At 48.0% G+C, this 72089-nt stretch overlaps 1 protein-coding gene, 1 long non-coding RNA gene and 1 pseudogene across 2 annotated transcripts in view; 1 reads left to right on the top strand and 2 right to left on the bottom strand.

Moving 5' to 3' along the window:
- Positions 1–120, top strand: part of LOC142564863 (uncharacterized) — a 3105-nt gene extending 2985 nt beyond the window's left edge. The window contains exon 3 of the long non-coding RNA XR_012824698.1: positions 1–120. This exon is cut by the window's left edge and continues 33 nt beyond it. This is a non-coding gene — a long non-coding RNA (uncharacterized LOC142564863).
- Positions 121–32105: 31985 nt separating this feature from the next.
- On the bottom strand, positions 32106–32896 carry LOC142563389 (uncharacterized; annotated as a pseudogene).
- A 4806-nt stretch (positions 32897–37702) lies between these two features.
- On the bottom strand, positions 37703–70002 carry LOC142564862 (uncharacterized). Its single transcript, XM_075676042.1, has 4 exons — positions 69858–70002; positions 68518–68709; positions 40794–40904; positions 37703–38039 (listed from the first exon to the last, which is right to left on the bottom strand). Exons 1-4 carry the CDS (start codon positions 69915–69917, stop codon positions 37791–37793), a joined length of 612 nt encoding a protein of 203 aa, XP_075532157.1. The 5' UTR covers positions 69918–70002; the 3' UTR covers positions 37703–37790.
- Between the last annotated feature and the right edge of the window lie 2087 nt (positions 70003–72089).

Raw genomic sequence — 72089 nt, 5'->3', positions numbered from 1 at the left:
TCATCCACCGATATGGATCCCGCGATTGCGGTTCGCCAGCGCATGTTTCTAAGCAACATAAAGTCATGGATGATGACGCACATTGGTAAATTCGGCTCCAGAAAGGTGTTTGAAGAGAATGCCTGCTTTCCAAAGAACCACTTATGATATGGTTGTACCAAACAATTGTGTTTCAAGGCCAGTCCTCTGAATCCAAAGATTATTCGAAGCTCAATTTTCCAGGGCCATTATGTGTAGCATCTCCTCAACTTGCTTACGCACGTGCCCATTCTTTTTAGCATGGTAATAATCATGGTACATACGTTTCGCTGTTGCGAGGAACGACGTCGAGCACCGAAAAATAAAATATTTTCAACAAGAACTAATGACTATGAGGATCATCAATTGTTAGGTGTAGTGGCTGTAATAGCGGCCACTTAATGAACATTTCTCCTTCTCTTACAATTTGTCACTGTCGTGTAACCTGGATACATGATTTTGAATGTGCAGTAGCACACAGTGGTGAGATAACTGCTTAGGTATAAGTGATTCCCTTTTTCGATTAGATCACTCAGATGGCTCCAAATTTCATAGTTCTTCGGGACTTCGAGCCGTCACCTGAGGCCACCACAGCAAGAACTGCCGGACTATTCTTTAATAAAGCTTCTTCTTCTTCTCCTTCTTCTTCGGAATAGAGCTTTTACAAAATCAAAGTGAATGTTTTTATTGGCGCGTGCTGTTGACGCAGTGCTCGTGAAGCCTAGTGCTGCCACCTCTATATTGTGCAAAAAAAATTTCCTTTTGCAGGCTCTACAAGTCCACGGTCCAGATCGCTGTTTTTACAACTTTGTTTAAAAAACATTTTCCCAGTTTTGTTATTATTTATCTGCGTCCAAGGAGATACCGATGCCTGCAGAGGGCTTCCTGCTGCTTCTATTCTCGACAGTGACAGGCGTACGCCAAATAAATTTAGAAGTTCATTCATGGCATACATTAAAGTGCATCGTGACAACAGGTGTAAAGTTGGTATAGTATGAAGAACTGTATTTAGGTCCTGGGAGATCAGCCTGGGACTGATGCGGGCCGTTACCACGTCGGGACAGAGAGGCTGAGCCCCGCTGCCCTCACACGAGCCCTCCGGACAGCCCTGAGTTGGTCCGCCAGCACTTCACTGTGCAGCATCCACTGCCACCATTGTTCGCCTCGAGAACCTTCACTGGCCAACGCCAAGCAGCGCCAAATCATGTGTTCTAAACCGAGCAACCCCTCCCCCCCACTTACTACAATAAACTGAAACCCTGCAGTCGACATTAATTTTATTCATGATGAACGAGTCAGGGTACGTTCGTGTCTGCAGAAGCCTTAATGTAACCGCTTGTGGCCTATTTAATTTAGAATACGGCAGGGAGAATGCCGTTCGCCCTTAGTAATAGTGCTTGGTGATCTCGTTGTAGGCTGCCAGTTGGTCCCTTAGCTCAGCAGCGTGAGATCCAGTCCCTTCAGGGAGTACACGGCACACTAATCCTCGTGCCTCCCTGTGCGCACCCTCATTGAGGTCACGCGGGGCTCCCTCCACTGTCCCCATGTGTGCCCGGACCCAAGTCACTGTATGCGAAGTGATATCTCTACCCTGCGGCAGTCTATTAGCCGGTTCCGCAACAAATCTTCTCGAGAAGGCTTTAATCGCAGATCGCGGGTCACTAAACACAAAAACTCTTCTTGAATTAATTAGTGCTAGAGCAGTATCCACCTGCAAGGCGACCCCCGGATCTGTGGAATAAATGGAAGCGGCATCTTTAACGCTCCCTTGCCATCTACCACCACCACCGAATAAGCACCTTTCCCATTAATCCATGCGGCGTCAGCAAACGCAGACTCCTCCTCCTGAGCCTTTGCCTCTCGCAACAAAGCCCTATATCGTGCATGGGATGCACAATCCGCGGAAACAGACTAACCATGATATTGACCCAAAGCTTCACGTTCAACTCGTGTAGGGGCCCCCATCGTGCAACGAAGCCACCGATTCTTCAATTGCCTCTAAGATATACCTTTGCCAGGTTTGACTGCTCTCCCATCGAGCGCCAGCTATCCTGAGGGAAACTTCGGAGGGAACCAGCTACTAGATGGTTCGATTGGTCTTTCGCCCCTATACCCAGGTCGGACGATCGATTTGCACGTCAGAATCGCTTCGGACCTCCACCAGTTTCCTCTGGCCTCGTCCTGCCCGGGCATAGATCACCATCTTTCGGGTGCCAACGTGTGCGCTCTCGCTCCGCCCCGGCGACGAGTGAGCGCCTGGGACGGGCCGTTGCTGCTCCCTTTTTCGGACCCCTGTGCGGTCCGGGATCGCAACGCAGCCCGCAAGGGGCCTTCACGTTTCATTGCGCCATTGGGTTTCGAGCGACCCATTGACTCGCGCACATGTTAGACTCCTTGGTCCGTGTTACAAGACGGGTCGGGCGGGTTACCGACCTACTCGCCGCAAACCACGATAGCGCCTCCCCTTTGCTGTAAGCTGATCCTCGGCAATTTCATCTAAAGTATTATGCAAACCCAGTCGTAACAACATATCGTTTGACGTAGTCATAGGCATACCAAGCGCAGCCTTGACGGCTTTACAGATTAAAGCTTCCACCCTAAACCAGTTTAGCATAGCTGCCACATACGAAAAATGACACATAATAAATTCGTGAACTAAGCCCCATCGCACCTTCTTCTTCTAAACCCCTATGCCTATTAGAGATCCTTCTTGTAAGCCTCATCGCCCCCTCCGTCTTCTTCGTAAGTCGCTGAATGGTTCTAATATTCGATCCACTCGCTTCAAGAACAAAAACCAGGACCCCGATTGCTTCAACTTTGGGTATCAATGACCCTTCTCTAGTATGGTTTCTTATGGAAGGCTCAACTTCCGGTACCCAATCCTTCGGCCTACGACCTAGCTTTCTGTATTTGAAGATCAACAGCTCCGACTTTTTTGTGGAGCACTTGAGCCCTATAAGACCCAAATACGCTTCCGTAAGCGTCGCCACGTTCTGCAGCATAGCCTCAAGATCTTCATCACTACCACGAACACTCCATACAGCAACGACATCCAGGTAGATAGAATAGCCAATGCCCTGAACAGTGTCGAGTGAATTAGCCAACTTCGACACCGCCAGATTCAATAGCATAATCGAGAATACGGATCCCTGCGGAGTACCACAGCAACCCAATTTAAAGACTTTCGACTTTATCATGCCATACCTGAGACATGTCGTTCTATCCATAAGGAAAGCCTTGAGAAAACGGAAAAGCCGCTGTCCTATATTCAAGTCCGATAGCACCCGTAAAATGAAAGAATGTCGGATTTTATCGAAAGCATTTTCCACATCAAGTCCAATTAGTGCCTTAGTATCGCTTGTGCGCCTGTTAAGAAGCTGATTCCTTAACCCTGATCATAGCATCCTGAGTCGAGAGGCCGGGCCGAACTCCTATCGTCGAGTGCAGAAAGACCGCATCGCCCTGAACATAACACGCTAGCCTATTTAAAGTGAGATGCTCAGCGACTTTCCCCAAACACCATGTCAGGGAAATTGGTCTGATATCATCAAACCCTATGGCCTCCCCCCGTTTGGGTATCAAAATAGTAGTTGCAAGTTTCCACTCTTCCAGGAAAGAGCCTTCCTTCTATCGGCTATTGACCTCCCGCATTAGGAACTCAACTGATCCTTCGTCTAAATTCCGTAACATTTTTTTCGTAATGTCATCCGGCCCTGATGTCAATCGACCATTAAGATTCTGCAGCGCCTTCATTACATCACTTTCAGTAAATTCCTCGTCCATAACTCCAGCCCCAGCCTTCACAGGAAGCAAAGATGAATATTCGCCTGAAATAGCGATGCACTGTTTTCTTTGTTCGAGATATGATTTTAGTAATTGTAAAGGTATTCCACGAAACCCATAATGTGCTAATTTGCACAATAAAGTGGTATGATTAATCCTGTCGAACGCCTTCGAAAAATCGACAAATATGCCAAGGGTTAACTTCCTTTCCTCAAATCCATTAAGTATGTACTCTTTTTGCGACAATAGAGCCAGTTCGGTTGACACCTGCTTTTGAAAACCGTATTGCTGAGACGTTATAATCGAAAACCTATTACAAAACGTTGTCACTCTATTACAAATAACTTTTTCCAGACCTTTCGAAATAACAGGTAATATTGCCACTGGTCTGTAATTGGATAAATTGTTTCTGTCTCCAGACTTATGCAACACCGAAACCTTTGCGAGCTTCATTTTGTTTGGAAAAACACCTGTAGACAAACAAGTATTAAACAGATGGGTGAAAGTTGGTACCAGGAGATCGAGTACAAACTTAATAGGTCCTATTTGAAGTCCATCTATATCACGCGCTTTACTGTTTTTTTAGTGATGAAAATACTAAGAATATTTCCTCCGGAGATACCGGCTCAGAAAAAGCACTGTTCGTAGTCTGCATTTCCACGAAGCTCGTGGCAGTGTCATCATGGACGCTATCAACCAGATTTATGAAATATTCATTAAACTTGTTCGCCAAATTTTGCCCTTTAAATGCTTCATTATCAATTATTATTTCAAGTCCTTCATTGTGGCGGCTTCCCCTTTGTAATAATTTGTTCAATTCGCGCCAGATTTCATTACCACGAGCGCCCGGTTTCCCCAAGAGGTTTTCAAAATAGCTGTTTTTAGCATTCCGTAAAAACTTTGTCACCAGGTTTCTGTGTTTTTTATAAGCCAGAAAGTCTGCATGATTTTTTGTTTGCAGGAATGCGGAATACAACGCATATTTTTTTCTTATCATATTGAGACATTCATCTGTGAGCCAGGGCTTGCGTATCTTCCTGGATTTCTTTACCATTTTGAATCTAAAGCAGGTTCTGTAGGCTTCAGTAAGGATAGAAATGAGAATGTTGTAGGCTTTGTTAGCGTCTACACATTCAAAGACAGGGTTCCAAATTATTTTTTGGATTTCTTCCCTAAAGTTGTTTAATGTTCTCGGATTTATCTCTTGAACAATGAATGTCTCAGAATGATTCACACTTTTTTTCATAATTTCACCGTGTTTACAAAACATATAAATAGGTAAGTGGTCACTCACGGCTGCTGAGACAACACCCGATTGTATCCTGTCTTCAATGCTGTTAGTTACGAATAAATCCAGAAGACTTTCAGAAGAGTGGCTGATGCGTGTTGGCTCGTTTATAACGTTTTTGCAACCAAATGAATCCAACATTACCTGCAATTCTCGTGACTGATATGTATTTTGCAATAGGTTAATGTTGCAGTCACCCCCAATTGTAATGTGCAGCCTATTTAATGACACAAAACTGAGCACGCTCTCTAGAAAAGAAAGAAATGCGTCCAGTTTACCATTCGGTGGGCGGTACAGCACAACAAATACAGATTTCTGATACTGTAATGATAAGGCTTCATAATCTGGCGTTTCTATCGAGAATTCGGTGAGTAAGCTGCATGGCATGTGCTCGGATACAAGTTGCAAAACACCCCCACCACGGCGATGTGATCGATTTAGAAAAAACGTTTGAAAACCAGGCAGGTAAAGTACTTCCCCTTCAGCTTCGTACCACGTTTCTGTGAACATGATGACGTCAAATTTGAAACCAAACTCAGCAAGAAACATCATTAGTTCGTCATGTTTGTGCCTAGCTGATTGCGTATTGCAATGCAAGAATGAGATATAGGCACCGCCACATGGGCGGACAACGTCACGTGGCATAACCATCCGAACAAAAAGTACTAGAATGAACGCGCCAATAGGTAGGAAAGAACTACATCATCTTTTCCAAGTCGGCTTCACATGTTACACGTAGCATACGGGAACTTTCCGTCTTACGAGCGAAAATTTTGCCTCCCCTCACCCATGCATAGCGCCATTTCATTTCCTTTTTCTTCGCCACCGTCATTCCAAGTAGCTTGTTTAGTTGAGGGGCCAGGTGCTCATTAATAAACACGGGTTGCTCAGTGGCAAATCCTAGCTCAGTTGTAGTGAACCTAGTCTTTCGTGCTTTTTCAACAACTGCGTCCCGTTTCGACCGCCGGTTAAAGACCACAACAATGTTCTGGTTCGACCCATCTGTTCCATCCATCCCTCTGTTCCGCACAGGAACACGATGGCAAACCTCAATGTCCTGCTCATTTATAGGCTCGCCCAGCGCTTCACCTACTCTTCCAAGCACGTCCACGAGGTTCTCGTTATTTGCAACTGGAATTCCCTTCACTTCGACGTTTTTGTTTCTTGAATACTGATCCTGAGCTGTTATCCTGAGAGTATTATCACGGACCTGAGCCTTCAATTTGTCCACCTCCTGAGCCAAAAGATCATTGGACACCTTTAAAGCTGCATTCTCCTCCTTGACGCCAGCACATTTCTGTTTCATGTCTTCATACTGTTTGTTTATGAATTCCAAGGATTGTCTTAGTTCCCTTAAGTCCTTCCGGAATTCGCGTTTTAGGTCTGCTATCTCGGTTCCCATTGGGTCAGGTTACGATTCAAACACAGGCGAACAAAAATTTGACAGTCGGGCAGCAAAAAATTTGACTAAGTCAGCAGGGGCAGCAGAGGCAGTACGTACAAAAATTAGCAGAAGTAATGAGAGTTCAGACCTGTAAAATGCAAGTTGACGAAAATCACACCCTGCTCCGTGCGCTGCCCCGCTGCCAAGTGGTTCCAGCGACGATCGTGGCGTTCTTTTAAGCCAGGCAAAGCGAGCATGTCACGTGTCCACAAAACCAGTCAATTCACCGGCGCATCAGGACGACGCCGCTGTATCTTGATGCAGCTGTACCGCAGGCACTTGGTCAGTAGTCGAGCGTTTCGCCTGTAAAATGCAAGTTGACGAAAATCACACCCTGCTCCGTGCGCTGCCCCGCTGCCAAGTGGTTCCAGCGATGATCGTGGCGTCCTTTTAAGCCAGGCAAAGCGAGCGTGTCACGTGTCCACAAAACTAGTCAATTCACCGGCGCATCAGGACGACGCCGCTGTATCTTGATGCAGCTGTACCGCAGGCACTTGGTCAGTAGTCGAGCGTTTCGCCTGTAAAATGCAAGTTGACGAAAATCACACCCTGCTCCGTGCGCTGCCCCGCTGCCAAGTCAACATTGATGCGATATGTGGGTTTTATTGACCAATTGCCTTCACCCAAAAAGATCACGTTCTCGTGACGCCTGCGGCAAAAACGACGTTCCACATCCGCCGCCAAGGTCTATGAGTGGTGGCGCTGGCTAACACTCCCAGGGTTCTACTAGTACACATAAATACCCAAAAACGTGGATGGGGAAACGCCGCCGCGGTAGCTCAATTGGTAGAGCATCGCACGCGAAATGCCAAGGTTGTGGGTTCGGCTCCCACCTGCGGCAAGTTGTTTTTTCATCCACTTTAGTTTCCACTAATTTATCGTTTCTTTATTTCATTTATTCAGCACAAGTAATTTCCCCTATGTTGTCTTGGTGTCAGTGTTTGTTGGCTTCTCATGATATGACTAATAAAAATCGGGCCCCTCGGTTAACCCGCCCCTTTCTTCTCGATGATAACTTAAGGTTTCACATGACGCGTTCTAACAAACCGCTGCAGAGGCGCCTTCTTATGATATAACCCCCTACAATTCCACTCCCAAATACTAAATGGACTATCTAATCGAGCCATCTTGACCACGGAAATTCAGTGAACTAGTTTTGAGCTCAAGTCCACTCGGCGACTTACCCTGCCGGGCTAGCGGCCGAGTGCACTCCCGCTCCATAACAGGGACCAACATCTTGTTTAGATAAATTTCAATTTCGCCTAATCTCTGATCCGTGATATTTTCATGCTTTTCTATCCACTCCGCTCTACTAATCATCTGATTTGCACTTTCTTGCAATGTCGCCATCACTGCTTTAAGTTCGAAACAGAGTTCGCGCTGAATCCGCGCCGTCGAGGATAGGGCCCTCTTTTTCGAAGCAGGCGTATCCTCGTCAGCCATGCTCTCTTCTGCGACCTCCACAGACCTCGATACCTCATTATGTTTCCTAGCCTGTCCTAAGCTACCGCTCTTACCAGAATGTAAGCCGTTCCTAAATTCAGCTACCTCTTTGATAAGCCAGTCAGTGGCTGCTTTTAAGCTATCATTCTCTCTCTCCAATGGCGCAATCATATCCCTATCCCTATTACCATCCACATGCTCCTGGCGCTGCTCACGTGCTAAGCCGGCGCTCTTTCCGGCCTTGACCTTGTCAGCTCGGGTGGTCTGCCCTCCTGCCGCGCCGCCGCTACCACCAGCTGCAAGAAAACGCTCCCGCGCTTCCCTAGAAACAGAGCGGCTCCTGGTGGTTGGAGTCCCAGACGATGGCCGCTGCCTGGACCTGGACTGGCTCCTAGAGCGCGAGTGCCCCTTATAGCGTTGGCGGGCGCTCAGCAGCTGCGCCATCTTGGCTGCCTCCTGTTCCACCGTTAGCTCCGCCCTGGCTCGCTCCTGTCGTCGAACACGCTCGACGTATGGAAGCTGGTATCGTTGTCTGCATTCTTTATCCGCGGTCAGGTATCGTCGGCCACAAAGCTTATAACAAGGCACACTGTTGTGATCCTCTTCAGGGTCCCGAGCCCTACATCCTTGACTTTCAGAACGTTCGGGCGCCGAACAGACATCCGCCCGATGTCCAAGCTTGCCGCCCTCATACCATATATCCAACTGCTTTCGATGCAGGAAACATCGGACCAGGGTTGGGCTATATCTGACAAAATTGGGCACATCTAACCCGTCGAAAACAATGATAACTGATCCCGTGTTCTTGATTTGTTTGACCGCCAAAGCCAGCGGATTGCTATCATTAACGATGTTCCGCTCAAGTGTCCCTGGGCCATCCACAATGTCTACATTGCGAATGAACCCTTTACACGTAGTGTGTGGGACTGTCTCGAATCCGCTGACTTCAATATCCTTGTCTGGCACTATGATTGACTTGGGTCTTACATATCGTTCAGCGTTGTTCCTATCTGGCGTACTAGTCCCCAAGATAGTTTGCCTAAAGTTAGGGCAAATAACATTTTTCCTAATCTGCTCAATACTGAGGCCTGTCGCCCCAACGTTTGCCTTGCCCACCGTTCTAGGGCTGACTTTCTCCAAATTCAGTCCACCCCGTGGCCGAATGACCATTTTGAAGTGTTTTTGTGGCATCGGTGGCATGCGTGACGCCGACGACGACCCTCATGTAGACGATACAGGTCTGCCACTTCAAGCCTGTCGTTACCGTGTTCATGACGCGTGGAAGGTTGGAAGTGCTGAGCAAAGTCGCAGCGGCATGACCTTCAACTCAAAGAGGCAATCGGGCCTATTAAAGGTGGTCTTCTCAATCTCTCTCGTGAACTTCTACTTGCCAGTACGTAGTTTTGAAATTGATCGATGAAATGTACTTTGCATTACAGAAGCAGTCCAACGCGCCGTCTATTCGTGATAGTGGGTTTACGTCATTCTTAGTGATCTCTGTGCAGACGAAGATAATCGGCGAAAAAGCGTAGAGTTCCATCCTACTTCTTCACTTGGAGGACAGTAAACGCCCACGGTCCCCTCGATGGTTGATTTCTTGGCGGTGCACTTCGACAAACCTGAGACTTTATGGCCTCTCTTTCTGTGTCAAAACCCGGTGCGGGCTTTCACGGAGCAGTCGAGGTTGTCGTTCAGTTAATACGCGATGTTCAGCATTGTTGTTTGTCAGATGCTTCACGACGACAACAAGCAGTCCTTGCATTGTTGGAGAAGACTCTTGAACGCCGCGGTATGTGCCTGGTAAAACTGGGATTAATATCGAAAGCTCGTTCTTCAAATTAGATCGCCAAGTGATGTAGGTTGGAATCCAAGTGAACAAGCGCATTGCTGACTGCCGTCACATCTTCACATGTATGGGATCTTCATGCCATTGTTTATGCGTTTGCATTCCTGGCTACCGTTAATGACCATTACTTTCGCTATCCCGCTATGCAATCGGGCAAATCCGATTTCGACGCAAATTTCACAGTCGAACACCAGACGTTGGTTGCCACCGACGACGCCTTCTACGCCTGCTGATGTTTTGTGAAGCACGGAAATAGGTTACCCCTAGCTGTCCAATTTTAGGATCTTCGCACGTAATCTTTCTTCGTCATCATGACGAGGGATCGGCTGATGACGTAGTAGTCGGCTCCTGTGTGCACTAGAGCTCAGACCATGTAGTCATCGATAAGCACACCGAGGTCGGTGGTTCTCAGTCTTGATGTGCAGTTGGGTCGTAACTTCATGTAAAGGTTGCGTCGCATTGTCACGCTGTTGTTATGCCCCATCGTGATCTAGTTTTAAGGTGGCATGTTCAACTGAATCGTCCTTGCAAGCGTCTCATTTCCACGTCTTCGAGACGTATCTTCAAGCGTCTTCGTCGGCGTCTTAGCATATTCGCCCTTTCGGCGAAGCGAAACCGCATCTTCATCGATTGTTGCTTTCAGCTTTCGGGGTGAGCGCTATCAGACCGGCCGCGTATTTGTCAAGTGCATGGTCAGCACTGCGGCGAGAGGTAGCGTCCTCGCGATGATGAACAAAGCACGCATGATGTCTCCCCTGAGTCGCTGCGAAGTAGTCATGATTTCACGTGGTGATTAGCCTTGCTGAAAATATCGCCAGTTGACCGCCGAACATCTTAGTCCGCTCTCGGGATGTGGACATGGGTGGTGAAGGCGGCCTGTTTCTTCGTAGTGACACCATAACGGGAAGTAATTGAGTGCGCGCCAAGTGTCTTATCTTCCTTGGAGCGTTTCGGGGGCCCACAGGCAAGCGGGCAGGGGATGGCTGTGGCGGCTACGGACGAGATTTCGGCGATATGGGGCCCTGACGCAGGCGCAGAGAGGGAACATGACCGCACGCGGCAGAAGCGTAAGTTCATTGCTTCCGGCTGAGGGGTTCAGGAACTTGTTGTGACAGCTGCATTTCCTCACCGTGTGTCAGAGATGTTAGCTACTTGAGGTCACGGCAGAGGAAACTTACGCTGTTATTCAGCGTGACGGCCTGCATGATCTCTCTGGGCTTGCCGTGGGCGAGTGCTAGGAATTCGCACCGCGGTATAAGTAGTTGGTGGTAAAATTGTCTAGTGCGCATTTCCTACCTGACGGCGAGCGATGGCGGCGTAGGCGATCGCTTGCGGCTGGAATTGCTCTGATTATGGCTACACTTCGCGAACTCATTGTGGCCGCTGGATTCCTTCCCGTATGTCAGAAATGCAAGCCATGTGCGGCGGCTATAAAGAAAACAACGGTTGCACCTCCTGAAGCGTCACGGTTCTGGTTGTGTCGCGCAGGTCGTCGGTGCATTGAGCTCCGGAGTAGTTTGTCGTCAGAGTACAGCAGTACTGTTGACTGCTTCGCATCTTTTCAGTGTCGGCGGCCTCAGAACGAAACTATTGGACGGTCTTCGCGAGTTCTGTATTATTACGACGAAACTCTTAATTGGGAGCATTATGTGTCCCATTAGGTGACAATCCGGTGTTGTCGGCAGCGGCGTGACCGAAACATGGTACGAAAAATGGCCGACACCGAGAAGCATAAAAGGAGGTCAAGAAGTGTTCCGATTGACGTCAAAATTGTCAGGCAGGTTTCTGTAAACAAAGTAAATTATGCCTTAAAAATTAAAACAGATAAGTTTCAGTCTGGGTGGCAATCGAGCCCCGGCCTCGGGGGTACGAGCACGGTTCCCCAAGCCCATGGTGGCTCCATGGTTATGGTTGCCTAAAGTTGTGCCTAGTGCGTGCGTCATTGTACACGTCACGTCCCAGCCTCCATCATTTTCTGCCACGTGTCACTTTCACTTCAGATTTCATCGGTACTGTGTCTACTGCGATACACTCACTACGCCTAATCATGAGTGTATAAAATGAGGTGTGCTTAGTGCATACGTCAGTGCACACGTCACGCCACTGCCTCCCGCGGATTTACTCTTTGGATTTCATCAGTGCTCTGTCTACTGTGATGCGCTGTGAAGCATCTACGTCAGCGGTAGCCGCGAAACGCGGTCGCCCACCAGTGGCGTAGTGAGAAATTTCGTTTGGGGGGGCGCTCACGTTGCAGCGGGGCCTCCTCGTTATATATGGAATTTGTCGAGGGATCAAACAAATAAATAACTGCATTGCCATTTGCAAAGGTGCTGCAAACAAATTCTAGACCGCTACGCACTGTCAAGACAACCAAATGCTGTACATTTCCTTAAAAGAATATACTCGATGTCCCAAAAAATTGCGCCCGAACTACAGATATCAATGCTTCGAAGCTCTTTGCCTATTTAATAATCCAAGAATATTCACACCAACTTTAGAACCATATCAGTTCGAAAGCAGCAAAGCAGTGTATGCCAATGACATGAAAAAATTTCAAGGCCATGAAATGAACAAGTTGAGGACAAATATGTTAATGAAATGTTGTTAGTCAAGAACCCTATTTCATTTTTGTACATATGTAAAGGCCAGTGAAAAACCTCAATGACGCGGCCACTAGTTCTAATGTATTGCGCAGGAACAGCAGTCACCGGCCGTGCATTCTATGTACTTGCACTGAAATTATAGTCGCAACAGAGAGCACATGTAAAAAGCAGGAGTTCTGCAAGATACACAAGCGCGAGTCAAATGAAAGTGAGCCAATGCGAATAATATCACAAACGGGGTACTTTGTTTAAAAGTAGTCTCCATGAGCATTTAGAGATTTGTCCCAATGAATAACGAGTCGCGTGATTGCCGTCTCATAAAACTCCTTGGGTTGGTGCTTCAAAACCTCGGTAAATGACTCTTTCACGTCGTTGTCGGACATGAATCTGGTTTGCTTTGGCTGCTTTTCTTTTTTTCAATTGCCCCAAAATGAGGATGTCTCAAGGCGACAGGTCTGGGCTGTATGGTGGATGTTGCAGCGTTTCCCACTTGAACTGATGACCACATTTGTCAGCTTTCCATGTCGTTTGTTCTTGATTGCGACATGCAGCCGACCCGGCGTTTCACAATAGTCTCTGCAATAGTCTCTGCAGGTTTAGCAAATTCGTTCAGTAATGGCCCCTGACGATAAAAATAAAGTCAAGAACACCTTTCATGAGGAAATGATGGCTTTCGCTTTCTTTGGAGGTGGTCAATTCGAATGTTTCCACTGTAAGCTTTGCCATAGTGTTTAAGGCTCGTAGTAGTGGCACGATGATTCATCCCCGGTCGCAATCGCAGCCAAGAACCCGCATTGTGATACCGGATCAGATGAGTCAAGCCAGCGCCGTCCTTCTCCATCTTCTGGTGGTGGTTCAAAATCTTGGGCATCCACTGTGCACATACTAGCCGAGAATATGACCCGAGAACCGAGACGTTCACGAATTATGGTGTGAACCGAACCATGACTGATGTTCCCATGCTCTGCCTGTTCATCGATGCTTATCCTCTGTTCTTGTCTAATCAGCTCATCAACCTTTCCAATTGCATTGGGGGTGATTGCACGGTGGCTTTGACCCGGTCTTGGATCGTCTTTGCAACTTTCACGTTTTTCTTCGAACCGTTTCCACCAACGTTTCACTGTGGCCAATGAAACGCAACGTTCAATGTACACGGCAGCCACAAGGCGAATAATTTCTTTTTAGGAAACACCTTCAGCTGTGGAATCCTCACGACACCACGCTGTTCTACTTTTGGAGCGTCGACTATGTCACTCAACGATGTTCAACCCAGTGTATGAGAGCATTAAAGAACATTTATTCTCACTTTTGTAAATGAGAGATGCCTGTGTGCTACGCGCATGCCTCGCAGATAATGAACAGAACCATTATTGTGCAGGGTGGGTTGGCTCACTTTCATTTGAGTCGCCCTAGTACGTTGGAAATGCGAAGATACAACGGAACATACGTGTACAAATGCGAAGATACAGGTTGATAAATGGCAAAAAAATCTTACTGGAAACAACGTTCGCAGCACGTATACAGCAAACCTCCCAATAATATATTTAAATATACTTATAAGTCTGCAATAAATCTACGTATCTAAGAAAACGTCACTGTATATGATGCGTCAAACAAGGTAAATAAACATGTATGTGTTGCTTATGTTGCAAACTTATATGTGTTGCTGTTGTTTTGGCCTGTAGAGATTCACTCCAGTGGATGAACCTGCGTGTTAGCGTCCTGGGTGACGTGGACCTTCTTCCTAGACAGCTGCAAACTAATATGGCGCAGGTTGAAATCGCCACTTCTAACGGAAGCCGGTAAGGAAGTTGCTCGCATTTGGTTACCATAGCCATAACGGTCTTACCTTCGGCATCTATTGGATACTACGAAACTGCTGAAAATCTATTGTTAGAAAGGTTGTGTTCTTTGGCAGCTATCATCACAGCTTAGGGGATTAAGCAGTTTCTTTATTTTTGCAGAAAACACACATGTCGCTTATGCACAGCTTACAGCAGCAAACTCAGCATGAACACTACCATGCTACATATAGCAAATGCTGTGAGAGCAGGCGTCATCAAATCTGAGTGAGTACACATGATTTTCTTTTCTAACCTTTGATGGCACACCTTAGGTGTGTTAAACATGTTTATTTCGGATAAAAATGACTTAACTCATTTACAGTTCTTCAGAAATGAAAACTTGCATAGCGCTATAATACTTTCATGTTCATGAATATTCAAGTCCCAAGCAAAACAAAAAAATAAAAACGTACAGTACCTTCCTTCAGGATGTGATACTCTTAAAAAACGCGTAATGGAAGAGAGCATACCAAAAGTACACTTTAAAACATCTGTGATTCGTGGCTATGCAAGCGCCGGAACTTCGGGCAACTTTCGTGAATCTTTCAACATTAACCAAAACTGAATGGCCCGTAAATTTGCTGCGTTATTCAAGAATCTCTGCCATTTATTCGAAAAAGTTGACATGGGTATGGGGCAAGAAACGCGTCTTCAGAGGCCTGTTACTCCAGCGACATATTCTGTATCAATTTGGGATGACCGAACTTTGAAAACATTTTCCAGGCCACAAACTTCAGACCGCTTAGAATATTTGGTACCTATGTTGTGCTTTAATTTATTGAAACAGACTACATGTGACCATGAGTAGCACTGTGAACGCCAGGAAAGCTGGTGACGTAACATGGGAATGTTGCCTCGTTGGTCTAATGACGACCTCAGGTAAATGTCGGTGCCGACATATTATTGCCATAAGAATAGTATGAGCACTTCACCCTATGTGGATTTTCAGCGCCGTCATCAGTGTGAATGGGCGAAAGTAAGCCGAGAAAGATGGTGACTTGATGCGCGCCGTCCCCCCGCGCATCAAATTCTGGACGTCATGTGATCAAGCGCGCGCTAGGGTGGGATGGGGAGCAGGCGGATGTGAGCATACGAGGGGCAGATGAGCGTGCGTCTCCTCTCCAACTTCGGTCGTGGCTGTCCGCGCGCCTAAGCGCATACGCGGCCTTCGCGCTGTACTTTGGAGGTAATCTGCAGCGACATCAACGGTTAGGGCGAATGAGATGGCGAGTCAGTTCACCTGAGCTATCTTCCCGCCTACCTAATTTGGCACATCGCATAATATCGACCGTCGGACACGTGTAGAAGCCAGAAGCAGTCCGAAACAACCGGTCTCCGAGGTCAGCGTTCTTCATCACAGTGTTGGGCTGCTGAGCACGAGGTCGCGGGATCGAATCCCAGCCACGGCGGCCGCATTTCGATGGTGGCGAAATGCGAAAACACCCGTGTACTTAGATTTAGGTGCACGTTAAAGAACCCCAGGTGGTCGAAATTTCCGGGGTCCGCCACTACGGCGTGCCTCAAATCAGAAAGTGGTTTTGGCACGTAAAACCCCACAATTTATTTATTTTTTTTCATCACAGCGAGCTTTAGAAAGTAAGCTTTTGCTCTTATCGAGTGAGACCTGTTCATTTCTTCATGTGCACTCGCGACAGGATCCTGGTTAATTTAATTAGTGAGCGAATGCTTACTGCAATTTATACGGCGCATGAATGTGCCAACCTTGCTTCGTGTAGTTGTGTAATACATCATTATATATATCCATGGTTTGCCTTTCGAATGAAACGGCGACTTTGTGTAAGGTAAAGCACGCATAAGAATTGTCATAGAAGCTAAAGATGCCGATCCTATGCAGTGATGTCACAGCGGAACTCATCTAGGATTCGCTTGCGCTAACCGAGGCTTGCGAGAAGGATCTGTGGTATCGAAGCTCCGACCAGCAGTGCTTAATTGAACTCATGCTCTTTCAAAGTGGATACTCTTACATACATATAGGACCACAACTATGGCCTTCAACAGGATTTTGGGAGTTTGTCTGGGCAATACTGCAATTCCAGCTTTACTGGCCTTACATTGAGGTAGGTGCAATATTTAGAACAAGCACCGTGATTAGTTTTAGTTTGAACATAAACGTACAGCACAGTCTCAGCACTAGGCTGATCCATATGCACAAGACAGGCTATGCACCAGCACGGATATTATATGAGTGTAGCGTTGACACTTAATATATCTATACATGTACGGTGTCGTGAACGTGCTCCGCCAATAAGAGCTTTCGAATCTTTTTTATACTTTTGTTTTGCCATTATTATTTATGCCAACGCTCAGTGTTTTTTGAATGCCGCATTTTTTTGTGCATGCAAGAATCAAATCAATAAGACGAACTATAACCTGATTAGTTCTGTGTATTTCCTAAGAGGCCATTCATGCTCGATCATCTACATCGTGTGGTATGTTTTTCTTTTCTTTTTGACTATCATTGAATAATTCGAGAAAATGTACCAACATAAATACTTTCATGAACCAACCAAACTTTGTGTCCGATCTGCTCGCCAGACGCATGTAAACAAAAAAGGTCTGCAGCCTTAGGAAATTTATTGGGCTCAAACTATTCGTCCTGTGCATTCTGCGTATTACCTTTATTGGGCAGTACGTGCTCCCTGCTTTTCTGTCGGCATGGCTGAGATACAGGCATGCTTTCTGGACCTGACAGTACGAGACAGCAGCGTTAAAGGAAGCGCATGAGAGATACGTGACGAATATTATCCGCGGACAAGATATAGGCGCCAATCGGTTGAAATTTTCTTAGAGTCCACAGAGTGTAGGCAAAAAAATTGCAGGACCCTTAAGCTTCACCTTCAACAGTGGAACGCGATAGCGTTATCGCACTCCGCCGCACTCATTCGCTCGGCATGTTCTTGACGAGATGAAGGGGAGAAGCGGGCGAGTGGTGTGCCACCTGTCGGGGCAACGCCGTACATTGTGAGGAGGGGGTATTCTGTGTTTGCCGCGAGATGGCTCTGCGTTTGCGCCAAGCGCAAAAGAAATGTAGCGGAAACATACTTCGCTACTCGTTTAACTGCAGCTTCGGTAATATACATGTTAATAATTACCGACATACACCGCAGTATCACTTTGTACGGCAAGTTTCGAAGGAAACATCGCATTCACTAGAGGCGCTTTTGTCCCGCTTTGAACCATCATACTCATGGCTGAGTGGTAGCGTCTCCGTCTCACACTGCAAGTTGCATCTTGCAAGTAGTTTTTATTTATAAATTGCCTTCCAGGATTTTTCGCTCACTGCCAACGCCACCGACGCCGACGCCACCGGCTTTTCTGTGACACGATCTCCATAACACTGTCGCATTCATATTTAAATTCATAGTGAACTAATCACGCTAGAGATAACGTTTGAAAAGGACGTGGAAGAAAGCGTTGCGAAACTTTCTCACGCACTCACACAAATGTATGCTTATTTTATTATCCGTGAATACGCAGACTTCACCTAATATTATGTCTGGAGAAACATGAGTGTCTTTAAAGACTCACTGACAAAACGAGGTGTCCTTGATAAGTGCACACTACCTAAACCTTGCACAGATCAGATTTCCTTGACAACATTAGTTATCATTTTTTCATAATTATGCTGCTTGCTTGGACAATTCCTTTGCTAGTAATCTTTATTAAAATAAATGCGAAATGCAGCGACTGGTCTTTGTTTTATGGTGCATCAGTGCTAGTTGCCTTTATAATCAGTGCTAGTGGTCTTTATAAGTGTTTCTTACCATTATTGGTTTATTTATTTGACATGATTGAAAGTCAGGGGTTGTCTGTTCTATTTTCACGAAACCAGGCTGTCAAGAAGATCACCGAAAATTGGATGACTCATCCACCGATATGGATCCTGCGATAACAATTCGCCAACGCATGTTTCTAAGCAGCATAAAGTTATGGAGGATGACGTACATTGGTAAATTCTGCTCCAGGAAAATGCTTGAGGAGAATGGCTGCTTCCGGAAGAACAACCTGTGAAATGTTTGCACCAAGCAAGTGTTCGTGAACGCCACTCCTGTGAATGCAAAGATTATTCGAAGCTCAATGTTCCAAGGCCAATATGTGTAGCATTTCCTCAACTTACTTGCGCATGTGTCAATTCTTCTTAGCCTGCCAAAATGGTCAAGGTAGATACGTCTCTTTATTACGAGTAACGAGGTTGAGTACCAACAAATAAAATGTTTTCAACAAGGGTGATGACCATGAGGCCCCTTAATTGGCCGGTGTAATGAATACAATGGAGGCCGCTTGACAAAAATTCTTCATTCTTTTCCAATTTGTGACTGTCGTGCAAACCGGATACATGATTTTAAATGTGCAGTAATGCACAGTGGTGAGTTAGCCTTTATGTGTAAATGATTCCTTTTTCAATCACATCATTTAGATGGCTCTAAATTGCATAGACTTATTGGAAAGCATTTACAATACAAAAGTGCATGCTTTTATTCGCGCTTGCTGCTAACGCTCTGCTCGTCAAGCCAAGTGCTGTCATCTGTATTTATTGCAAGAGCTTTCCTTTCGCAAGCTGTACATGTCCGCGCTCCTACTGGCGCTTTTTACAAAATTACCTAGAAAAAAACAGCATATTTTCCGGTTTTGCTCTCATTAATCTGCATGCAAGAAGATATTCATGCCTGCATACGGCGTCTGCTGCTTCTCTTCTCTTCATTGACAGGTCAGCGCGAAAAAAAAATTAATTTCACTCATGGCATACATTAAAGTATGTAATGACAACAGATGTGAAGTTAATGCACAGATAAATATATTCTGGTCATATTATTTTTATGGGACCCTAAACGACGCGAATGAAGAATGCTTGTGCTATGAAAAGAAGCCTTGTTCATGATGAGCTGTAATGAATTGACATTGCCAAATTGTAATCAGTTTTCCTTGGCGGAAATATTTCGGGAATGCATGAGAAGCTTCGTTACACGCATAAGCTTTGTGTATATCTCTCTGTGGCTTCCTTGTAGGTTGGGATATTGTCACGTAGCAGTGAGGATTCAGAAACAATGTCAAAAATGGGAGTTACCAATTTAACATTTTATTGGGCGAACTCGTGCCCAGCAAAGCAAGCAACAATTAATCCCAGCCATAGCGGCGAGCACTGTCGATGATCGTCGAAAAACTGATTTGGGGTCAAGCGCGTCGGCATTTATACATGAGTCATCAAAGGTCCCCGAGTAATCGCTGGAGCCCGCGTGTCTTCCAGAAAGTACTACGCAATTCGCGTAACGCATACAATCAGATTACACCAGGCTCGGTGACAACATACAGCGGATAGAACCATCGATAACATTTGAGAAACTTTCCATATTGCCTGCGCGTCCTGCGCTCAGCCATAGCGTTTAACATTTCTCAGCAGGTGAAAGGCGGTCACCCGACAAAGCTCAAATGGTACGCGTGCCAGTGCCCCGTCTTCAAAAGCATCGTCCGGATGCTTCCAACGAATACGAAGGCGAAAGCAAAACCACGCGAAATAAAGAGCAACAACAAAGCAACGAAGTTCCTAAGTTCATCGACGGATGTAGAAAGACTTCATACGCACCACGTGGATGACTTCAGGTCGTGCGCGGCGCCGCTGTTAATGCAAAATGCCGTCTGGCACGACCTCACAGTCTAGTGCGCCAATACGTCGGATGATGTAAGCTGCGAAACAGCGTCGTAGCATTTTCTCGCTAAGTTCTCGTCGGCGTATCAGAGTGCAGACCCAAAAACGGGCGCCTGGCTGGTATTCCACGTAGCGTCATCAATTTTTTTTTTAGTGAGGGCTGGTCGGTCGTATTCTGCTTCTTGATGCGCAGGCGGGCGAGCTGTCGGGCTTCTTCGGCGTATTGGAGATAGGCGGCGATGTTGAAACTTCCTTCGTCGGTGACGTGTGGCATCATGGCGTCAAGGGTGGTGGTTGGGTTCCTTCCGTAAACCATATCGTACGTCTTAATATACATTTTTTCTTGCACTGCCTTGTTGTAAGCGAAGGTTACGTACGGCAGGATGGTATCCCACTTTTGTGCTCGACATCAATTTTACATTGCTAGCATGTCAGCGAGAGTCTTGTTCAGCCGCTCCGTAATAACATTCGTCTACGGGTGGTAGGCAGATGTCCTCCTGTGGCTTGTCTGGCTGTGTCCATGAATTGCTTGGGTGAGCTCTGCTATAAAAGCCGTTCTTCTGTCGGTGATGACGACTTCTGCAGCAACATGTTGCAGCAGGATGTTCTCGACGAAGAATTTTGCCACTTCGGCTGCCGACCTTTTGGCAGAGCTTTGATTTAAATGCTGCCCTTAATTTAGTCCGTCGCCATGACCATCCAGTTATTTCCGCATGTTCACGTCAGATATGGTTCCTACAAATCGATCCGGATCTGCTGAAAGGATGGGCAAGCAGGCTGGATCGGCTGTAGAAATCGCGCTGGCCTTTTGTCAGTGGTGCCTTGCTGCGCTGGCAGCCACGGCATCTCTTGCCGTAACGGGCGACGTCGATGATCAGGCGCAGCCAATATTACTTCTCCTGTATTCTTTCCGAAGGTACGCGAAACAACCTAACCGGCGGCCTGATCGTCCTACAGGGAGTGCAGGACTTCTGGCGGGAGTGATGCGCGCACAAAGAGTAAGTGATCTGTGCTGACCGGGGAGAAGATCTTTTTTCAGGAGGACGTCATCGTTTGAGAAAAACGACACAGTCGACAACGAAATACCATAGCGATAACTTCGGTCTTGCCTTCTAAGTGCCCTACAAGACTTCGTAACCCCTCGTCTGCTCTTTGCTGCTCGGCGTAGTCGTCTGCGGTTATTTTTCCTGGGTACGCGGCGCCCTCCTGTTCGTCTTCCGTTGGCGGTTCAATAAGTGCGCGCGACAGCCAGTCGGCATTACAGTGCTTCCGTACCGATTTGTAGACGATGGCGATGTCAAATACATGGAGTCTGAGACTCCATCGTTTGACGCGCCCTGAAGGGTCCTCTAAATATGCATGCCAACACAAGGCATGGTGGTCGCTTGCGACTCATATAGGTAAAGACCAGGGCAGAACTTCGTGGTAGACAAAATGATGGCAAGGTATTCTTTTTTTCTGTCGTCGAATAATTTGCTTCTGTTCTCGGCAGTGCCCGGCTAGCGTAAGCAATGGTCTTTTCAAATCCGTGTCTTCTTTTGACTACGATGGCGCCGAGACCTAGGCTATTTGCGCTGGTGTAGATTTCGGTGTGGCCGCCTTCGTCGAAGAGGGCGAGTGCTGGTGGTGACTGCCGGCGTTCTTTAATCTCATAGAAGGCTTCACCTTTCGGAGCTTGCCAGTTGAAATCAACATCTGATTTTGTGAGAAAAATGAATGGCTTGGCAATGTAAGAAAAGGACTTCACGAAGTGCCTGCAATAGGCATACTGGGCTTAGGCAAGCTAGCGATGGCAGATGTCGTTTTTGGTCATGGGAGGAATCCAGAATTAGTGATGACGCGGCCTGGGAACAGAAGCTCATCGCAAGCGAAGTGGCACTTTGCCGGCTTCAGAATGAGCCCTGATGACCTGATGGCCTCTAGTACTGTCCCAAGCCGCTAAGGCGATCGTCTAATTTTCCGGTCAAGACGATATCCTCATCCCAATAAACAAGACAGGTCTAACTTCAACCTTGCTAACACCATGTCCATCACAAGCTGGAACGTTGCTGGCGTCAAACTCTCCGAATGGTGTGACCTTGAACTCACAGAGACCGCCTCGCATGATGAAAATAGTCTTTTCGGGATCCCCGCTCCAAGTCCAATTCTATTTTCCAGTCATTATCATCATCAGCCTATTTTATGTCCACTGCAGGACGAAACCTTCTGCCCGCGATCTCCGATTATCCCTGTCCTGCACCACCGGACTCCAACCGGCACCCGCAAATTTCGTAATTTCGTCGCATCACCTAGTCTTCTGTCGTCCTCTACTGCGCTTCCCTTCCCTTGGTACCCATTCTGTCACCCTAATGGTCCAACGGTTATCTACTCTACGCATCACCTGATCTGCCCAGCGCCATTTTTTCTCTTCGTGTCAATTAGAATGTCGTCTATACCCGTTTGCTCTCTGATCCAAACCGCTCTCTTTCTGTCTCTTAAAGTTACGCCTATCATTCTTCGTTCCCTCGCCATTTCTCAGAAGCCAGTTCAAGATCCATAGACGAGAAGTAGTTAGCGTTTCAAAGCCGATCCAATGCGTCCTCTATACGTAAAAGGGGGTATACATCCTTCTTTGTAATCTTCTTCAGTCGGCGATAATCAACGCAGAAACGTAGGCTCCGTCCTTTTTCTTCGCCAAGACCACAGGAAATGCCCACGGGGGGATCGATGGAGTCGTAGCACCGCATTGCATCGATTTGTTGCTTTATATCTTCCAGTTCTCGGGTCGAAACTCTGGAAGGGCTCTTGCGGAGTGGTCAAGCGTGATCTTTGGTTATCATATGACGGTTTGCGAATGGTCTTTATCGAATTTACGCTTAAGTCGACAAACAGTCTTTGTATCGTCGAAGACACTTGAGCTGTTGCTGCTTACTCATTGGGAGACTTGGACAAAATTGCAGGAAAATATTGCCACCACCTCACACTAAACTGAACGGAGCTGCATCCGCTGCTTAGAGGCCATTGCAAACAGAAACCTATACAATTCCCGTGCAATCAAAGACTTTCTACCCCGAAATATACGAGAGCGATATATGCAAGCTATGCAAGCCTGCTAGAGCCACCCTTCAACACATAATATGGGGATGTAAAATACGCCGCTAAAATGAGGGTCTCCCCAGAAAACCTAGAGGCGTGGTGGTCGGCCGCGCTGCTCACCTTAGAACTCCAAGACCTCCGTCCAGCGAGCCACAAAGGCCGTAGGGGACAAACACCTCCCAGTGGCCGTCTAGGCGGCTCCAGGGGTGTGCCTCCCTATGGCCAGATTCCAAATAAAGTTATCTCACTCACACTTGTGAAATGAGGCAATGTTTATTTTTCTGTATGTAAATGTTCGTTCCGGATTGTCTGTGCATTCATCCAACGTTACGGCACCAGGTGAGCAGCAGTAATTCCCGTACGAAGCTCTATATATCGGATGGCATCAGCAGAAATAAATAAATTACAAGCATCTGTCATTCTGATGTTTAAACCTTATGGGATTACTGCGCGTAGAGACTAAACGTTGAAAAGGGTGAATGGGCGGCCTTTGAGAACGCAGATACATTGTGGACTGCGCGTTTCCAAAACAACTTTACCTCAGCAAACGCGATGGTACGCCATGTACGCAGATCTGGCCCCAACACAGCCTCCCAGCCAGACCATGCTAGACGCTCGCAGAAGGCCTTATACAAGCACTCACCTCAAATGCGCGGGTGCAAAGCCTCTTTTCAGTCGCTCAGAATATTTAATTTTCGAGCTCCTCGGCGCTATATTTAGGGCGTTCTGCCCGCTCAAGCAATAAACTCCCGTGTTATCACTGTTTGCAATCGCTCGTCGCATTTTTTACAAGCGCGAGTGCCGAAAGAAGGTACATTGTTGCGGGGCCATTAAAAGTGCCAGAAACTTTTCCCACTGAGATCTAATACACGCCAAAATAACTTTGTCACCATAGCTGAACTTCACCAACTGCGTCACAACTTCGGGCGCGGCGAGCCTCATTCAAATTTATCCCCAAAGTTAACCAAATTGATTGCAATCATTTTGGAAGTCAGAGAAAGCGTCACGAACTCGTGCCATTAAGAATCGGCGCATGCGAAACTTCGTCACACGGTCGAGCTGATTTTCGCTAACTGCGTCACAAAGCCGGGTGCGGCGAGCGGGCCCAAAAACTACCGAGATAAGTTACAGTAATGTTGGGGTTCATAGAAAGCGTCGCAAACACGTCCCAGTACGAGTCATTAACTGAAATTAACTGCACATATACTGCCGATCTCTTTTTCGCTAATTGCGTCACAAGTCTAGGTTCCACCAAGTAAGCCTAAATGGCTTGAAATGCGTCTAAATCTGTCAAACAATATTTCTAACCTTGCCCAACAACACAGTGGTGCCGTACCGAAGTGCAGAAGGAACACATGAATATGCCGGGAGCCCAATAAATCAAGCTATATCAGAAAACGATTGCCCACCCTTCCACTATTAGGGGAACGCTGCGAGTGCGCGACGGAGTAAGACGTGTGGCCTTTCGGCTCCGTCAATTTTTGGCTGGAACCACGGCTAAATTCTGTGCGCACCAACAACACCAACGTCAATCGATGGGGCAAACCGTTCGGAGCGCGTGGATACCAAAGTTCACTAGGTGGGCCCACTTTTGAAGATTTTACGACCGAATTGCACCCTACTACGGGGCGTGGCGCGGAACAAACCGCCCGAGGTAAAATGGCGGTACCCGCGTCATTCCTGAGGGGTTACGATCCCGACGGCATGGCCTGGATGACGGTTTCAACATCAGAAGACAAAAATCCCGCTGTTATTCTGACACTTCGCCACCAATCTGTCAATGAAGCGGTGGAGCACCGCTCGCTCGTTCAAGCAAAGATGGCGGCGTCTGTCGCCGGCCCTGCATCCGGCACAACAACCGGCAAGACGCAGGCTCTTGCCTCGCGTGCTGCGGGAAGCAGAGGCAAGCCCTTCAAAACTGGAAGCCACGCGAACATGTGTCGCTGCACCAAGCCTTTTCGGAGGACCGCAATGGTGCCGCCATTACGGCCTACCTCGGGCCTGAGGTGGCAAGGTATATTACGGCTCTACCGTCCCGTGAACAAAACCCCATAGGGATCCACACCTCGAACCCGGCAGCGGCAGATCGGCAGATGGGCTTCTCGGGGACTTCTCCATAAACACCGAGCGTGGGGCGATTCCGCTCCACGGTTACCTCCCGACGAGACGGAGGCGATGTCTGCCACGGCATCATCGCCGTCAGCAACTGCGACACCACTGAATCGCTTCGGCATCAGCTGCAATAGACAACGGCGGGCGTTAGAGCGCCGCATGCGGGTAAAATTCAACTAGCCCGGTGCACCCCTCTCCCATCCCTGGTTCACACCGCCTTGATTGCCTCTTGCACTGCGCGTGTTTGGACACGTTTCGTACCACACGCGGTGTGTGCCAGTGTGTGTGGACGTTTCATTCGATGTACTACGTACACGCTTCTACTTACCTTTAAGCAGATCGGGGTGCTCCACGAATACTTTTTTTTTACCCGTCGTGGTTGCTCAGTGGCTATGGTGTTGGGCTGCTGAGCACGAGGTCGCGGGATCGAATCCCGGCCACGGCGGCCGCATTTCGATGGGGGCGAAATGCGAAAACACCCGTGTGCTTAGATTTAGGTGCACGTTAAAGAACCCCAGGTGGTCAAAATTTCCGGAGTCCTCCACAAACGGCGTGCCTCATAATCAGAAAGTGGTTTTGGCACGTAAAATCCCAAATATTATTACGAATACTTTCGTGCTTGCAATGCGGCGAAAGGGCACATCTGCTTAGCCATGTAGGTGACGCGGAGGAGGTAATCGGAAACGACATGGTATGTGCCGCCAGAAAAATCATCCGCTCATACAATGCCTGTCAGCTTAAGTCATTTTTGCAGGTTTCCAGAAAATGTTTGGTACAAATCAGTTTTATCTCTGTTGGCGACAATGGACTTCCATCGACACTGCGGAAATATACAAAATATATCGCCACATAGCACAAGTACGACATGCGCACGCAATTTTAACTGGTACGTCCCCGACAATATAGAATAGAGGCAGCATCGTAAATTCCTTTGCAATATTTTAGCATTGGTGAAGGGACGGAAGTTGAAATCATTAATAATCATTTCTGCTTCAGCATTGCCATCGGGAGCAAGACGCGGCCGTGTATCGTCTAGTACCTCGATCGATCGCTGCAGTGGTGATGCAAGAATGAACTCCGGTCATATTCAATGCATCGTGCAAATATTCAATTTCTCGGCACGCGTGAAAAATGGCCACTGCGAGTGCATGCAACATAAGTTGTTTCCATTCTTGGGCAGCGCACACACAAATGAAGCACGAGAAAGAAGACAAGACAAGCGCTGGTCTAACAACTGAAAGTTCTTGTTCGAATAAAAGGATCATATACCCAGTGATCACAATATTCATGTGGATTTGTGTGAATGAACCAGATCGCGGCGTCTGCCCGTTGTTTACTTACTTTGTTCGACGCACCACAGTAATCTATGTCGGTCGTGTTGTTTTTTCGCACCATTATCTTGTTAATCGGCAGAATTTAAGTGGTGGCAACAACGCCTTCGTGTCTACATTGCTGTTGTGGCGGTTCACAACGCAATAATAATTTCCAGTCATCCGAAGAGGCGCCGTCGCAAACAAGAGACGTTTCGCGCGCAGCGCGACCTAAGCGCGGGCGCATCCTTGAAGGGAAGCGGCGAAACCATACACGCGTGGGAGGAGAAATCGTTCCGTCAGGGAAGAACCGAGCGCTGGCGTCTAGGATGAAACTTGGCAAGCGGACGTCTGTGGTGAGCAGGCATCATCGTCGAGGTGAGGAAATTCGGCTCCTCTAACAAAGCGCGGCTCACGTTCGCGGCGAGATAAGAACCGCACTTTGTGCGCTATGAGAACATGCTCATCCCAGTGCAAAACTACTATGCGGCGATCCCGGCCTGCGCCCTCTGCGCGGCCGTCGGCCACCCAGCGGATGCATGTCCCAACACGTAGGGGAACAGGTGCGGAGTCTGCAGGCAGCAAGCCCCGCTTGTGGAGGGGATGCGGGCCTCTCACTCCATTTCATTTCATTTTTATTCCTTAAAGACCCCGTGACGGGGTGTTCGGCGGTGCTCAGTTTCTGGCGGTGAACCCCCCACAAGCTCGCGGAATAGTACGGCGAAATTTCGCATACGCAAGATGGCCGCTCGGAAGGGCGGGACAAAGAGGAAAATGGCGGCCAAGAAGAAGAACTGCCATCTTGGCTTCCCCGGTGAGAAACCGAGCCGGTACGAAAGCATGAATGGATGGCTGTTACGAGAGTCTCCTTTGGAGCGGCGTGCTGAGTTGTGCCACCAAGCTCTTGCTATTAAACTGCCTAAAGTCTCACCTAGATAAAAAGAAACGCACAATGCATTCCCATAACCATATTTTCTAACCCCCTGTTGCGAACTTTGTTTTTTTACGTCTCTGTTTTTTGTCGTTTCTCTACTTTTCTTCCACCAATCCTCCAATGGCCTTTAACTAATCTCTATTGCGGACATGTTTACTTTCCCCCCTGCTCTCGCTGAACCAAAGGGCTCAAGGCGTCTATTGGTGCCTAAATTGAGCACTGGGCAGATATCTTCACATTCCAATAAAACATGCTCCATCGTTTCCCTAGCTTTACCGCAGCAAGCACACGCTTCTTTCTTCCCATATCTCGCTTTATACGTGCGGGATCTAAGGAATCCTGATCTCGCTTCGAAAAGTAATCAGCTCTCTCTTTGAGTTATCGTAAATTGTTTCTTTCCCGACTTCGCTTTTTCCTCTTAAGTAGGTACTCATGGCAGGTTTCTTTTCCTTTGCCGCCACCAATGAGATTATTTTAGTCTCTAACTTTGCGCTTGACGTTCTTTGTTGCAGTGCTGCTAACCCTTCAGGCCGTACACTTGCTGGTAAGCTTCCTTGTTCTTTCCATCTACTATGAATCAATGTTTTTTCTGTACAAACACCTCAACACTCTCCCAGCCCATTTAGTTTCTTCCGTATTCCTCAGTCGTTCTGCATAATGAATTTTACTGTGAGCTTCAGTCATTTCAATATTTTTCAAGCCTATATCACCCTGCGCAGTTTTCTTTGTAGTCTTCCCGTGAGCGCCCAATGCGAGACGTCCCAATGACGTTTGGTTGCAAACACCGCATTTCCAAAAGTAAGTCTCGGAACCACGGCACTTTTCCACATAACCAGGAGCTCCTCGTGCCTACTGTATCCCCAAGAGCTCTGTGCTTGATTATGGCCACATTTCTCTTCCACTTTACCGATATTGTTTTTGTTGTGTCTGTAAGTACGCAGCAGCCTACTTGCAAGAACCCATGTTTATTGCCACTTGCAATACATGTCTTATATGGTTATACAGTGCCACTGATCAGTGACCACACACACGCACACGCACACGCACACGCACACACACACACACACGCACACACACACGCACACACACACGCACACACACACGCACACACACACGCACACACACACGCACACACACACGCACACACACACGCACACACACACGCACACACACACGCACACACACACGCACACACACACGCACACACACACGCACACACACACGCACACACACACGCACACACACACACACGTGCGCTCTATCTAAGATACACAATTGAAGACTTCAGTGACGTCAGAGTGCCACTGCCGCTTCTGTCTAAGAGGTGATGACACAACACTCCCTTCCCCCCTGAAGTGTTCTTAATAGCGGTCAGGCGGTCGTCTTTGCCTGGTGCTGCGTCGAAGCTCCTGTTGGGAAGATGGCGATGCGCTACCGCTGGACTCCCCGCCTGCAGACGATGGGTCCGGAGGGGTGACCTGTTTGTCGGTAGCTACTGCCTTCTCATCTGCTTGATCGGTGTCAGGCGTCTTTTGCGCACCTCCATCGTTTACAAGGTGTGCACCTAGAGACCTGCGAGAGACAATGTCTTGGCTACATGCTGGCGGTTCTGTGTTTGGAGACTGCGCCTGAACCGTCTCTCGCGCTCCGCCATCGTTTACAGGGTGTGCAGCTTGAGTCGTGCGAGACAATGTCTTGGCTACATGCTGGCGTGTTTGGAGATGGTGCATGAATCGATTGCGGGAAGCAGTCCTGAAATGTTCGCGGTCGCAGATTATCAACATGAACGTACCGCTCTTCGTTCCCTATCCCGACCACATAAGTGCTTGAACTCACGTTTATTTACCTTGCCGCTCAACCACTCCCCTTCCCCGGGTCGTAGACCCTGTACAAGGACGCCTTCTCCTTCCTCGAAGTCCGTCCACGCACCTCGTCGCTGATTTGCCGACTGATTTATTCGCTTAAGTTTTTCTTTCATCCTTTGCTCGATGTCCGGATGGAGAAGGCTCAACCTTGTCCTAGGTTTCCTCGCTAAGAATAGCTGGTCTGGTGTGTCTTCAGTGACCCCTGTTGGCGTGTTCCTATAATTGAATAGGAACTGGTCGATCCGGTGCTGGAGAGACTTCATCTGCCCATTTCTTTGTTCATCCATGACCTGCTTAAGAAGATTTTTTTTAAAGTCTGTACACAACGTTCCGCGCTGCCATTCGATGCTGGGTGATAAGGAGGCGATTTAGTGTGCCGAATGCCATTCCGTCTCATGAATGTCTCGAAAAGTGCTGATGTACACTGCGGGCCATTGTCTGTGACCACTTCTTCCGGTAATCCGTACGCGGCAAATACTGTGCGCAGCTTCTCTATTGTCTTTTCACTACTACTTGACTTTATGACAAACACTTCAACCCACTTTGAATTATGACAAACACTTCAACCCACTTTGAATAGGAGTCAACTAGCACTAGAAACCAATGTTGGTCACGATGAGCAAAATCAAAGTGCACACGCTCCCACCGGCGCCTATACACTCCCCATGACATTACAGGAACTTTGAGTGCCGCATTTTGGGTCAACTGGCATGTGACACATTCTTTCACTGTTTGTTCAACGTCTTGCGTAAACGGGGCCAACACACGTGGCCTCTAGACAGCATTTTCATACGTGCCATTCCAGGATGGCCTTCATGCAACAACGATAGCCCTTTTCCGCGAAGAGACGTTGGCACTATCACTCGATTTCCCCACGTCACGCATTCTCTGTCAACAGAAAGCTCACTTCGTCACACAAAATATGGCGCCAAAGCATCATCAGACACTTTTGAAGGCAAGCCGACCTGCGTGTAAAACAACACCTTAGATAACAGCTTGTCTTTGCTTGTTTCCCCTCTAATGTCTTCTGCCGAGAGTGGGAGCTCGTCCAGAGTAGAAAAACCTATGTACACCTCATCTGTGCACCCGCCAGTTGTGTTCGGAAGCGGCAGGCGTGAAAGTGCGTCAGCGTTGCCGATATCCCGCGATTTGCGATAAACCCATCTGTAGTCATAAGCAGCAATCTGTAAGGCCCAACGCTGCACGCGTGCCGCCGACATAGCAGGAATTGGCTTACCGTGTCCTAATAGCCCCACTAAGGGTTGATGGTCGGAGTAGATCCCAAATTTCCGCCCGAAAAGGTACTTGTAAAAGTTCTTTAGCCCATACACGACAGCCAGGGCTTCTATTTCGATATGGGCGTACGCCTGCTCAGTTTTAGTCAGAGTCTTAGACGCAAAAGCGATTGGTCTTTCTTCAGATCCTTCCTTGTGAAAAAGGACTGCGCCTAAACCATACGAAGACGCGTCGCAAACCAACCCTAGCTCCTTGGAAGGGTCATAGTAGGCGAGTACGGATGCACTGAGCAGCCAGCCCTTGGATTCTTTGAAGGTTTTTCTGCGGACGCTGTCCAGTTCAACTTCACATTCTCAGCTAGCAAGTCATAATGGTTTAAGCTGTGCTGACATGTTCGGCACGAATTTCCCATAAAAATTTAACAAGCCTAAGTAGGCGCGTAGCTCGTTCTTGTTTTTTGGTGTTGATGCTTCCTTGATAGCGCGCACCTTGTCTTCTGACGGACGGATTCCTCTGTCATCAATCCCGTAAACCAAACAGGTCACCGCCTTCGCAAAAAACTTGCATTTCTCATTCCGCAATTTCACACCCCGTTCCTTGAACCGTGTCAGCACAGCTTCGACCTTGTTATAGCATTCTTCCATTGTTTCTCCTGCTATTAACACATCAGCAAGATAACATGAAACTGTCTAAACCCTTTAACATGTCATCCATCACTGCTTGGAAAATAGACGGAGCACTTGTTATTCCGTACGGCAAACGAGTGTATCGAAAACGGCCTAGGTGGGTGTTCACAGTGACCAAAGGTTGCGAATCAGGGTGCAGTGGCAACTGCTGGTACGCTGTAGAAAGGTCAAGAACAGTAAAACATTTGCATCCGTGCAGCGTGACAAAACACCTTCCAACGTTGGCAAAGGGTAATCGGTTCTCAGACAACGGTTTACAGTCACTTTATAGTCTCCGCATATGCGAACTTTGTTGTTAGCCTTGGGTACGACTACTAGGGGCGTACCCCAATCGCTTTGCTGTACAGGCACCAGTACTCCCGATTCCACCAGTGAATGCAATTCCTGTGCTACGGCGTCCCCGAGTGCAAATGGCACAGGTCGATGCTTAAAGAAAACAGGTGTACTGCTGTCTTTTAGCACTAAGTTCACCGATGTGTCAGCTATCAGTCCTAGTGCCGGCTCAAACACTTCCGAAAATTTTTCGATGACAGCGGCTGATTTATCAAGACCGATATTACACACGCTCGTCCAATCCAGCTTCAAAGCCTCTAGCCAATTACGTCCCAACAACAAAGTGTCACACATTTGTGGTGTTTGGACTACAATTAAAGGCAAGGTCGCTGTTTGGCCATTATGCTCTACGCGCACCGTCAACTTGCCTGTAATTTCCAGCGGGACACCTACGTTTTGAGCCGTAAACTACAACTTTCTAGAGGTAAATCAGACCAATATTGCCGGTACAACTTTTCTGGTACGATAGACACAGATGCTCCTGTGTCAACTTGCATTTTGACATTCCTACCTGCCACCCTAACTTTCACAATGTAGCTACCGTCATTACTGTTACATGAAAAAATATGGCTCAGCAAAATATCGTCCTCACCACTTATATTGTCCGAGTCACAGGAGCCTTATAAACGAGTGCTCTCTTCAAGGGCGTGTACCGAACGTAGCGTCGTTCTGCAGACCCTTGCCAGGTGTCTCACCTTTTTGCAGGGCCAGCATCGGTATTTGCGAAGGGGCAGGATGCGGCGGTATGCGTTGATCCGCAACAGAAACAGTCAGTTGATTCGACTTGCCGCTCCGTGCGCTTGCTCGCTGCCCGTCTTGTCCATGCAGTGGCCTCGGGTTTTCTTTGTTGGGGTTGCTGGACCAAGTTCACCTCGCTGAGGTCTTTAGGATGAACCTTCTTAGTTTCGGTGCGAGCGAGTTCCCCGCTTTTGCCAAGGTCATAAGCAGCTTGGAACGTCAGGGCACTCTTCTTGAGGAGCTCAGCTTGTGCTGCTTCGTTTCTCAGCCCGGCCACGAACCGATCCCGCCAAGCGTCATCCAGGAATTGCCCGAACTCACAGGATGCAGCCAACCTTTTCAGTTCTAATGCAAACTTAGCAACTGGTTCGGTTTCTTGCTGCGACCGACGGTTGAACCGGAACCTTTCCGCTATCGCCAAGGGCTTCGGTGAATAGTGCCCTTTGAGAGACCTGACCAGTTCGTCGTATGTTTTGGCTTCGGGCTTCACTGGGGCGAACAAATTCTTCAACATGCGGTAGGTCTGTTTTCCAATGGCCGTCACAAAAGCGCATACCTTCAAGTCGTCGCTGACCTGGGTGGCACGGATGTAGTGTTCAACGCGTTCCACATAAGATTCGAAGACTTCGTCTCCCTCCTCCGTGAACGGCTCAAAGCGGCTGAAGGAAGCCATGCTGTGGTAGTCCGCCTAGACGCCTGCTGTTCCCAAACTGCCTGAGCCGTAAGCAGCGCTTCAGCCGTGGCCTGGTTATCATCCGCTATGAGTATCCCATCTTCGTCGCTACTGTTGTGTCTTCAAGTACGCAGCAGCCTAGTTGCAAGAACACATGTTTATTGCTACTTGCAATACAACGAAAAAGAACCACAAGGCACTTACGTGGAAGTCTTATATAGCTATACAGTGCCACTAATCAGTGACATCACAGAAACACACACACAAGCACGTGCGCTCTATCTAAGATACACAATTCAAGACTTCAGTGACGTCAGAGTGCCACTGCCGGTTCTGTCTAAGAGGTGATGACACAACAGTTTTTTCCTGTGTTTCCGCGTATAAATTGCCTGCGGTAATCCCTATACCGAGATATTTATATTCTTTACCCGAGGTATTTCCTGGCAATGTTTTGGCACTGTTTGTTCACTTTTTCATTGAATACTGTGACACTCGATGTTCTAACGCTAAATTTCAAACCTAAATTGTTGCCTTGCTGTCCACAGATATTAGCCAGAATTCGCAAATCACTTTGCTTGTTACCTAGCAACACAATGTCGTCCGCAGAAAAAAAACAAGGAAGCTGCCTGTTTGTATGAGAGATTAAACGAGATAGTACTTCCTTCTAGCGCCCCTTTCCATCCTCACAATGTACATCAGAAACAGCAGTGGGAATAAAGGGCACCCCTGCCTCAGTCAATGTTGATATTAACTTTCTCACCGCTCCTTACCACTTCCCATTCAACGCAAACGGAATTTTCTAGGCAAATCTCTCTTAAATGCTGTAGACAATTATCGCCTAAGTGTTTCCCTGCCAGAATATCCCGCAAAATGTTGCGGTCTACCTTGTCATACGCTCATCTAATGTCTAAAAAGTGCACATATAAAGGTGTGCTTTCTAGTCATGATGTTTCAGTACACTTAGTAAGATAAATTATCATCCAAACGCCTACCTATCTTGAAGTGATTCTGAAGTTCTCCCAAAATGCCATTATTCTCTACGCATACTTGCAGTTTTGATTTGATTACCTGCATTGCTAACCTTTATATTACTGATGTAATGGTTAACGGTCTATACCAGCAACACCGAGAAGCCGGCGCCACCTGCATGAGGAGAGGGCGAACGACCGCCGACGCAGGCGACACCACACGGCGGCACTGAAAAGCTGTCGACGTCTTCACCACGCGGCGAGGCCAGGGCCTGGGCCAACGCCGTGAAAAGCGAAACGCAGGTGAGGGGTACGGACAGAGCTGCTTCCTCCTCCCCTACCACTTCCCTACCACCTGCGGCACGCAGTGCCGAGCAAACGAAAATAGCATCTCTCGAGGGCCAAATTGACATGCTGCTCAAGAAAATTGCCCTCCTAGAACCGCAATCAAAATAACCTACCAGTCCGCCCTCTATCCTGCAACCGAGGCTATATAAACTGAGCACGGGGCACCGAAGGCAGCACTGAGCATGGCAGCTTCACTTGAGGCCTGTCTAGAGGCCCGTATACACGCCCGTTTCAATACACTAGAAAGTCAAATTTCCGCGGCAATCACCTGCGCGATAGCCAAATGAGTGAAGATATACCCACAATCGTCTCGCAGCACGTCGCCCAATCCTCGCGTGGCGTCAGACTAACGGTTGGTCTTATCAAACACGTGGTGGCCGCTATCCAAATACGTCGCGCCGAACCATTGAAACTGAAGTAGAAGACGATGACAGCTGCTCGCTCTCCGGAATGGAGGGTGCTCCCCTCAGCGCGAGTGCTGGCTTCGGACCAGGGTCCCTACAATCGCTCTTCCACTTCAATGACCACAGCAGACATCCCTCAAATTAGTCCCTCCCCCTTACCCGTTCAACCACCCCCACCCACAATGCAACTGCCCAGGATTCCGCTACCACGCCAAGCGGGCAGACTTCCAGCGATTCCTCTTAACATTCGCTTCACTGCTTGCGGCGGTTGTCCTCCAGGAGCCAAGGAAGCGATGCCACCCTTACAAATTATGCCACGTTCCACCAGGCCCCCTCTTCCTGTATCTGCGTTCACAAAAAATATACAGCAAGCCAGGTTGATTTGGAGTTCGATACTAAATATTCCTATGTCAAGGTCACCCTTCTTCCGCTTAAGGAAGGAACCGTAAATATACTGAAGATTTATTGTTCTCCTAAGCTCAAAAGTACAACTTTCGTAGCCCTCTTCACTCGCGCCCTGAAAGCTGCGGGCGAGGACCCACCGGGTGATCGAGGGTGATTTCAACGCTGACATCACACTTTGGGAGTACGTGCGTGAAAAGAAGCGCGGGTGCAAGCTAGGGGAACTTGCGTCCACGCTGAGCCTGACTCTTCACACTAACCCTGCACAGCCAAGGCGGGTGGGTACCTCCATGATTCAGGTCCCGTGTCCGGGCCTTACCTTCACCAAAAACGCTAGACACGTAGAATGGGCCAGCACCGAGGAAACCCTCGGCAGTGACTACTGCCTGCTCAACACCACCATCCGAAGAAAGCCATTGGGTAGATCCCACTCCCAAACCCACCTACTCGACTGGACAAGGTTCCGGCAAAACTACACTTATTGCCATCAAATGTATGTGGTTCTCTACCTCAAAACGCCTCTTTTCAGAGATATGAGGTCGTTCACTAACAGCCTGAGATATTCACGTTTATTGGTCGACTAGATAACTAAAAATTTATTCGGCACAAATTTGAGTGAATCATGATTCCGGCAAGTTATGCTGCAACAACGCGGTCAGGCTAGAGAAACTATGTCAGTGCTTGCACTTGAATGTGATAATTTGTACACCTTGACATGCCTTATCAAGTGTTATATGGCCATGCGCATCTACCTAAAGAAAGTAAAAAAATTAAACACACCCTTCTTTACATAGTTTACACAGCAACTTTGCATAGTTAACCTTACATAGTTTACGTAGCAACTTCTAGAACCTGCCTGATGGAATTCCAAATTACATTGAAAGAAAAAAAATGGTTGCTCAATTAAACAAAAATGTCACAATTTTCGCTGCTAATTTTGTCTCTCAAAAAGAAAGTAAGCCTTAGTCATATGACTGTTCAGTTTTGTATTGGTTCGTGCCACTTCTTCCCGGTTACACTGAACTTACAACTTTCTACGTCCGTTAGGGACTGTATACAGATATAAGCTCTTAATACCGCTGCTCTTAAGCTGGCACTCACCGTCTTTATTACTCGTGTTAATAATGCGCTGCGAGAAAAAAGTCATTGAGTAGGGCATTGTGTAGCGCTTCTTATTTTGAACAGTTGATTGACAAGCAGAATATTCGCGCACTACCTCTTATTTGCGCAGTACAGCTCCAGCTTCGAGGCGCTAGCTACATGTGTCTTAAGAGATCTGTATAATGTACTTTCTTTTCACATCATCCTCGGCAGCAAAACCACATTCATCGACAAGTAAGCAGTAGAGGATAGACGGCGAAAACCACCCATCGCTGCAATAATATGGCAGACGAATCACTGTGCGTGAAGAGAGACACGACCTCAAGACACATGAACTCCATGAACTCCTTGCTAAATAGCACTGGTTGCTCATAAAGAAGTGAGCGCTTATCTAAACTACATTACCAGCAAACGAACAGTGCAGGACCAAGCAAAGGTCCCAGCTCAACAGTAGTAGACGATGGGTGATGCGTGACGAAAGAAGCGACTGCAGCGCTGGTAGTTCCAGCGGTAGCCGCTGCGGCTTCCCCGCTAGTGGGCACACATGAAGGAAGGAAAAAGTTTCGATAGAGCATTACGTCACGGAGCCATCATTGGCATGCGAACGCCCTTTGACACCAGTCCCTTGGCTCAATGTCGGCCCAACATGTGACCTCTTGCGTCGAGATCGCAGACAAACAATCGAGATTCACTCCAATGGAGGAAATTTTGCTTTTCTCCGTGCGAGTGGGTATGGAAAAAACAATTAACCGTGAGTACTAAAACCTTCCGCACGTTCGGCCATAACCTCTCGGCTCTGACGTTTTCACCAAGTGTTGGGACGACACTGTTGGCTTCAATCGCATTGTGCGATGTTCCTTTCCAACTTCTTTCCTTCCTCCACGTGCGCTCGTGTAGGGAGCTGTGAAACTGAAATGCTTCTAAAACGTTGCTTGGCAACGCGTCTGCCCCGTTCGTGCGTCGGCGGCTGTTCGCCTTGTTTACAAAAGAATACGCGATGACGTTTCTGCTCCTCCGCCTTCAAGACAGCTCCGGAGATTGGCTGCATGTTGGGCTCGGCCACGCTTTCTCTAGCTCCGATAAAGAACAGGCTCCACATCGTTCCAAACAGAATACGAGCATGGTAGGGAACAGCCGACTGTACCATTAGATAAGACTGGTTTGACGTTGACTGCGGCTCAGGTGAGAGTGTTCCCAAAGCAGATAAGCACCAACCTTAGTCTGCTTACGGTGTGGCGCGCATGACACACACAGCAGCAGAGGACGGCAGAACTGTGCCCATGCTCCACAGTTGAAAATATTGAACGATGCAACATTGATGCTGAGTTCACGGCGCTTCGCGGTTTTGCAGTTAAACGCACTCGGCGCCCCTCGAGTCCTAACCCGCACCAGGACAGCACGATAACGACAGTGGCAATGGTGGTGCCTTGAGCGTTCGTGTAATTGCTATCGGAACAAAATTATCTTAATTAGCTTTCTGTGCATCATACATTGTTGAGGATTGCAGAAGCAACATTCAACCCTTTTAAAACGGACACGTGATGCCCAACTCAAAAACGAAGTTTTTTTTTCTCGCTCTCCTCTTATATTTTTTTGTAGAAGTTCGCATGACAAGTCCAGCAGCCACGACGACTTCAGGGCAAAACCCATATGGATGGCATTCACTGAAGTTTAACGACCAAGCAGGGCGCTGAAAGGGTCCGAAACTGCTAAGCAGTTGAAGCTGTCTTTGGCGCTGGTGAAGTTCGTACGCAAAAAATCCATCACTTGGCGCATATTAACGACCCGGTTCAGGCGAGAAGCGCCTCCAAGTGATGCTGCGAAGCCGAAAGCCAGGCATGTTTGATGTTCATCGTAGTCTACGTCGTAAGCAGCAAGGCCGTAGTTTAGTTTCAGATTGAACACCTTAGCATCACATGCCTGCAAAAGAAAAAAGAAACGAAAGAGATCGCACCACGCATGGAAAAAAGTTCATCTCTGTTAAGTGTTAGCACAAACTAAAGGAACTCCGTAGTAAAAAAATTAATTCCTTAAATAACAATGCCATAAACTTCTCCTATAAGGTGATCTAAAACGGTCAAGATCGGTGTAATAGGCGGTGGCTCCGCGAACACTTTGAAAATTTTTTAAAAATTGCATGTGGCAGATCGCTCAATTCTAGACCGCGAGCTGGTCTTGCACGAAGAGGCAGACGTTACTTGCCCAAGAAATTGAAATTTCTAATCCTCTAAATACCAAACATTCAATAATCCTCTTTTTAACTAATTTACTCGTGACACATAAAGCAATTTACAAATTCTAGCGGGTGTAAATAATTTTGCGCATTGCACAATTTACGAGATATGCGCAGTCACACTTGCGGTAAAAATGTACGGTCGTTCCACCTAATTTCTTACCAAAACGTCGTTCTATGCAATTAAGGAAAATTGCGCTGTGGGCTAGTCGGTTCGACCTAATTACCACTGTTGCGCAGAGCGTAGAAAGGAGAGGAATTAGGCGAAACAACTACACATGGCAGCTGAGCGCAAACTATCAACTACTTTATTTTTCTGCAAACGAAGCGCACATATAGCCTACACGTATGCGCAGGGATGCTCTTCCCAATCTACGACGCCCTCAATTCTCAGTGATTTTGCTAATCGCTTTATTCCTGAGTGAAAGAGACAGCGCGTTGACACGGCAAGGCTATCTTGCACAAGCCGGTGATTCTGATAAGTAGCAACCAAAGAAAAAATTTGATGGTCTATTAAGATATCTCTTAAGAGGTGAACGGCGAAAGCCTACTCTTCCTCCTCTTATCATTCGCCTCTTTCTGTTTGCCTCTTCTCTTTCGCTTCTTTCTTTTAGCCATTACTGCTCACTACTAAGCATATTTAGTCAATTTAATCAATTGTGGTCGTAAAAAGGCGTCGTTAGACATGTTGGTCATATCATGGTCATCAGCAGTCATTACAAGTAATTTCTATCATTATTAGTCATTACTGATCAATACTAAGCATTTTTAGTCATTTCTAATCTCTTCTGGTCGCTGCAAGTTGTCGTTAGGCATATTGGTCATTGTATAGTCATTACTAGTCATTACAAGTCATTAGTAGTCATTTTAGTGATTACTGCTCATTACTACACATTTCTAGTCATTTTAATCAATTGTGGTCATTAGAAGACGTCGGTAGACATATTGGTCATTTCGGAGTCATTGGTAGTCATTACAAATCATTAGTAGTAATTATTTGTCATTACTAGTCATTATTAACCTCTACCAATCTCTGTTATACCCTTATCATTAACTAACTGTCACTATCAATCGTTTTTCATTCTTTAATCTGTCTTCATATGGTGTGACGACTCTCCGGCGGGCACTCCGGTGATCAGGCCTGCTGACACAAGCTTCACCATGAGCCCAGAAAGGCTTTCGCCTTAAAAGAGAAGTCGTGGAAGCCCGCACTTTTCATCGGCGGCAGCAGCCGCACCAGCTACGAGGCAAGTCGGCATCATGCACAGCATCGCCATCACAGCGAAATAGATCCTTGATTGGCGCGAGTATTTTGTTTACTCGACACCAAGAAGCCTTCGCGGACCACGCCAAGCACCCCCAAAACTCGACCTCAAGTGAGCCACATTCTGCCTGGACCTCCTCCACTTCCGGCCGCTGAATACAAAATCGTTCTTCGTGTACATGGTGGCGTCCACTGCGTCAACATACATCCTTTCTGCCTCCGCAACATTGTCATCAAGTCCACTGGCCACTCCGCGGCTGCAACCTCACTAGATAAACTCCGGGCCAACGAGATTAAAAACACAATCATCATAAGCTCCTCCTGCATGGACAGGGCTGATCGCCATTTCAAGATCGCCATCTTGACCATCATAAGCAAGAGATACGAGGTCTCCACGCATGTGACAGAACCAAAAATTCATGTAGGGGGCTCATCCAGCTACCGGCATCCAGAAGTGCTGAGAGTGAACTACGTGGCAATACACTTCAATGTTTCTAGCGCACTTATGCGCCCCCTTTACATTTTTAGTCAACATCACCGAGAAACTTGAATGCTCTAGCGCAGCTCTGACCTGCTATGTGAGGCTACTTTCGTGTGTTCATAGAGGTTCGCCACCATCCCCAATGGACCTATTTCTAAGTTCGTCTTCAATCTAGGACAAAAATTGTAGTTATTGGTACTGAAAGAGCCGTAAGAGGTTTTGACTGGTGAGAATTCTGGACTTCCAGAGAGCGTTGAATCATCGAAAGTTCCAAAGTACAAATATTGGTCCGCAGCATTCCCTTGTTGCATAGAAACCAATACTTTAGTTTAGTTTAGTTTAGGTTTAGTGCGCTGTGCTTTCCAGAAAACAGAAATTTATCCTCAGAGGCAAAGCGGAAGTCCCTCATATTTCAGACTATGCAAGGGGAGCATTATTTAAATAACAGCTTTAGTGCCTGTTATAGGCGACTAAAAAGACTTTGTATAGTGCCTAAACACACAGTTTCTCCTCATTACAGTGGCCAGATATACCCTTTGCTGCATTCTCAGTGGCGCAGTGCCACAATGAAGTTAGCGTGGCAGGAAAATGGTTCGATGCCGACAGAGAAAAAAAAAACGGGAAGTGTTCGATGTGCCCTGTGAATAGCAGTCACATTAATAGAGGCTTCAACGACAGGACAGCCTGTGAACTCACCAGTGTAGCTATAGCTGACTCGGTTAGGTAGGTGATTGTCATCTTCTCCGCCAAGCTGTGGGCATGTCGAGGCAAGTACTTCGGCGCTTGCCAGCCACTTTTACGGCACACCTATAAAAATAAATGAAGAACGATTACAATATAAATCGGGACTGAAGGACCTCATTGAGAATCAGTAGTACAAAGGAACTAAAAATGGAATTATTTGACTCATTGCGTGAGTGACTCGTCACTTAAGTGGAAACTCCTCCTGAACATGTAAGCACACGTCAGTTCTTGAGCGCCAACATGTTCTCGGCAGCTATAGTATTGGCTCAAACATGGTAAAAACTCAAGGCCTACCCTATTGTAGAGAACACTGGAAATTCTGCTTTCGCCCGTTTCTATATCTTTCTCAGAAAAGAAAAAAATTGCCTGTGGTTTAGCTCTGGTTAACTCTAGTTGAGTTGCGAAAGCAAGACCTGCATGGCTACGCTTGTGCTGTTAGCTTGTGGTTAAGCATTTGGTTTAGCTCTATTGTCTGGACACGATAAGACACACTGTTCAGGTAACGACTAGGCTTTTAGAACGCTTCTCGAGTCGTGCGGCGTGTTCTTCTCGCGTCTCTTGAGCGCGTAGTCTCTTCGTCGCTTCGTTCTGTCGCTGTTACGTCTCTTTCGCGCTCTCCATAACGATTAAATGCACTGAGGCGAACGCATATATATATACCCCTCCGCGAGGCGACACCTCATCTACCTCTACCCCAGCGGAACACATACGGTGGAGCGAGCGGCGACGGCAACGGCGTCGACGGCGGCGCCATCTGTTGGAGCGCGGCTGCTGCGTTGCTAGGCAACGGTGTCTGTGCGTTAGTAAACCAGTTAAATTACAGTACCGTTCCAGTCGTTTCCTTCATTTGTGTTAATTTTCAGCGCTGTAAAGAAGTCAGTCTACTCGGAAGAAGCCAGGCTCACTGCCTTGATGGCAAATTGCGTGGACGGAGTAAGTGCTGCAGACAGATATTACTTAGACGCGAAACTCGCCATCTAGCACGGGACAAAACTTAGAAATTGCATACGGTGCGCTGAACGTGTTCTGCCCCTCCACATTCGCAAGCTTTCAAGAAATATCATCTCGCTATAACCATACTTTCTAGAAATTTGTGTTGCATTTGTAACGAAGAAGATCGCAGGCTGAAAAGCCCCGTTGCCATCGCGTGGCTCGTACCCAGTTCGTTCGCTGCGTGCGCCCTGCATGCTGTTGGTGAGTTTGTCGCTGCTGCTGTACGAGCGGAATAAACCCCCTTTACAATTGGTAAGGCTGCTGGGTACAATAGGAATTCTAGAACTGTGTAACGGACACTGCACCCCGTCTTCATTATGCCGGAAGAAACACCACCACAACCACAACCCGCTGCCCCGGTGACTACCGTGGTCTGCCCCGGCCCGTTGCTCAACACGACCCACCCATCTTCAGTGGTACCGAAGACCATGACGTAGAAGACTGGCTCGCTGACTACGACCGGATGAGCATCCACAACCATTGGGACGAGACCAAAAAACTGAATTACGTGTTGTTTTATTTGAACGGGGTCGCCAACGTGTGCCACCGCAACCACAAACGTGATCTGACGACGTGGACGGTCTTCAAGGCTAACGTGACAGAGGTATTTGGGCACCCACCGTTCGCACGCTTCGCGCCGAGCAACGTTTCCGTGGCCGTGCGGAACAGTGCGGGGAGACATTTACCAGCTATGCAGAAGATGTTGTCGACCTCTGCAACCGCGTTGACGTCACAATGGCTGATGCCGAGAAGATCCGCGATATCCTAAAAGGCATTGAAGACGACGCTTTCCAGATGCTGTTGGCGAAAAATTCGTCGACAGTCTCTGAACTCGTCAGCCTCTGTCAACGCTTCGACGAACTACGTAAACAACGCGTAGCCACTCGCCAATCTACACCTCAGGCCACATCAATGTCGACCTTGGCTGCTGCCCCGGATAACACTTCGCTGCTGCTACAGATCAAGGAGTTCGTCCGTGAAAAGGTGGCTCGTCAGCTTTCCTCGATTCCACTTACACACGGCCAGCCGAGTACTCCATTGGCGCCCGCTCTCCAATCTGTCATCACGGAGCAGGTAGCCGACCACATTTCGCCTTCTCTTCAGCAGGCTCCGACGGCCGATCCCCTGACGTACGCCAAAGTCGCGATGAGGCCTGCGCCACAGAGCTACGGCCCCCTTCGCCCACCTTTTCGCCCACCCGTATCCCCTCCAGTCCGTCCACTTGTGCACTATGGACGACCTCAAGACCATTGGCGCACGGAAGACAACCGTCCGATTTGTTTTTATTGTGGCCGTGCTGGACACTAAGTACGTCACTGTCGCCTGCTTACACCGAACGTTCCCAACAATGTGCGCCGATATGCGCCACGTTTCCAACAACGCCGCAACTATTCCGACACCTTTGAATCTCCTCCTGCCGTCGACACCGCATTCCCCGCCGCTCGCCGTTCACCTTCTCCTCGCCGCCGCTCCCTTTACCCCATGCACCGGCGGCGGAGCCCTCTGCGCCACGAAAGCTAACTATCGCAGTTCAGGAGTCAAGAACTGCGGTGTCAGCGAAATGTACAAGGCCTCACACTTCCCCGAAGAACGTTATTGAAGACGCCATAGAAGGAAAATTGACGCTAGCACTTGTCGACACCGGCGCTGCACTTTCAGCGATAGATGCCCGTATTTGCCGCAAGACAGGAAAAGTGACGACGCCGCTTTCTGGACTGTCCCTTCCAACTGCCAACGCGCAGCACTTTGAGCCGTCCGACGCCTGTACCGCTCGTGTCGTCATTCAGGAGGTCCTCTATGTCATAGAATTATTCGTGCTGCCATCATTTTCACACGACGTCATATTATGATGGTACTTTCCCTTCACACATCATGCGATCATTGACTGCGCCCGCGCCGAAATCGAGCTGTTTCAGTTTTCGACCGGTATTATCACCGACCATAAGGACCAGTGTCGCAAAATCGCTGTTTCAGAAGACACCGTTATACCTGCTTGGTCTTCCACTCTTGTCAGTATCGCTTGTGACTCTGTAGATGACGGCACAGTACTCTTTTCTCCGTCTGAACTCTTACTTCACCGCCGTTCACTACCACTGCCGTTCGCCATCCTCGAGTTCTAAGCTGGCGCCTTTCTCATGTGTGTCTCAAACCCATCGGCTGAACCAATTATTTACGCCGCCGTGAAAGCCATGGCAGAGCAGAGCCACTGACCTCATCTTCACTATTTGACACGATGGACGTCTCCACTTATCTTGCAGCTCTCAAAACATCGCCTCCTCAGTAACCGCCGCATTCATTTAAGCCAGCTATTGCCTGTGACCTTATGACGACGCAGCGCGATGAACTTCTCCGCTTTCTGCAAGGCTTCTCTTCCTCTTTTGACAGCCAAGCAACATCACTCGGCCGCACCAAGAATGTTTCGCACAGTATCAACACTCGTAGCCATGAGCCAATTGACAGCGTCCCTACCGAGTATCGGCGACTGAAAGACGCGTTATCAGTGACCAAGTGAACGATATGCTCAATCGCGGTGTCATCCAGCCTTCTAGTAGTCCCTGGGCATCGCCAGTCGTCCTAGCTAAAAAAAAGAAAGACGGCACTATACAATTTTGCGTCGATTATCGAATGCTTAACAAGATTACCCTAAAGGATGTCTACCCGTTGCCACGTATTGACGACGCACTTCACTGTTTGCAAGGAGCGGCTACAGGCAGGTGCTTCTGGCTGACGCTGACTGTTGTAAAACCGCGCTTGTAACACCAGACGGCTTGTATGAATTAGCTATAATGCCGTTCGGTCTGCGCAATGCGCCCGCCACCTTTGAACGCATGATGGACAGCATGCTACGCGGCCTGAAGTGGCATACTTGTCTCGGCTACCTCGACGGCGTTGTCGCCTCTTCCCCTGATTTTCCGACCCATATTCGGCGTTTACATCAAGTTTTGACCTGTCTCCGGAATGCTGGTCTCCAGCTTAACTTAAAGAAGTGTCGATTTGCCGCACGAAAACTGACCATATTGGGCCACGTTGTCTCCAAAGAAGGCATTCTTCCTGATCCTGCCAAACTTCGCGCCGTATACGAATTTCCGAAGCCCACTAAATTCAAAGCACTACGCAGCTTCATTAACCTGTGCTCCTATTTTTGACGTTTCGTTCGCAATTTTGGTACTGTGATTGTACCACTGACCTAACTTCTCCAAGGTGACGATGAACTTTCTGCTTGGTCGGAAGCCTCTGATGATGCATTTATGACTCTTCGTCACCTACTCACGTCTCCGCAAGTCTTGCGTCATTTTGATCCAAGCCCACCTACAGAATTTCACATTGACGCCATTGACGCAAGAACACTAGTGCCGAATACGTAGTCGCTTGTCCCAGTCATGCCCTCACAAAATCTCAGGCCAATTACTCAGTAACAGACAAAGGGAGCCTGGCTATCGTATGGGCTCTTCAAAAATTGCGCCCGTGTCTCTACGGTCGACGCTTTGACGTGGCGACGGATCATCACGCTCTTTGTTGGTTGTCTAACCTAAAAGACCCTTCGGGCCACCTCGCTCGGTGGGCCCTCCGAATCCAGGAATATAATATCTGTGTCGTCTATCGCTCTGGACGCAAACACTCTGACGCCGATGCCCTCTCGCGCTTCCTAGTTAGTTCACACTGTAGTACTTCTACCTACAGACAAGACATCTCAGCACTTGACATACTGGACATGGCATCGGAGCAACGAAAAGACCCATGAATCATAATTATATTCGACTTTTTGTCAAATCCTCCAGCAGCTTCGGCACCTCAAACGTTATGCCGACAGGCGCACCATTCCACAATCCGTGAAGGACTTTTATACCGCCGCAACTACCAGAATGACGGCCGCAAATGGCTCTTAGTAGTGCACCGCCACCTACTACAAGATTTATGGTCCACTTTTCATTCTGACCCACACTGTAGTCACGGCGGAGGGTCAAAAACCTACATACGTCTTGGCCTACGATATTATTGGCGAGGGATGTACACCTCCGTCCACAGATACGTACGCTCCTGCATTGCCTGCCAGCGACGCAAATGTGTCCCGCATCACTCCACCGCACCTCTCCAGCCACTTCCCTGCCCAGCTCAGCCATTTGACCATGTCTGCATTGATATATACGGGCCTCTTCCACCTACTGGCGCTGGCAACCGATGGATTGTTGTCGCCGTAGATCATTTGACATGATATGCTGAAACCGACGGCTTGCCTGCCGCATCAGCAAAAGACGTCGCCTCGTTCATTCTAAACAACTTCGTTCTCCGCCATGGCGCACGTCGTGAACTGTTAAGCGATCGGGGCCGCGTATTGCTCTTGGACGTCTTGCAGTCACTCCTATCTTAATGCCAAATTATTCAACGCACTGCTACTGCTTATCATCCACAGACCTATAGCTTAACAGAAAGATTCAACAGAACTCTTGGTGACATGCTATCAATGTATATTGCGTCTGACCACTCCAACTGGGATCTTGCACTTCCATTCGTCCCTTACGCATCTAACACTGCCTCTCAAGCCACTACTGGATTCTCACCATTCTTTCTGCTTTACGGCCGCCATCCCTCCAGCACCATTGATAAGGTTCTCCCGTACCGGCCGGACACTGCTGAATGCTCACCTATTTCTGCGAACGCACAGCACGCCGAGAAATGCCGACAACTGGCCCGTTCTTTGACGTCTGCCTCACAGTGCCGCAAGAAAGAGCGTCATGACCTCAATCCTCCCCTTCACCCTTTCTCCGGCGAGTCACTCGTGTGGCTTTGGGTTCAAACTGTTGCTGCTCCTGGCCTTTCGTCCAAACTCCTCCTGAAGTACCACGGGCCCTACCGCGTGCTTGCCCAAACATCACCAGTTAACTACGTGATCGAACGCGTATCGACATCTCCAGATCTGCGTCATCGGGGGCGAGAGACTGTGCAGATTGACCGGCTGAAGCAGTATCACGATCCGCCCACCACTTCCTATGTCGCTAGGATGGCTACTCTTCAATTACGGGGGTGACTGTGACGAAGATCGGTAGGCTGAAAAGCCCCGTTGCCATCGCGTGGCTCGTACCTAGTTCGTTTGCTGGCGGCGCCCTACCTGCTCCTGTAGTGTTTGTCGCACCTGCTCTGCGAGCCGAATAAACACCCCTTACACAAGCTTAAGGCGCAACAAAGCTTTTGGATGTGTTGAACCAGTATTGTAGACAAAATAAAACATCCTCGACTTGAAAGGGACTTAGCGCCTATAGGTGTCCACCATGTGTACGTTCTACAAACAACATTATACATGGCCGTTCTGAATGGTCTCCCTTCTGCAGGAGTTCCAAAGCGCCCCACATTAGCTTCAGATCGCCGTTTCTGCAAGTATCTGTAGCTGCTCTGGGCTATCAGCCGAGGGCTTCTAAATAGGCGCTTACAAGTTTAAGAAGAGTAGCAATGCTGCAACGCTCCCACAAATAGTTGAACATGCTCCCAGCTGGGCATGAAGGTCGGCTTAAGTAGTCATATTGCTGCGGGACAGCCGCCACAGTGTGGCTGCACTGAGGAGAAAGAAGACGACGTGGCCCCGCTAGAGATAGCGTCGCCATCTGTGCCGCCGTTGGTCTACGTGTAAATATATTGTAAATAGACTTGTACATAAGCTACACGTAACATTAATTTGGTGGAGGTGGACGTTCCCCGTACGCGTCATGGAGCTTCGCAGCGGTCGCAACGGCGACTCTGCAACTTCGGCCCCTGCTGGCGGCACTTCATCTACGCAACCGTCTGCGCCTGCAGCCTCGACCTACGTCGCCGTTTCCCCCCTCGGGATCCTGGTGTTTTCAACGGAGTCGGCAGTCCTGATGTTGACGACTGGCTCCGCTTATACGAACGTGTCAGCACCAGTCACAGGTGGGATTCGACTATTATGCTTGCGAACGTTCTTTTCTACCTCGACGGAGCTCCACTTGCATGGTTCCAGACTCACGAAGAGGAGATCTCGAGCTGGGAGCTCTTCAAAGAGAAGCTCCGCGACCTTTTTGACAATCCCTGCGGTCGTCAAGTCAATGCCAAGAAAGCCCTTGCCACACATGTACAGACGTCGACCGAGTCCTACGTGTCCTAGATTCTCGACGCCTTGGCCCTTTGTGCCAAGGCTGACCTGACCATGTCTGAGGACGATAAGGTTAATCTGTCCTCCAAGGCATTGCTGACGACACCTTCAATTTACTGGTGTTTACCAACGTCACCAGTATCGATACGATCCTCAAGGTGTGCCGCCGTCTTGAGCATGCTAAAAGCCGCCGGGTATCCCAGCACATCACGCGACTTCCCAACACAGCTGCTACGTCATCCTGTGACGACCTCTTCCACCAGCGTCGCGATGTGACAACTTGACCGGCATCATTCGTCGTGAGGTCGAAGCGGCACAACCGGCGGCCCCTTCATTCCTGTCACCTGATCATTCTCCGTTGACAATCTCCTTGATCCATGCCGTCGTCCATCAAGAGTTATCCAATTTCGGCCTGCAATCCATTCGTTCCTTCGGCTCGGAAGCTCTTTCTCCACGCACGTCTCCACCGCGCCCTTCTTACTCATCTTATGGACAGCGCAACCCCTCCGAATGGCGAACTGTGGATGACAAGCCGATCTGTTTTTAACTGCCTACGCATAGGACATGTAGCTCGTCACTGTCGCAGCCGCTGGACTTCTCCGGTGCGCTATTCTCCTGATTGCCATCCTCGCCCATCTAGCGCATCCTTTCCCTTCGCCCCTTCTATGCCCGCTCCATCATCTGACCCTGCGACACCTTTGACATGACCCCGCTACACCCGCTGGCCTTCTCCCTCCCGTCGTCAACCTCGTTCGCCCCCGTCACCCCGTGCTCCTTCTCCGACCTACTCGCCGCACCCCCGACCGGAGAACTAGACAGTGTAGCTTCTGGAGGTGAAGCTTCAATGACGAAATTGGCACGAAATCCTTGCTTCACTTTATCCACGAACAAGAATCTTTTGGACGTTCTCGTCGACAATGTTCCTGTGCGTGCATTGTTTGACACCGGGGCGCATGTGTCCATTATGAGTGCTGCTCTTCGCCGTCGGATCAAGAAAGTTCTGACGCCCGCCCCGGACCGAGTTGTACAAGTCGCCGACGGAGGAACTGTCGCTATTGTTGGCATGTGCTCTGCCCGCATCTCCATTGCTGAGAGACAAACCGTCGTTCTCTTCACCGTCATCGAGCATTGCCCTCACGAACTCATTCTCGGTCTGGATTTCCTTGCCAATCATTCTGCCCTCATTGACTGTTCGGCCGGCTCACTTCGCCTTGACTTGCCTCTTCTTGCCGACCATGTGGACCCGCCTCCAAGCCATTTGAGTTGCACGGATTTTATTCGCCTACCGCCTCAATCTGTGACACACGTCGACCTGTTGTCCTCACCAGCTGTACCTGACGGTAATTACGTGGTCGCACCAATTCCGGCAGTTATACTTACACATGGTGTTACCGTGCCACACACTGTGCTGACAATTACTGGCAACCGCACCTGCCTTCCCCTTGTCAATTTCGCGCTAAGCGCGCAAGATCTGCCTCAGGGGATTTCATTGGCTACAATTAGCGCTTTGCAGGATGGTGAGATCGAGCCATTCGCAGTGGAAGATCGCCATAGCTCAGCCCATACCGTGACGTCATCGCACGGTATTGACGTCGATATTGAGAAGATGGTGTCCTCTGACCGTACACCTGTTCAAGCTGAAGCTCTTTGCCGCGTTCTTGAAGGCTATCACGACATTTTTGACTTTGAAAATAGACCCTTAGGTCAAACGTCCGTCGTGAGCCATCGCATAAACACTGGCGATGCGAACCCTATTCTCCGCCTGACGAACGAGCTGTCATCCAACAGGGAGTCAAAAAGATGCTTGCAAAGGACATTATCGAGCCTTCTTGTAGTCCCTGGGCTTCTTCCGTCGTACTCGTCAAGAAGAAGGATGGCACGTGACGTTCTTGTATAGATTATCGCCACCTGAACAAAATCACAAAAAAGGACGTGTACCCTCTGCCACGTATTCATAACGCTCTCGACTACCTGTACGGTGCCACCTATTTTTCTTCTATCGACTTACGGTCCGGCTACTGGCAGATATCCGTCGACGACATGGACCGAGAGAAGACTGCATTTATTACGCCTGACGGCCTTTATCAGTTCAAGGTGATGCCTTTCGGTCTCTGTAACGCGCCCGCTACCTTCGAACAAATGATGGACTCTGCTTCAGGGGTTCAAGTGGTCCACCTGTTTGTGTTATCTGGACGGCGTCATCGTTTATTCACCTGCATTTGACACGCATCTAGACCGTCTTTCAGCGATGCTTGACGTGTTCCGCCGCGCCGGTCTCCAGTTGAACTCGTCAAAATGTCACTTCGCTCGCCGCCAAAACACCGTCCTTGGACACCTCGTGGACGCCGGAGGCGTGCGACCTGATTCGGACAAAATTCGCGCTGTTACGAACTTTACTGTTCCAAAGTCTACCAAGGACGTTCATAGTTTCGTAGGGCTGTGCTCTTATTTACGAAGCTTTGTGAAGGATTTTGCGACCATCGCCCGTCCCTTACCGACCTCTTGAAGAAAGACGCCCTATTTTCTTGGGGACCTAACCATGCCGCATCAGTTTCGCAGCTCACTACTCTCCTTACCACGCCTCCAATTCTGGCCCATTTTGACCCGTCTGCCTCAACAGAAGTTCAAACTGATGCCAGTGGTCACGGTATAGGAGCAGAGTTAGCACAACGCCAGCGTGGACATAATCGCGTTATAGCCTTTGCCAGCCGACTTCTATCACCCGCCGAGCGCAATTATTCAATCACAGAGCGCGAGTGCCTCGCTCTTGTGTGGGCTGTTGCCACGTTTCGTCCATACTTGTACGGACGCCCCTTCTGTGTCATCACTGATCACCACGCGCTCTGCTGGCTATCCTCGCTCAAGGACCCCACGGGACGACTCGCTCGCTGGGCGTTACGCCTGCAAGAATATACCTTCTCCGTGGTATACAAGACGGGACGCTTGCACCAGGATGCCGATTGTTTGTCCCCCTACCTCGTCGACGACCCGGCTGATGCGGACACCATCGCTTGCGTTTTCTCTGTGTCCCATTTGCTTGAAATCGGCAACGAGCAACGCCGCGATCCTTCATTACAAGCCCTCATCGATCATCTGGAGTCAACGCCTGGCGACGCCTCTCTCCGGATGTTTCTCCTTAAGGAGGGGACACTATACCGCCGTAATCTCGATCCACACGGCCACGACCTTCTGCTCGTAATTCCATCACACCTGCGTTCGATTGTCCTCCAACAACTTCACGACGCTCCCGTGGCTGGACACTTGGGCGTCTCGCGCACATACGACCGTGTACGCCGTCGATTCTTTTGGCCGGGTCTCGCCCGCTCCGTGCGGCGCTACGTTGCCGCTTGTGAGCCCTGTCAGCGGCGGAAGAAGCCCTCCACACCTCCAGCTGGATGTCTCCAGCCGATCGACATCCCACCGGAACCCTTTTTCCCTGTTGGTCTAGACCTTCTTGGACCTTTTCCTCTCTCGGGCTCCGGAAATAAATGGGTCTCTGTCGCTACTGATGATGCTACGCGGTACGCAATCACCAGAGCCCTCCCGACAAGTTGTGCTACTGACGTTGCTGACTTTCTGCTCTCTGACATCATTTTAGTGCCCGGTGCTCCGCGCCAATTACTCACTGACCGTGGCCGCAGCTTTCTGTCGGCAGTCGTCGTGGACATCCTGCGCTCCTGCTCGACTAAGCACAAGTTCAGCACGTCCTACCACCCACAGACCAACGGCCTCACGGAGCGCCTCAACCGGACCATCACCTACATGCTATCCAAGTACGTCGCGACCGACCACCAGGACTGGGATCTTCACTTACCATATGTGACGTTCGCGTATAATTCATCGCGTCACGACACCGCCGGCTATTCACCATTCTACCTCCTATATGGCCGAGAACCCGCGTTGTCCTTAGACACTTTGTTGCCCTCGGCCACACGCTAAGCCAATGAATACGCCCGTGACGCGATCGCACACGCCGACCACGCGCGCCAGCTCGCCCGCACCTGTCTCGAGGCCTCGCAGGAGCATCAGAGACGCCTCTGTGATTGCCACCATCGCGACGTACAATTTGCTCCGGGTTCTCTGGTGCTTCTTTGGTCCCCCATTCGACGTGTGGGACTTTCCGAAAAGCTGTTGTCTCGCTACACTGACCCATACCGTGTGGTGCGACAACTGACCGATGTCACGTATGAAGTCTTCCCCGCCAACCTCTCAGCGTCATCGTCGGCTACTAGTGACATCGTTCACGTGGCGAGACTAAAGACGTACCACACACCTTTCGCCGCGGACGTGTAGATTAAGCACCGGGACGGTGCTTCTACTGCCCGGGGTGATGCTACGGGACAGCCGCCACAGTGTGGCTGCACTGAGGAGAAAGAAGACGACGTGGCCTCGCTTGAGATAGCATCGCCATCTTTGCCACCATTGGTCTACGTGTAAATATATTGTAAATAGACTTGCACATAAGCTACACGTAACATTATCATCAGCTTTTTATTGTGATAGCGATTATATGGACACTGCAGACGCATTTTTGCCGTCGCTGTCGCCGTGATGTTTTCCATAAAGCCCAAGAGTGGTAACACTCGTCGCTGCGCGTCGTCTGCTATGTGTGTGAGTTAAAGCACGCGAGGGAAGCCGACGATGGCGGCTCAACCTGGCGTGCGCGGAGGAGAAAGCGGAGACCAAACGCGAAAGGTCGTGAGTGAGTGGGAGGGTGGGAGGGAGGGAGAGCAGCCTTCTGCTACGGTAGAATCTGCGCAATTCGCGACTCGGCGGAAGAGGAACTGACGAGCGCGGCTCAAAATCGCGAGCCATATATGGATGAAAGCGGAGAGGCAGCGCCGCAGAGAGGGAGGGTTACTTCGACTCCGCCAAGTGCGTACTTTCCATGGCCATGTGGGGTCGCGCGCGCCGTATCTTGAAAGGGATCTGCAGACGGCTCATACCTTTGGCGCGCTGTGCCGTCGCCGCCCTTGCGTTGAAGCAGCAGGCCGCCCGAAAGTCAGTGCGCTCGCTGCTGCTACCGCGCTTGCCAACGCCAGCGTCCAGCGTTTTTACATTGAGGCTACGTTCACACTTGGCCTCGAAGCAGGGGGAAGCGGCAAGAACTTGACAAAATCCGCCTGCCTAAGTGGAGAAACGGGCGGAAAAAGCGGCGAGTCTGATCCGCCTCGGACAGATTTTTTTTTCGCCACGCCCAAGTGAAATGCCATTCAACTTCACCGGAAGCTGTGCTAGCATGCAAACAACCGATCGTAATATTTACCATCTTCCATTGTTCATTCTTCATTTTTAAGGAAAACTCGCTAAAAGTATCTAAACTATGTCCTGTTGCTCTTCCATGGCCGACGAACGTTAAAGACGATACGCGCAGTTGCGCGAAATGATAGCTTTTAAAAACTTATGGTTCAATGAATGATTACACCACTTGAAATGGTCTAATGAGCAGCGCCACCACGCGGACAACCGTACCTCGACTAGACGGATGTGGGCGAACGCGGCAGTGGTTTCCGCTGCAGTGGCGAAACAAACGTGAACGTCTTTGACATGCATGGAAAAAAATCCCCGCGCGCTTTGGCCTTTCTACCCGCTTGCCGCTTCACAATTGTGAACGCAGCCTGAGTATCGGCGCTCAGGGAGTGTGATGCGTTCATGTTTTCTGGTGCGCGCTGTCACCGCGGTTGTTAATTCAGTTTGTAGACGAATGTTTCCAAGTTTATACGGGCAATAAAACTACTATGCTTTCTTCTTATAGCTGTCTATTATTTCTCTATCGCAACAGATGCTTCGCCTTTCAGGCGAAACTGCGACATTTTTTTAAAATAAATCTGATGCATTCTTCAGTTTAGCCCAAAGCAATGTCTTGTGACCTTGTTACAGCTATATTGCAAGAACAGATAATTTTCCTTCACACTCAAGGCATCGAGAGAGGCTCAATCGCCGTTGTTAGCTGACATGGGAAATGGCGGTGCAAATTGTGCGAATTGTATGCTATGCTTTGTTAAAACCTTTCATGCGTCTTTCGTTTTTCATCTGAGGCCGACCAGCAGCTCCCTCGCTCACGTTGCCCCGCAGACCTTCTCTTTGCATATCATAACACGTCCTCATTGCAACAGTGACCGTGCTGCTGACAAAAGTAGCCCTATAGTGCCAAAATAACCCTAACACGGAATCTTTGGCACGGCCAATTGTGACGCTGACGCTTGCTTTGATTTTTCTAAGCAATAATTTCTAATGTTCTAAGCAATACCTGTATATACATAAACGAGAAGAAAGGCGGTTAACCGAGGGGCCTGATTTAAATTAGTCATATCATAAGAAGCCAACAAACACTGACACCAAGGACAACATAGAGAAATTACTTGCGCTTAATAAATGAAATAAAGAAACGATAAATTAATGGAAAATAAAGTGGATGAAAAAACAACTTGCCGCAGGTGGCAACCGAACCCACAACCTTCGCATTTCGCGTGCGATGCTCTACCAATTTAGCTACCGCGGCACCGTTTCCCCATCCACTTTTTTGGGTATTTATGTGTCCTAGTAGAACCCTGGGAGTGTTAGCCAACGTCACCGCTAACTGATCACTTATGATATGACTGTATATACATAGTCACCTCTCAGGGACCTCTAAAGGGCACATACTCCTTAATGGTTTTCCCCGAGATATTAAATGTTTTTAGCGTTGAGGTCGAACAATTCCGTTGCAAGAGCTCATTTTTCAATATAAACGAAATAAGCAAGCGTAGAGTTTTTATATGGGTGTCACGTGCATAGTAATGGTCATACTCCTGAGATTGCACTAGACAACAGTTCCCGCCACTGTCGCTGTGATTTGAATGTAACTTGCGTTTCTGAGCGACAGTTTCCCCAATAAATTGCACTACATTAGCTATATAGCTAATATATACTATAGCTATACAAAAGCTACATATATTATAGCTTACAAATTTAGTAGCAGCAGCAGTAGTAGTAGTAGTAACACTATCTTTATTTATTTCTTGTGTAAATACATATGAAAAGGAAAAGAAGCAAAGGGCGCTTTATGCACCTGGCAAAGGCTTCTGTGCCTGTGCTTCACAACAGATATACGTCTGACACAAAAAACATTTGATGCATCAAAGAATACAGGAGCTATGACAAAGTGATATTTTGGACACACGAGAGCAGCAAAGGATGCACACTTTTCATAAGTAGTAAAGAAGGGGCGCAAACAACATCAACAAGAAAAGACTACGCACTCCCTCCTACTTTTGACAAAATAGTATAATTTCCATATGAAATCTGCGCAATGTTGTGTACTACTGATATTCTTTCCAGCCAAATTTCTGTGGCTTCATTTTTATTTGCCTATGAAGCAACGACCAAATCTAAGCTATGCTCTAATTCATTAAGTTATGGCGTTGCCCGGTATTGCTTCGTTTGTTTTCCATAATTCGCCCTTGTTCATGGCCATCGTTGTAAATCTCTTCTTGCGCGATAACACTGACTATTTTCTATGCCCATGTACAGTTCATTTGATGTACCTCTCTTAGTAGTTTAAAATATTTGGCTTGCATTCAATATTTCATGTTTATAAAAGTGTTGATGTGCACAAATGGTCGGTATTACCGTAGTAGTTTTTCCAACAACGAAGTATTTTCTATTGTAGGACAATGAGTTCATAATACTTTTTACTTGTCGCCCCACATGCTTATGTGCCGTAGCAGTGTCTCGAATGAAAGATCCAAATGTACACATTTTCCTTTAGCCGCTTGAGAATAATGCAGCCAATTCTGTACAGGCATGCGAACGTTTGCACAAGTAGTTTAATTAAAATATTATTGGCAAAGTTCCATGTTAAGTCTTCGCTGAATCATACGGGAAGAACTTTTTGACTTGTTTCTCGCTTTATGCTTTTCCCGTGAAATTTTATGTTTGGGTTAGGCTTTGCATGTTTATTTACTAGGTGAAATATGATATAGGTTGTTTTCGTAGCATATATATGTCTATTCTTTCAAGCAGTTTGAAATTGATGTCGTATACTCATTTACATTCTTTCTTTGTGTTTCTAAGTGTTGTTATGTACAAAATACGTTCGTGTTGTCTGCATACACAATAATCTGTGGGGAAGCTGCTCTACAGACAATATCATTCACATAGAGCAGGAAGAATAGAGGACCCAATATTGAACCTTGCCGAACTCCTTGAATCAACTGATCCTTGATTGATGCAGATGTTTTGATTTGTACTAGTTGGTACAGGTTGCACAAGTTATTTTCTAAAAGCTCAACTGCAATCCGCATATGCCGTATCTTGACATCTTCTGTAATATGTCATAGTGTATGGAAGCAAAACTGCTTTGATGTCAAGAATAAACCAAAAGTAAATTTCTCAGCTTCCATGTTTCCAATTCGTTTATGTTTAATTGCCCTTAAGGCTCGTTGAGATTTATGTTTTTATGAACACCATACTGATATACTGTAAAAATGTGGTAGTTCTTAGAAAATAATAAGCTCTCATCAAGAACACCTTCAAAATCTTAGACCATGTCGTAAGCACTGATACTGGTCTGGAATTTCACAAGTTGTTGACGCCACCATCTTTATTAAGTGGAGTTACCCTGCAAACTTTCAATTAAGCATGGAACACACCTATTGTCAATGTCACATTTAGCGTGTAAGCAAGAACCTCGGATATCAGTTAACCTATTTGTTTCAATTCAGCTGCTGTGGTCTCATTTCTACAAGTCGCAACGTTAGCTTTAGGTGAAAATAGTAGGTAAGCTATCTCAGCACAGTCAATGGGAAGCATCAATATAGAATACTGCGCCCTTCTGGTTTCTACGAAACAAGTGTCTTGTTCCCTTTCCGCGAAACTACTCTATGCAGCCGCATTCACGAGATTCACGTTCCCGCCATTTGCGAGGTCTTCACCGCGCAGCACCACATTTCCCCCTTGCATTTTCGTCATATCATATCTACCTTTCCTTCTTCCAGTAACGACATCAACCATTTCCCCGACCTTCCTTAGGTTATCGTATGTGTTTTCAAAACATTTTCCTGTTAATATTCGCGCTTAATTAGCTTTCCCAAAATCAGATGTCGAGCGTTGCGATATCTTTTTGTACTCTGTGAACGGCGCAAAGACGCTGGCGCGGTTGCGGGCACAGAGACTGACGCGACGGCGGGCGGGCGCCGCTTCATCCCTGGCGTGACGTCACATATCACGTGATGCAGCGATGGTGGCGCCGCCGCCGCGTCGCGCGCGACGGCGCGAACCCAAGCATGGAGGCCTCCGCCGGGCGACGTCCGACGGCGCGATATGAGGCCCCATCTGCAGCCGGTGTGACGTCATTACGTGACGTCACGTCATGTGATCTCACTTCAGGGTCAATGGTGGCCACCGCCGGGAGGCGACCGACTGCGCGATATGAGGCCCCATCTGCAGCCGGTGTGACGTCATCACGTGACGTCATGTCACCTGACCTACTTGAAAGTTACTTGAAGGTCAGTGGTGGCCACCGCCGGGAGGCGACCGACGGCGCGATATGAGGCCCCATCTGCAGCCTGTATGACGTCATCACGTGACGTCATGTCACGTGACCCCACTTCAGGGATAATGGTGGCCACCGCCGGGCGTCGCGCGAAGGCCCGAAACCTACGTTAATATGCTTCGCATAAAAGGCAATATTTTCATTTTAATGCGTTTATAGCGTGAGCGTTTATCCAGGATTTCCGACAGTTTCTTTTATTGCAAAAGGACACTTGTTTTCTAGGAACCGCCGTATCGTAAGATTCACGCAATGGATTGAAAAATGCATTGTAATCATCATCTCCACCTCTTTTTTTATGCGCGACTCTTCAACCACTTGAAAGAATAAGCCTTTAATATCGCTATTAGTCTTACGTGGTAGGAGGGTTCGTTTGTGTTGCTTTCGGCGCTCCGATAACGTGGGTGTAAAACTCAACACTGGCAAATAGTCGCTACAATTACTTGGCAAGACACCGCATATGGTCTCCGATGCGTTCGAATTTGGAACAAATATATACAGAGATATTGCACTATGGGTGGCTAACCTTCTTGTAGAGGATATATGGTTTTCTCAGCCAAGCGCAGAAAGCAGTATCTCAAAACGTCCTGCGTAAGGATCTTTTGAAGCAAGATCAATACATATGTCCCCCATAAACATATGAGTGTTGTTATGAAGCAATGGGGAAGCTAGTAATTTGTCTATTAATTCCATACAGTGGCTTTTTATGCCCCTGCGTCGGCCTGTAAACGGCTATCGCTACAAATTTTTACACCCGTATTGCCGAACATTCCAAATCTTCTGTGATCAGTGATACATTCAGTTTCTCATAGGCATAGTTTTCTTTGAATTAAATCGCGACACCATAGCCCTTTTTGTCCCCACGCCACGGATGTTGACGTCGATATCCGGTGAAACTTGGCGCAACACTGTTATCGGTTAAGCATGTTTCAGAGAACAGAAGTATATAAAAGGTTACCGACACTGCGTCTAGAAATATACTGTATTCTTCTGTCCACGGCATTTCTTCTTATACTTATGGAATTTACATGTAATGCACAAAACAAGTTCTTATTTTGTGCATCGGAAGACTTTAGATCAAGAAGACTGTAATACTTAGGGCTTTCACTTTCACTTTCTCTTTCAACAAATCTGGCACACACAAGATGACGAACTCAGCACATTTTTTTTTCTTTGTCAGCTTGAGAGGTTACATAGAGCACAGAAGAAGACTAATCGTTACGCGTGAGCACCCTACCAGCAGAAGTCCAAACAGACTTCTAATTTATGTCTCTTTTCTTTTCAATAGCAGGTGAAAGCAGTGCCTTGTTCCCTTAAGTTAAATTCATAAATATGGAAGCCCCTGTGCAATGACCAAGCATTGTAGTGTCCAACCTCCTCTTTCTGCATATATATAGAAAATCATTTACTACGTCTGACCAAGCAGACAATGTACTGAACTATGCGCTTCGCCATGCGAACCCAGGACCGATATTAATATATCACTGCAGTATGACGCAGTTTCACTGGATCTTTACTGTCGATATATGGCAGCTTGTACCCGTCTTCGCTGGGTGCTGGTTACCAATGGCAGGTCGCCAGCCAAGCACAATCCGTGACGGTAACGAAAACGTTTTCTCGCAGCATCGAGCTATCCGCCACGAAAGGTATCCAATGATATACGCAGCCTACCGGCGAAGACCATGGGAGTTATTTTCGGACGATCACTTTCTCCGATACTGTTGCCTTCGCATAGCGTAGGGCTCAATCAGCCAGTTAGCTCATCCGGTTTCGCTCAACCAGCGAAGAAGCACGCACTGAAAGTGGTATCGCCGAAAGCAATCGCCCGAGCATACCTTCCCAGGACTACCATAGCAAAGCAAACATAAACTACAATTAGGGCTACAGTACTATTTGCACCACTCGATTTGCAACATCCCGAGATGCCATCGATCTTCTCTAGGTCATTGCTGTCTGGCCAAAACCATTAATAAGACTCGCTACAGTCTACAGCTAGAACTGTAGGATAAGTCGCGTCATGTTTACTAAGTTCAAGGGCACTGCACGGATATTGTTTTCACAGCGTTCACGAACTTCATACGAATAAAAAAATTTCACCAGATCCAACGTGTACTGTTGGAACCACTATGCAGCGAAGCTTCTTCTAAATGTATAAGGTGTGCTCAAACACGTATACGTATTTTTTCCATGTGCGCGCGAAGTGAACCGTACGCTTTATTCATGTTGGCGAAGAATGCAATGCGCCTTTCAATGCAACCAGCGCTATTGCCACGTGTACTTCCTTATCTTTACCGGGTGACCACTTCTTACCGCCTAACAAATGTTAAAAACGTTTCTGGATTGTTATCGATGGTTCCGTCCACAGCAACTTGTGCATGTATGCGCGACGCGAATAGTGTAGAATTTTGTGGGAGACACGCGGGTCCCAGCGATTACTTGGGAACATTCGACAACTTATGTATAAAAGCGGACGCGCTTGACCCGCTGATCAGATTTTCGACGATCGCCGAGTGTGTTCGCCACTATCGATTTCCTTTGAGTATAGCCTGCTTTTGAGGGCACAAGTTCGCCCAATAAAACGCCAGTTTCTATAATCACAGTGCATCTTCCTTTTTCGCCGTCACTACCACGTGACATCCGGTGGAGGTGCTGTACGGTCATGTACCGAACGCCCCCGACAAGCCGTAATTCAACCCCGGACCGCAAAGACAACACTAACGTCGTCCCAGAACCTCAAGCAAGCCGCCGGCTACAGCAGCTGGCCCCGGAACACGGAATTCCACGAGACACGACAAAGAAGATCGACCAAGAAGATCGTCCAGAGACGACCAAGAAGGCAGGCCCTATGGCAGCCTCAGCGCCCCACCAGTGGTTCACGGTCCGCATGTGCCAGCCGGCTGCCACCCTAGCTTCCACCTTCCACTGCTGTGATCACGTGAAGTGAGCCATTGCTCCTAGATCCTGCACCATTTGGTTGGAGTACCCGACCTCCCTTGGACGCGCAGATGCGACCATCCACGCGGATGTCAGGGGGCGCAACGCATGCACACCGCGACCCCATCTCCTCCGGTGCCCTCTTTCCCGCCTCACCGCTGCTATCGCGTGCCAGTCGCCTCGCCTTCTCCACCAGTGGCGCCAGCCGGCTTCCACCCTAGCTTCCACCTTCCACTGCTGTGGGCATGTAGAGTGAGCCATTGCTCCTAGATCCTGGAGCCAAATGTGAGCTATTCGGCGAGAACGCACGAGCAGCAGCAGTAGCGGGTGGTAGCCATGTTCAGCAAAAAATTAACACGGTGGTTCACAAATAAATCTTCACTTTAAAGAATTAACCTTCTGTTCCTTTATCACGTCGTGGTCGGCGTGGCGCAAGTGATGGTTAATTTTTTCGCATAAAGGTGGCGACATTCTCCTTAGGAAGCAGTACGGGAGCTTCTAGTGCAATTTCTGCCCGTTCTCTTCGGTCGACAATTTTGAACATCTTCAAGATGCATTTTTGAGTGAAGTCCCAACTTATTACGGCTGTCTTCGGGTTGTTTAAGCATGTTCTCGTGGCGTTTTCCATGGAGAAGTGAGCATCGCTCAGCTTGTCCTCAGAGCTTCAGTTGTTTAAGTTTGAGATGCTTCCGAACGCCTCGAGACAGGTTTCTGAAGTAATTTGGCGAAGCTCCGCTGAAAATAGGTGGTCCCACAGGCTATTCCAGAGCAATTGATGCAGGAGACACTGGAGCTGTCTTCATGGCTTCTGTATTTGCGTCGTCGTGCTGCTGATGTCGGGCAGGCGTCCGTGCTCCTGAGGGGAATATCATTGTAGCCTGAGGCTGGATTGCTAGTACGTGACGACGCTGGCCTTGTCTTCGCGCTTGGCACTTGGTTCACGGCTTGCAGAGGTATTACAACGCAGAAACATCTTGTACCCATGGTGGTTAAGTTGCTAAGGCGTTGCTGAAGAGGTCTGGTAATCAAATCTCGGCCGCGGCGGCCGCATCCTTTACAATTTCTTGCTGAGCTAGTTGGTGCAGTGCTTTGAAGAAACAAGTTGCGCATTCAAAACAGACACCCACAGAAAAAGGCGACGGAGACAAAAAGAGTGCTAACTATCAATTGTTTATAGCTGTTAGCTTATAGCTGATATAGTTTATATTGTTTATATAGTTGATAGTTGATAGAAGGTTTAGAATTTGCGCTCTTTCTGTCTCCGTCGCCTTTTCCTGTGGTTGTCTTCTTTGAATGCGCAATCTGGTTCTTCAAAGTGGCCGCATTTCCATACGTAAGTGTTGCAGAATCCTACCACACGATGAATTGTATGCCCGCGACCACTACTCGCTTTGCGATCGTGCACATCAGAGGGAAATGTCAATACTCCCTGAGCATATCAACATAACACGACTTGTGAGTGTATACTCACAGAAAAACACATTGGCATGTGACATTACCAATTATCTCGCAGTGAGGTAGAGAAAACTTCACCGACACTCCCGTTTGTAAACAACAGACGTACACAAGTAGCCCTGATCTGATAGCCGTTATCTAAGAAGTTGCTAGGGTGAGCCTTTATCTATATCCCAGCCTTAATCTTGAGGACTGAATGCAGCAAATATAGGTGCAGATGCTCTTCCTTGAAATACCAAAGGTTCTTCGTGTCACCGATCTCCGGAGCTTGCGTTCTGGTGATGGAAATAAGGAACACCGAGCAGCACAACACACAGGCTTTTATCACACATCAAAAATACAGAACACATCCGGAATACAAATAAACACAAGAAATGTAAACCAACGCAAACCGACAAATACAACACCAATAATCCAAATCTCGCCACAGTCTAAACTTCTCGCAATACCTTTCAGTGGTTAGGCTAAACCCCTTTCTTGACCTTTTCATAGTTTAGCGATTCTTCCACTGGCATTCGGCCAAACCGACTCAACACTTCACGCACTAAACACAGGCTCAGGGCGTTGGCCCACTCACCCTTTTTCCGACCTTGCCCGACTGCAATTCTCTCAAATCGATGCAAATGCGCATCCAGGTCGTCTCTTCGCTAATCGAAGAGCGCCTTTGGTTTCCTGGGAAAAATCTGTCTCGGCGTAGGAAAGGGTAATTCGGATGACACCGACATTGGTGTGCTAGTGTCATTGCGCGGGCACGTATTTATTCAACTCGAGTATTCAACTCGAGTATTTCCTTTTCCCACTCATACGCTTCGCAAGCACGCTTGTGCTCTTCGCGCGCTCATTCGAGCTGCTTATCCTCCTCCCGCTAGGACCTCTCAAAAAACGTCATCATCTCTTCCTTTGAAAACATTAGGTCTTTAGCTACTGCCAACAAACGTTACCATTCAGTCTCTGCAACTCCCGATAATCTGTGACTGGACCGATGAAATCGTGGCCTTGTTCGCCAGTCTTGTCACCGTTCTCGGGGGCGTGTGTCCTCGAGATGCAAATGAGGGACGCCGACTCGTACAGAAGAAAAGATTTAACTACACAGCAAAAATCTACGAAAGAAAACAGAAACTGACATTCGGTAACCATGCACATATGTAGAAATCTTTGGAGATATCCTAAACAAATCCCAAAACAACGCTAACAGTTATAGCGGACCGCGTTAATTCTCGTCCTCGCACGTTACAGCAGTCTCACCATCTTGGCCTCTCTGGCAGCACGCTGCGTCGCTACACAAATAGAATATCCTTACTTTCTGTTGCCGGCTTGTGTTGCCTGAAAGTCCGAGCTTGTTGGCAACTCGTCGGAGGTCGGTGTTTCCAACGATCTCGTATATGTCATCGCCTGAGTATCAGTCAGGCAATCCATCTGTCTCTCATGCCTGCATCCCGGTCATCGTTGGTGATATTGCAGCGAGGCCTAACTTATTAGGCCTATCGATGAATTTAGCCACCTCTTCCGACCAGTGTCTTGCTCTAGTGATGAAGTGGCGCTCCAGGGACTGTCTTACGTCTGCTGGTCTGCCTTCGAAGGGGGAATGCTGCAGGAGTTCCCGGAACTACTTTGGGAGGCTGAAACAAGTCCGCGGAGCCTCGCTCAAACGTCGCGGAGGTTAACAGCCACGCCTCGGGAGGCCGGCATCACGGCTTCCAGAACCGAACACCCGCTGCTGCCGTTGGCAGTATGGTGCTGGCGAGAAAACGTTCTTCAGCGCCAGCGCGACGCAGACATTGCCAGCTCAGCGCTGCTTTTCTTCCGATCACGGGTAGGGTCACTCTCCTCATGCATTCATGCCCTTTCGAACTCTTTCATCTCGTCTTCATTGTCGTCGTTTCACGCAGCATGTCTCTTACACATGACACTCTGCCACCAATGACGATGATGCTAGTACCATCGTGACCATACATAGCCAAGACGCAAGCATGCGGACGAAGGCTTCATCCAGAGATAACGCTGCTCAACGAACGCTTGATGAAAGTGATGTAGCCAGAGTGTATGATGCCCACCTGGCTCGTGTCCACTCCCCCCCTCCAAAACGTTTCTGCGTATTATGAATACGTAACATGAAACAACGCGCATAAGCATCCGCTTACACCTATCCCCCATTTTAGTAAGCACCAGCCTTCTGCCCCCTACCCTCCCCTCACCCCCTGCAAGAAATGCCTGGCTGTGCGACTGCCTGATGACGCGACCTAGTCATAGAGGGAAAATACGATGTATATGTGATCGGACACAGATACCAATACCTGCCGAGCATGACCAATAGCTACTGACCTCGAAGAGCTGAATGCGAATGACAAGGTCGCTGTTTTCGTCGACACAAGAGCCGATTACTCGCATTCAGTGCCCCTTTCGCAGTTTCGTTGAAGAATGTATGGACTGCACGGAGCAGCCTTCAAATACAGAGAACTGGAGATCACCTATGAACGCCAATTGGTATGTGCATAACACGACTTACGGTTCCTAACTAAGCGTGCCCTGAGACTTTCACCACCCTGCAGCACTGCTCGCGGGACGTAATTGCAAGCATGGAGTTCACTCTAACCAAGTACTTATCGACTTGAAATCAAGATAATCAGGCTCTTCACGGAATGCCCCACTTCCTCGGATGTAAGTGCTAGTTAAAGTAATATGAATGTGCCTGAGAATAGACCCATCACCCACCCGGCCAGGGCAATAGTACTTCGTTTTGTGTCAGCCCAGCCGCCCATATAAAAGGCATCGTCGGAGTTGGCCAAAGCGTGCTGCCTGATCCCAAAATATACGTCACAAGGGGTTCACTCAACTGCTTGGAAGGAAAACGAAGGTGAATAAGATTCAGCCAGGAACATGGCTTAGCGGGCTCGCTCAGGAAATGATTCACTCTGACTCAGTCTCGGACCGACCCGTGAATCGGAGTCACACTCAGTCCCGCTGAGAATTTTCGTTAGCCAAATGGAGGGGTGGGGAGGGGGGAAGGGTGGGTAGAATTTTAGCGAGTCTGAGCTAGAGTAAGCCGTAAGCGAAAAATATACTTCGTGCGTGTGTTCAGTGAGTTTCAATTGTTTTGCCTCACAAATACATCTAACAAACAAATACGTGCTGGTCGCGGCGGCAATGCGATGCAGTGCCCAGGGTACATCGCGCGTGCCCATCAAAGAAATTCGAACACGGGACAACGCTCTCACCATCCCCAATGTGGTCCGGCTGCCCGCCGCACCGTAAACGCGTGCGCATCAGTCTTATGCGCAGCCTTATCCCCGCACCGGCCACACAAGTTAGCGCCCCTAAATCTCAAGCGTAGACTCGCGTGGCGCCACACTTGGAGCCCCCTCCCTGTATGTTCTTTACCTCTCGTTTTCCTACTATTCACGCCTCCGCGGGATGTATGGTGCAGGTGCGGAAGGGAATCTTGGCGATTTTCTTTACAATGCGCGCAACCTGCTCATGTAGGGTTGGTAATATGGATGAACGATTACTCCATTGAAGTTATGCAGCGTAACGATAAATCTTATTCAATGTCCAGCTTTTGTTTAGTCGACCTAATCAATCAGACATGTCTGAGCGATCATTTTCGAGAGTGTGACACAAGATGCGTGCGAATTTCGAAATCACATTAGAACGGCGGAGCATGAGCAGTGCCTTTGCAGCTGTTACGAGCCACAGTCGAGTGCTTTTCCACTTCCCGATTGGTGCCGAGCTCTGCGCTTCTCAACTCTTCCCTCCGCCATCACACCGTTCGAAGCCGAAGGCTTGAAACACCCTCGCAATTCAAGGCATACAATAGCAACCCAGCCGTTGATTGTCGCTTCACTCCTAGTCCAGAAAAGATGTGGCACAGCACTAGCACCGGTTTAGAGCATGTATTCGATATAACGATGGAGTGCATGTCGATTACAGTAACTTTCGCATACTGGTTGTGCGGCCATTAAAACAAGGTGTCAGCTTCACCCACACATCCCAGTCTACCGACATCCTTTCAATCTGCGGAAAGAACATGTGACTTCAAATCCTCAACCACTAATTTCCTTTTACACTGTGCATATCCTAATTTCTTGCCTATCTTAGTTCGGCTTCACCTTTCACGTTTGCCCTTTTTCTTATTTCTTGTTAGACTGTACTGCACAGGTTTCACTAGCGCCAATTATTTTGTTTAATGCTGCCCTAAGTGTCATTTTGTAACATATATTTTTTATATGAGGAAGAGTGCCAAGAGCAGCGATCGAATCAACCTTCGTGGTGCCGCTCGCGTCAGCGTGAAATAAGTGAGGAGAGCACAGTGCACACGAAGCTACGAGCTCTTGGTGCACCTACACTCTGCACTCATGACAGATCGCTTTCAAGGTAGGGACCACGTGGCCGCGCTCAGCAGTGCCACCGCAGTCGCCGCCGGGGAGGGGCCTCCCCCGCCTCACCCCACAGATGCCTTGAGCGCGGTGAAAGACGGGGGGCTTCTTCCCTGCTTTCCTTACTTGCGGGTCCGAGATCAAGTCACCATTTCTAGGCAGACCATCGCACGCTTTTACTCCCATTTGCGCCATACCGTGCGTGGCTCCGCTGTTATTGCACATGGAATTTACACGGGGGAACGCGGTGACGCCGACTGCACTTGCGACGGTAGAAGTGCATCTGGCATATCCATATAATTCCGATCACAATAAAACGAGAGCAGAGTATGACGCCAGGCGGCTAGCCTCGGCAAGCCAGCTTACTATGACCTCGTCCCATAGCTTTCTCTCCTGGGCGTACCTGCGCAATGAATTTCGGGGAATTGGCCATCCAGGTTTGCCTGACCTTTCCTAGATACTCTTTGGTCCACCGTGGCTGTTACTGGAATCCTCGTCAGAATTCATTCTCGACACGAACTGCACGACACGAGCGTGTACTCTACTGCCTTAGCGACTGCACAACAGCATATGCCCATCATAGTGTCAGCCTATTACCCACGTACTTTTCCTTCATATATTTATGAATACATCAAGATGGTAACGTGACGCCCTTTCCCAGTCCTTTTCCTTCTCTAGTGTCTGATGCTCACGTTCCATGCGTTTGACAGCAAATCTCAATGTCGGCAGTGTCATTGCTCGAAATGCGCATCTGCACTTGTCGCACTATTGTCACAGAAAAAAAACTACTGTTGATCCTGGCGACTGACCAGCACCATAGAAATTCTCAAATCCTCCCGCAGTGACAACTCAAAAAGGTAAAGGGCGAACCAGATAATCTGCAGTGATATGCTCAATCGATAACGGCTTTGTGTATATATGAATCAATCATTTTTATGAACATAATTGCGTTATACGTGTGAGAATTGTTAATGATTACACCTGCGCAAAGGGACTTATTGACTTGCTGTGTATTTCAAGCTACGTTTCCCCACAGTTGGAAACATCAGTAGGTGTATCACTTCATATGTATCAAATATAAAAACACGGTGTCGTCCTTGTGTGTTGTAGTGTGCTTGTGCTGAGTCTGTAGCGTCTACCGCGGATATTTCTTCGCATTGTCATGTCTGATGGCACGCACGATGCCAAATAGATGTTGCGTGCCGGTGTGCACCGGCAATTTTTATACAGGGTATAGGGTGCAAGCCTTCTGTTTCTTCGAAGACAAGGACACGCGACCAAAGTGGTTGCGTGCGATTGCGCAAAATCATGTCAAATCCACTGCATATACTAAAGTAAAACTTTTACATAAATTCTACTCAGGCTGCTATTACAGCGAAGCTGTCTACGGCTAAGATCTGGAAAGAAATCTTGCCGAGACGCTGACCAAAAAGAAATAATTATGCGGACCAATTGGGGTGATTGTGCATAAAAGGTCCAAGCTGAATGACACATGCCCCTGTGGGCTCGGGGACCTTATCACACGTGAGACAGACAGCACTTATCACACGTGAGACAGAAAGAGGTCCTAGGCACATGTGTAAGAACCAATGTTTTCGAAAAAAAAAATTTTTGTTTAACATTTTCACAAAATACTTGAAAAATAATCGTCGTCGTCGTCGGTCCACAGTTGTCTCGGTCAAGCAAAAAAATATCATCAGCATCAATGACTGTAGCTTCGACTTTTTCCTCAACTGGCTCGGTGCCCGCTATCATTCCAGCTTAGAATTTCACTTCTCTTCTGCCGTCCTAATGAGGAGGCCGCGTTCACGGTGGTATGAGCCATTGCTTAAGGGGGTGTGAGCCACTCTCAGTCTTACCTGACAGACGCATTTAATAACAGAGGTGATAAGAGAATGTATGTGCGTACCTATATCGCCGCAATGATGACAGATTACTTCAATAAATATGCCCGTACATTTCTTCAATATTCTGGGTCACCTATATGGCATCCGCTGAAGAGCTTCGATGGTCATCTACCTTCACCGAGTGTAATGCTACAAATTTTTTTCTTCAGCACGCATTTTTGTTTGTAGGTGAATATAATTCGTGTTCGTGCAGTTAGCAAACGAAACAAAGCGTTGCGAACTTCTCGCCTTCATGACGTCGCTATTTTTATTATAGGTGTTTTGCTGTATGCAAGTGAATGTTAACGCCTCTACCACAGGCAGTATCGTGAAATCGATTGTTTCAATATGTATCCTGCATTTGCGTTGTCCAAACGGCTGAGGAGCTCTGTGTGCTCACCTCCTTAGGGTTGTCGAACTTTTCAGAAGCAAAGTCATGGCACGGTTTAAACAGCGCAAACTCTTCGGGTTTCGGTGACGACGGTTTGGCAAACTTGGGAGCGTAGTAAATTCCCTTCATCCCGAACGATATTGCAACGGGAATGGAGAGTTTCAGCTTCTCAACTTCCCTAAGGACGGCGATGCTCTCGTTCTGTAAAGGCATGAAACAAAGAGAGCTTGTGAACGTGGGCGAGGCATGGACTAGCTTCCAAAGCACACGCAAAGGATCGAACACGCCCGTACGCTGCCTGCCTTCATGTTAAGCACTGAGCCACAGCAGCACCTCAAGTGAAACACTCAAAGAAGGAAAACAAATTCTAATCGAAAAAAACGACATGTGAGCCCTAAATACTCAGAGATGGCACAGCCATGACCAATTGCCCACTCACATTTACAGAATGACCTGCTCCATTGAACGTGAAACCTGCTGCCGTCGTACAACAACATCCCCCATTCTTGTCGTAACACGAATGTCGCAGAGTGTCGCATGCGTGTCCGAACTTATAAATTGACAACTTAGGTACTGACATGGTATTTCTGACTATTCACTCTTTTTTTTTGCAAAAGATTGTAGATCTTTAGACATCAAAAACTTAGTGGCCGGCCTTAGAGCGCAATAATAATGTCTCTGATGTTATCGCTTCTTCTGAAGATACCTTATTCTGACGGTATGACAAAGAAAGTATTCATGCTGAATGAGGTTATTCCCACGTTTTTACTCTCTCTGGCTCTCTCAGCCGCTTGGCATGCTGGTACTAATTGTAAGAGTCGATGTAGCTGTATATTGAACGCGTAATTAGGCGAGATAAAGCGACTGTCCATCTCAAGCCACATGTGAACTGGAACGGAGACGAAACTTTCCTAGAAGCCCATATCTTTAGAAAGTGGCTGCGTGTTGCAACCGTTGCCATCTATGTCACGGCGGGATAACTGCTGCCACAGAATTTAAAAATGAAGTATGACGTCACATGCGGAAGTGAAAGCGAGGTCGCAACCTTACCATGCGTGGTCCGAATGTTTAATTTCTTTTGAAGCTACGCATTTCGAATGCTACGCGAACAATTGATTTTATTCTATAACGTCGAACTTCAGCTCGGCTTACGCGCCAACGTTTTCTTACATTGTAACAGAAATATAATGTTTGAATCCACTTTTGGAAGTGTAGAAGGACTGAAGCACCGCCTAATTAACTATATCAAATGGTGCGCCCCAACCTTTCACTGTCATGCTGAAGATTTTATGCCACCTTTTCCCTAAAGCACGTCTTCAGTAATGTTCAAAGTCTGCATGAATACGTACCACAGTGTGCCCGTAGCTGTAGTCTCTCCCTCGGACAAGGCCTGGAGGTAGCGTATCCATAGCAACAGGGAATATCCGGCAGTCTGGGAAATTGCTGACCGAGTAGGAGAGGTGCGCGATGGAAATGAAAAACGATGGGGTGAAGACTGTCCTGCAAACACCATGGCAATAAAGAGAGCAACTTGCTTTCCAAACGCAACAATATGACGAATTCAATTGGGCACGGTGCTATAAAATTTAACGTCGAGCTTTTTAGAAAAGCTACATTGGCTACATAAACCATTCGATGTTCCTTTATATTCTTTAGCATCAAGTGTCAAGCGTTGTGATCCATGTCATGAGTGAAGCAGCCCTTGTCAAGTTAGTGCAATTTAGAATTTCGCTAGCTCTAGCAACACCTCCTTAAACTCTAAATGGACAGAAACATGATCGATATGAAGCTAAGGTCCCTTTGTCAAGTCATAACACCATTTTAAATCGTTCTTTGTTTAGAGTTAGCTGGTCCAGTTGATTCGTCCAAAAAATTGCGGGACCATAGGGCGATGCGCATGCTTATTGTGAAGATTTTTTTAAAATTTTGGCCACACGAGACATATGAGCCGTCTAAAAAGATGAAGCTGAAGTCGAAAGCTGAAAAGATGAAGTCGTTGTGGGCAATTGTGGGCTTTGTAGGCGTTGTGGTCAACGAGGAAACTGTCGCCCCACCCCAGCCGTCAGTCTGCGCAAATGTTTTTCTGTTGCTGAAGCCATAATGACCATCGGCAAAGAAAATGGCTGGGTGAAATTTCCGAACACGACAAATGAAAAGGCGACGTGAAGAAACAGTTCTTCGAACGCGGCACGCCGAGTTACTGCACGAAGTCCCACCTAGTGGCATAAATCAATCAATCGCAGTGAACGAAGTACGCTAAATTACTCGCGCCCAGTATGTTACACATACGTCTCACAGTGAAACACATAAACCTTCTCAATAACATCAATAAAAAACAAAGAAGCGTTCCTAAGTTTCTATACTGTTCCACGGTGTGTGAAGTTCACTTCCAAAACAAAAACCTGCCCGTCGATTGGCCAATACCCTTCCTCTCGATCTCATTACGTCAACAGACCATCCAAATGTGACGCAACGCCGAACCGAATTCTTGAGAAAGGGAATTTTTACAGAATGCGGCTCCATCTCTTCATTCCCACCTTACTGGCATTCAAACATCACGAACACAGTCATTTCAATTTTTTTATGATAGCTCAATGCCAAGCTAGAAAGCTAGTTCACCCAGTCGCTACAAAGGATTACAACTCGTATCGATCTTTTCTGGATACGAGGGTTTAGTTCGCGTGAGTGCCACCACGTGGCGTGCTGACCTTAAACTTTTCAAACCGCCCACGGTGAAGCGTGATGACGTCAACAAAACAAAAATGAAATAATTAGAAGCTGTCCCTGCACATTGAACTTCGCCACACTGCTCGTTCCCCCCACCTCGGCGTTATCAGTGTACTTCATAAAGCGTACCGCGACGAGTGACGATTGATTCGGGGCTTTCGACACTGTTTTCTTTTTCTTATCCTTTCTTTTTTTGATGCTAAGGAGTAAACAAGCTGAGGTAATCGTCGGAAACACACCGCAGCAGCCTTTCTTCAGTAGGCACACATTCTTAACGTCTGAACATCGCACAGCGATTACGAGACATGCCATCGTGGACGGCTTTTGATTTTGACGTCGATATCGTTAAGGTGCCACCAATTATTTCCCTAGCGATTTTGCTATTCAAACTCATGGGCTACCGCAGCAGCAGCGAATCGAGATGTGCATAACTATTTAGATGGATACATGAATAAGTTGGTTTTGCAGCTTGAGGCAAAATGCACTGCAGAAGAATTGTACAAACTGTAATGATCTAATGGCCATGTGATTGAAGCCGTTCTACAATGGACACTACAGCCGCTTTTGCTCATTGCGAATGAAAATATTGTATTATAGAGCGCCAATCTTAAGCATCTAAATCCACAGCCTAAAATATTATGCGGATCCCACGCACTGTGGGAAGCGATGTAAGCGAAGCTTTTGTGTGGTTTGCTTTTATTGACAATAATTATCTATGTTAATGAAGGCAAATGTATAATTTCTTCAGCGTTTAGTGCAATACGAGAGTAGCGAGTTGATGGCAAATGTTACCTTGCGTGCACCTCTGCTTTTTTGTCTGCGTAGTACACAACACACTGCGGGAGGTGTTTGCT

This window comes from Dermacentor variabilis, chromosome 11, assembly GCF_050947875.1.
Source record: "Dermacentor variabilis isolate Ectoservices chromosome 11, ASM5094787v1, whole genome shotgun sequence".
Taxonomy (NCBI): Eukaryota; Metazoa; Arthropoda; class Arachnida; order Ixodida; family Ixodidae; genus Dermacentor; species Dermacentor variabilis.
Note: the sequence above shows the minus strand (reverse complement) of the source record. Positions and strands in the feature narration are given on the sequence as shown.

Coding starts and splice junctions, on each gene's coding strand:
- LOC142564862 (XM_075676042.1), bottom strand. CDS start 69,917: ATGGATACGCTACCTCCAGGCCTTGTCCGAGGGAGAGACTACAGCTAC. Junction 40,905..68,517: donor AGTTCGACAACCCTAAGGAG/GTGAGCACACAG, acceptor TTATTTTTATAG/GTGTGCCGTAAAAGTGGCTG. Junction 38,040..40,793: donor AGTCAGCTATAGCTACACTG/GTGAGTTCACAG, acceptor TTTCTTTTGCAG/GCATGTGATGCTAAGGTGTT.